General features: G+C 43.4%; 2 protein-coding genes across 2 annotated transcripts; both read left to right on the top strand.

Annotated features, from left to right (window-relative positions):
- Positions 1-1,445: 1,445 nt before the first annotated feature.
- Positions 1,446-16,183, top strand: LOC120046943 (BEN domain-containing protein 4). Its single transcript, XM_038992494.1, has 5 exons — positions 1,446-1,959; positions 5,333-5,917; positions 6,904-6,995; positions 15,462-15,702; positions 15,951-16,183. Exons 1-5 carry the CDS (start codon positions 1,446-1,448, stop codon positions 16,181-16,183), a joined length of 1,665 nt encoding a protein of 554 aa, XP_038848422.1.
- A 23,174-nt stretch (positions 16,184-39,357) lies between these two features.
- LOC120046945 (rab11 family-interacting protein 5) lies at positions 39,358-60,046 on the top strand. The gene is made up of 7 exons (XM_038992495.1): positions 39,358-39,737; positions 53,188-53,417; positions 53,466-53,735; positions 53,987-54,608; positions 58,059-58,328; positions 59,308-59,452; positions 59,786-60,046. Exons 1-7 carry the CDS (start codon positions 39,358-39,360, stop codon positions 60,044-60,046), a joined length of 2,178 nt encoding a protein of 725 aa, XP_038848423.1.
- Positions 60,047-63,738: the final 3,692 nt, after the last annotated feature.

A 63,738-nucleotide genomic window follows, 5' to 3' on the forward strand; every position in this document is an offset into this window, starting at 1 on the left:
AACAATGACACCTTTATTTTGTATAATTTCCCACTTTTGTTTTGTCATATAATAACATGGAACGTAGGCCTATGAGAAACGCTGTTGATTAGTGAATTATGAAACATTTTATGGACTACATTCCTAATTAAAATAATGTACTTTTTACTCCATACATTTTCACTGACACTCAAAAGTACTCGTTACATTTTGAATACTTAGCAGGAGAGGAAAATTGTCCAATTCACGCACTTATGAAGAGAACATCCCTGTTCATCCTTACTGCTTCTGATCTGGTTGAGTCACGAAACACGAATGCTTCGTTTGTAAATTATGTCTGAGTTTTGGAGTGCCCCTGGCTATCCGAAAATGTAAAAAAAAAAAAAAATTATAATAATTGTGCTGTCTGGTTTGCAAGGAATTTGAAATGATTTATACTTTTACTTTGATACTTAAGTATATTTGGGCAATTACATTTACTTTTGATATTTAAGTATATTTTAAACCAAATACTTTCAGACTTTTACTCAGGTAGTATTTTACTGGGTGACTTTCACGTTTTCTTGAGTCATTTTCTATTAAGGTATCTTTACTTTTACTCAAGTATGACTATTGGGTACTTTTTCCACCACTGATTGTATGTGAAAACTACTTATAAGACGCAAATTTAGTTTTTCTGAACTCACCTCACTTGCGCATAGGGAGGCTTGCGCTACCCGGTGCTGGCACATGCGCAGATCAAATAAACCGCTGGAACGCCGATTTAAGCTGTTTACATGTCTTAATAATTCGAAAGATTGCTCAGAAAACCAGGTGTTTTAATCGGCGTATGCTTACTTCGATTATGACCTTACGGCGATTAAAATAAACAGAGTAAAGGGTTTACATGACTAATGCCATACTCGGCCTTCTGCCATAATCACTTTAATATCGAATTATTGGTGTACATGTAAAGGTACACAATCATGCCATGTTTGGTCTCATGTAGGTTATTTCAAACATTCCAAAAGCCAAACACAACCCAATTAGGCTATCCTATTCATTTTAGCTGTCATTTTTAGAGACACACTTATTTGAGGCCGTTGTCATAGTGAAGGGGTAGCATATTCTCTCTTCACCCAGCTTGTCCTCAGAGGCAAAATGGCCGCTATAGTTTCATCGATATAATTTTGCTTTAAAACTGTATGCTCATGTAGACGATTAGAGACACAATGTACAGACAGCGAGGTGTGCAGATCGCGCCTGTATTTCCCTCTTGGCACAATCACTTTTTAACGCGGCCCCCCGTCTGGGGATTGGAGCTGTGTCTTGTCAGTAAATTAGCCCACCCTCTGAATATTAAAGTGCACTACTGGGGGGGAAACTGAGCCAGACAGCGAGACGGTGACGAAAAAAATAACCAGTCACCAGACAAGGACGCGACAAGAGCGAGCTCGAGTCACCACTGCGTGTTGAAACTTGCAGTGATGGAGGGGGAAATGCAACCTGCCGACGAGGGTCTCTGCGCCCCAAAGATGTGCAGTCAGCAGCGGGGTCCATACAGCAGCCTCAAGACCTTCCCAAACAAGCGGTTGGTGGGGAAGGCGCGGTTCGACAGACCCACAATGGTCGATATCCCGCTGCTGGGAGACGGAGGCGGTCATCACTACAATCATAATCTCAATCACCACCATCCGTATCAACAACAGTATCAGCAACAGCGGCAGCAGCTCCACCAAACCTCCCTCACCATCAGCAGCAGCAGCCAGTATCTCGCGACACCGCAGCTGCAGCAGCAACATCGTTTTCCATGCGATAACAGGCCCAGCAGTAGAGCCGCGACATCTACCTCAGCAACAGTGGGGAGTGTGGCGGCAGCATCACTTGGCTTCCAGGGGAGGGTCGGCAGCGGCACCGCGGTGCGCCAGGACCCCACGTATTCGCCTGGAAAAGCCGCGCTCAACCACGAATCTCCCGACTGCACTTACGGGATAAGCTCAGGTATGTTTTCAAACTTGTTGAGAAAGTGAAATTAGGAAAAGTTTAGCCTTTATTTTAGGAATTAGGTGTTGGACTAGACTAGAGGATGTCTAGGCCTGTTGCCTGTGCGCGTAAATGCAATGCAACCACTGTTAGAAATACATTCTCTGGTTAGTATTACAATCCTTTCCAGCACAGAAAAAAGGGTCCCAAAAAGCTTATTCGGCTGTCCTCATAGGATTTTTTTGAGTTCCAGGTATAACTCTTTTTGGTTCCAGGTATAACTCTTTTGGGTTCCATGTAGAATCCTCTGGGGAAAGGGTTCTACATGGAGCCCAATAGGGTTCTACCTGGAACCAAAAGTGTATTACCTGGAACAAAAAATGGTTCTTCAAAGGGTTCTCCTATGGGGACAGCTTTTTTTCTATGAGTGTAATAAAACACACGTTTTAAAATATGCTGTAAATCTTTAGCCATATCCAGACCTTACTAGGTAGGCTATTTGCATGGTTGACTCAATATGACACAAATTTGTTGACAAACAACAGTTGTTGGTTAAGTTTTTTTGTATTTTGCACAAAGACAATTATTGATTCACCACAAGTAGGGCCTAGGCCTATTTTAGGTATTATAGGCTAAAATGATACAGATAGCCTAATAAAATAGTCATAGAACAACAAATTAAACCATAATGGCAGATCAGGCCAGCAGAGAGTAGTAACTATACACTAAGTGTACAAAACATTAGGAACACCTGCTCTTACCATGTCCTAGACTAACCAGGTGAATCCACTTTACACTGCTGCTACTCGCTGTTTATTATCAATGGATACCCCTACCTACATGTACATATTACCTCGACTAACCTGTACCCCCGCACATTGACGCTGTACCAGTACCCCCTGTATATATAGCCTTGTTATTGTTATTTTATTGTGTTACTTTTTTTTTAACTTTAGTTTATTTAGTAAATATTTTCTTAACTCTTATTTTATAAAAACTACATTGTTGTTAAGGGCTTGTTGTAAGCACGGTAAGGTCTACATCTGTTGTATTGGTCGCGTGTGACAAAATTTGATTTGATCCTCCCATATCTCCATAATTTCCTGTGATAGATATTATGTACTACTGAAAATAAGCAGCCATGACTGAGTAGGCCCACTATAGGGTCTGTGTGTGCTCAAATTAGTGATAGGGTTGTGCAGTTGTTGAAGTGTGTTTGTGTTTATGTCTGTGTGAAATGTTTTCTTCAGAAATATCCATTGTAATGATGTGCACTGCTTTTGAGCAAAAACAGGCAAACTGGTTTCTCAAAGGAAGAGTAAGCATAGAAATACACTACACTTCTATTTCTATTGGAACCTTGATCTGCGTCCCAATTGGCACCGTATCCCTATTATAGTGCACTACCTTTAACTAGAGCAGGAAGCAGTTTTGTTACTAAATTAAACAGATATCATATTTCCCCCACAGATATAGATCTCCTTATCACTCCACTAGCAGGGGAGGTTGAGCGTCAGTATTCTGAGATTGTTGTTACGCTGACACAGCACTATCTAGCTTATACTGTCTACTGTATTAGCACTGTGGTGTAGCATTAAGCCAAATAGGTATAATACTTGTAATGTCGCCTCATGCCATTATCCAGGGTAGTGACAACGTACAGGCCTCATAGAGGCCCCTCGCCTCATGCCATTATTCAGGGTAGTGACAACGTACAGGCCTCATAGAGGCCCCTCGCCTCATGCCATTATCCAGGGTAGTGACAACGTACAGGCCTCATAGAGGCCCCTCGCCTCATGCTCTATGGTAGGCCTATAGGCTTCCCTGAACAATCACTACGTTATAACTAACCTGCTCCTATGGTACTGGGGCTTCCATTTTTGTCTTTAAAACCCAATTCAAAGCCCAGTTTTACACAGTTATTAGGTATCTGCATTCGATACAGTATAGGACTTTTCACTCCACTGAGCCAAACCGAGTTGACCTAAACCAAGCTGTTGTAATTATGCTGAAAAGAACAGCGCGTAAAGAAAATAATCGAGCAAGCACGTTTGGGTCAGTTTGGCGCAATAGTACAAAAAGGGTATATATTTTGTTAACCATATGACAAAAGCTAGCCAATACAACTAAGTATTCATGTGATTTAATGATTCCAGTGATAAGAGCACATTTCCCTGGAGATGACAGTCAGACTCGAGGTGGTGTTTCTTTCACATTATGCATCCCACAGACAGAAGGAGGAACCCAAGGACGCCAGCCCTGAGATCCACACACAATAAAGCAAATTGCATTTAAAAGCTTTTCCAAAGAGTTGTGATTAAAATAAATGGTGCTCATAAATTTGCCTCCGCGGAGCATGTTGTATTTAATGACATTTTATGAGGCTGTCTCCCCGTGCACAGTACCAGGGAGCAAGAGAAGAGGGACGGGTGGGAGGGACGGAGGCACGGGGGGATGATATCAGATACATCTTGGCGGGTAAACAAAGACGGCACGCATATTAATAAATGCGACACATCTGCGCCAGGCCGATAGACACGTCTCAGCGGCTGCCAGAGTGCCGTGCCTCCCGCCCAGTTGCAGCGAGGGCGCCGTGGGTAGCTGTCTGCGCTCATAATTACCTGCCTTGTCTCTTTGTGTGTGAAGGCAACACATTCGTAATCATTAGAGGGGAGATCATCTCATTCCGATGTGCTGAGACTGCTGGGAGAAGGACACAGGGAGAGCTGCTTTTATGAGCTGTTATGGATGATATTATAGCTCAGTAGCATCATAAACCCATTTGTTTGGCTTGGGTGATTATTTAAGATCAAGAGGAGGAGAGGGGGGGGACATCAAATATCATCAAATCAAATGCATTTGTCAAAAAGTGCTCAACTGCAACCAAAGCCTATAACACCCAAAGAGCAAGCACAGGCAACAATGGCAAGGGAAGGACTAGTGTAGGCCTAGATATTGACGTCTGACTCAACCAGCTTCCTTGTACAAGAGTGCCATTGAATGAAGAGAACCTGTACTCGGGTAAAATATGACTCTTGTAGAAAAAGAGGAAGAGCTAAATAGAGGGAGTGAGGGTGGTGAGGGGAGGAAGCAAGAGCAGCGAAGCAGAAACTCCAACACCTTTATATAGAATTTGAGAGTCAAGTAGAGGTGACTGAGAAAGGGATAAGACTGAAGCAATCCTACTGTAGTATTATGAACAACCAATCTAGTCCACGCTCTTCTGTGTTTTTTAAAATCCATGCTATCAATTCAATGCCAAGTAATCAAGGACTGTGGAAATGTAGAAATGTGTTGACGCCCAAAAGTTGACTCCAAAATATGCTGGTTGGCTTGCATGTCATAGGGAACGCCTTTGCGTTCTTTATCTACTCGCTCTCTGTTCCTCTAGAAAACCGTCTCATCTTGGATGCCTTCGCACAGCAGTGTAGCCGGGTCCTCACTCTTCTCAACAACAACGGCCGGTTTGTGGAGCCTCAAGCTCCTCTGCCCTCCTCCCACATCAAGCAGGAGGACAGCTGCCTCTCTGGACCTGGGGGGGAGTCAAGGCCAGTCGCGGGTCAGGGGGGTCATTACCCCACCCTGGGCACGCCACGTCTTGACGAGAGCGCCACCGTCGACCCTGATGACGAAGCCCAGCACAGCCACTGGAACCAACAACAAACATCCGCCTTCCTGCGCATCTTCACTGAGTCCCTCCAGAGCTATCTGCTCACCGGGAACCAGCAGCCGGGCCCGGGCCTCGAGGGAGAGCGATGCCCACCAGCTGAGCCCGAGTCTGGGGAGTCGCCGGGCCACAACCTGGGGGGCTGGAACTCCCCGGCCCCCTCGGATTCGTATGGCCACCCCTCGTCCACCCTGCCGGAGGAGGAAGAGGAGGAGAGCTGCTGCCCTCGCTGTGTGGAGCTGGAGCAGGAGGTGCTGTGTCTGCAGCAGGAGAACGAAGAGCTGCGCAACAAGATGGACAACATACCAGGTACAGTTCCGGGGTTTCAGGATCATAGAACCCAGTAATGGCAATTTCAACAGTTTATGCAGATTCATGTGAGATTGTGACTTGGTATGTGGATACGATAGAAGGCTGTCACCCGTAAATGCCTCAAGTGAGACGATGTGCTAATTTTGCTGCCCAAGACAACTCCGTGGATTTGGGTCTTTACCCTCTGACTCGACATAGCATATCACAATGCCAAATGAGGGGGGTAACCATGTGGTGTAGTACCTAACTTTTTATGTCAAGTTCAAGATTTACAGTGCCCTCTGGAATGTTTTGTTGTTGTTTTGGTTCTGTACTCCAGCACTTTTCTGGGCTCCCGAGTGGCGCAGCAGTCTAAGGCACTTTATCTCATTGCTAGAGGCGTCACTACAGACCCTGGTTCGATTCCAGGCTGTATCACAACCGGCCGTGATTGGGAGTCCCATAGGGCGGCGCACATTCGGCCCAGTGTCGTCCGGGTTAGGGTTTGGCCGGGGTAGGCCATCATTGTAAATAATAATTTGTTCTTAACTGACTTGCATAGTTAAATAAAGGGTCAATAAATAAAATAAGAAACTGGAGTGAAAAGTTTGAGTGAAGTGAATTTGTCCCAATACCTTTGGTCCCCTAAAATGGGGGGACTTTGTACAAAAACTGTTGTAATTTCTAAATGGTTTACCTGATATGTATCAAAATACCGTCAAATTTAAGCTGACAGTCTGCACTTTAACCTCAATAGTCAATAGTCATTGTATAGTACAATAGTCATTGTATCATTTAAAAAGTGCTGGAGTACAGAGCCAAAACGTGTCACTGTCCCAATCATTTCGGGGGTGGGCTGTATTTGACATTTTAGTCATTAAGCAGATGCTCTTATCTAGAGCGACTTAGAGTTAGACACCCCAGACTCGATTTATATATTACATTCTTGCTGTGGCTTCAGTCAAATCTTTTTGATGGCTTTTATAACCCTGATCTCCTTCCAGCTCCCTGCCAGAATGTGCTGGACTTCTTCAAGACTGTTCTCCAGCACCATGACCAGTTTATACAGCCCATGGCAGAGGAACAACTAACAGAGGCAAGAAATCAGTTTGTCTCAAAACACAGACCGTGTCTTTCTAGAAAGAAATACTCTTGGTCTGTTCCAGTTTCTGTCAGGTACTGTACTGTACCTTTTTATATGTTTTATCACTAGTCATACTGGCCGTGTCTGAAATCTGTCTTGCCTACTACTTACTGTGTATTAATTGTACTACATACTATATTTAGAACGTATTGTTCAGTAAAAAACGAATGCAGTACGTGCAAATATCAACATACTAAGCTCATCCATTCTGAGAATGCGTCATCTAATGTGCAATTGCGATGTTTCCCGCCATTCGTTCATTTTGGTAGAGCGCGTCCACTTATATTTTTTATTTTATTTATTTAACCTTTATTTTGACAGGGAGTCAATGGCCAGGGGCTCTCGGGAGTGGGCTTGGGGTCCAGCCGTGTATCTGGTAACTAGTTGGCTACCTAAAGAGGCTCAAAGTTGCCCACCGTTTACCCGCTTCATTGAATTTCTTCACTTTGAGATGAGGAACACTGGCGAAACGAGGCTTGTCATTCGGTTTAGCCACATGTCAGTGTAGTTCTGATCCTTTTCTGGCTTACAGACTGGCTGTCAGTCGCCCTATCTAGTCATCAATGTGCTACGCATTACTTACCTGGAGAAGAGAGAGCCAAGGGCTGACTACTAACCGGCGTGCTTCAGCTGGGGTGAGCGGTAATCAGTATTATTTTCACTGCTTGTTTCTGTCCGGCACTTGAAAACACCTAAGGCAACACAAGAGGGGTTATTTGGCTAGGAATCGGATGGTAGCGCCCTCGGCCAATATATGAAAGTGTAAGACTGTGTGTTTTGCCATTGTGAGTGTGTTTGTGATACTTGTTACCGTACTGTATGTGTGTGCGTATGTGTGTGAGTATGGGGGGATGTGTGTTGCGAGAGGACGGCACTTATCGTGTCATCCAGTGTTTACTTCCTTCGTTGTGCATGGTCCTCTGAGTCCCCTCTTTCCTTTGATATTTATTGGGCTAGGCCGGTCCCACAGCTACACTTAGAATTTCTTCACTTTGACATACAATTAGGCTGATCCAGGGGCCAAGTGAGTTCAACCTAGCCGTTTACCCATGCAGGACTCTGTTCCATGGAGGGATTCATATTTTCCAGTTTCAATACCGAGAAGAATTCATATTTATCCAGAGAGTCCGGGAAATATGGCAAAAATCAGAAGTTCCCATTTAAAGCGTGTAAAACCAAGATATGGTCACTATGCCAGGGTTCTCCCCAAATAAGATTGTCGCTGCGCCACCTTGTCAGCTTGGCAGTGTCACTATGTAAGGATTTCAGGGCAAATTAAACTGATATTCAGTAATGATAGAGGAACTATCTTTGATCGCCAACAACATTGTTTTGAATAGCAAAACAGGCCGTTCATAATGTTCCTCAATTAATTCAGAGCATTTCAGCAGTAGGCTAACTGGACACAGAGCATGCTTAGGACGCACGGAGTGCACCCCGCGTATAGCGTTGTCGAATCATACAACTTTGTAATGGCAGTCCAACAAAAGTAAAATGAACAAAGTTGCTAAGCTTGCTAGATAACCTCCTTCAATGAATGACATAATATTTAATATAATAAATATATCCTATATTTGGCTAAATCAAGTTGATGATTATACAGATTGATCATGAATAATGGGGGAGATGAAGAGTGGAAATAGTTTAAGTATCAAGGTACTATATATTAACGGGGACCAACTCTGTTAAAACAGTCTCGGGATCCCAGTTACCCATGTTAATCACCAATGGACACATAGCCCAGGTCAGTTACCCTTATTATCGGATCTTGTCCCGGCCAACCCTTGTATTCCACCATGCTCTGACGGCCACCTAAGTGGACTCCCGACCCCGGTTAGGGTTTTCGTTCTATGGAGTAGGGAGGAATATCAGACCCACTTGGCCTGATGTGGTTTAAACACCTTCATCACTCTGTGCCTCTTCGTCGAGCCGATCTGCACGGTTGACATTTCTCAGCAGATCTACGGAGTAGAGCAGGACTCTTTGTTTTTCCAGCTTTGCGAAGTCCGCCCTTCGAGACCGAGAGTCCCATGGCTTGCAATACTTGATCGTTAGGAGTAGGCCACTTGCCCAGGGCCCCTCTCGGGAAGCCAAACAAGGTGACCCTATCGACTCCCAGCGGCTTGTTAATGATTGATGCAGCAACAGTGATGTAGTATGCAATCTTTTCAGATCTAGCCACCTCGACGGTGTCAACGGCGTCTTCGTATCGCACTGTAACGTCAACCACCAAAGCTGCACCATTTTTCACGAATATCAAGTCTGGTTTCCTTAGTCTCCCATCCAGCGTGGAGATATGCATCTCCTTGATAACGTTCCATCCGTTGCTTTCGGCTTCCGTTACTGATAGGTCACACACCCTGTTGTGCCTATTTATGCGGGCTCCTTGGATCAACTGGCATCGACCCAGTATATGTCAGCAAGATAGACATTTGCCCTCAACTTCAGTCCATTGTTATACTGGCCGAATCCCACTGAGGTAAGCCTAGTTTTGCTGATCTTATCACTGCCAAAGGCCTGCGTCCCCACACCTTGAGTTGCCAGGCATATCCATTTTCACATTTCTTCCTGCCTCCAATCACACGGTATTAGGAAATGCAGTGTCACTAAGCCAGTTGTGTTGTTGTCGAGGGAGGGCATCTTTGTGTCGCTCTCACCGGCTTGCAGCCATATTCCCTCATCTGCCGAGAGCCACTGCCGGTGGATCCTTCTGGCCTGGATCGATGGAATCTGGGGGGCCAGCTTCACGATACCTAGGCCCCCGTATCGGTGTTTCACATAGAGCAACCCATTACATGTGCTCGTGGGTGGGGGAGCCATTCTTTCACAGCGGTTCTTATCATTCCATCTATTTTGGTCAGGTCGACCGCCTTTAGGTTGCTGTGGTCAGCTCTGTAGATTAGCCTCGGGACAGCGAAAGAGTTCAACATCTTGACCTTCTGAGAAGGTTTTAGCGCCGCCCATCCGATCTTGCATATCCAGTCACGAAGTAGCCCGATCAGTTCCGGTTTAATAATGCCTGCCCAGGGGTCACTTGCATTCCGAGATATTTTTAGGATTCCTCAGGCCCAATTAAGTGCAAGTCCTCTCCATTCAGTTTCCAGGATAAACAGTCATTAACCTTGAATGAGGACTTGCCCTTGTCATTACCACCTTTCTCAATTAAGAAACTGCGGCACTTTTTGGGTTGAACTCTCAACTCCGTCAGTTGGCAATATTGTTCCAGAATTGCCATGTTTTTTCCCATACCTTTCACCGAGCTGTTCAACAGTACCAAGTCATCGGCAAACACTAAAGTGGTAGTCTGGCGGCTTTCCGGCCCGACCCCAGAGCCCTGGCGTTCGAGTGTCTGGATTGAACAGCGACCTTGGATCGTATTGCTTAACCCAGACCAACATGTCAATCATCAAGGATTTCACTCCATCGAGAATGACCCTTGTTACGCTGTTCTCATAGATGCTCCCGATCAACTCCATGATGTGCCGGTCAAGGCCCCTTTGCCCAAGAACACCCAGAAGGTGCTCATGCAATGCCAAGTCAAAAGCCTTCACAAAGTCCACAAGTACCACGGCTAGAGGTTTACATTGTTTTTTACTCTGTTTGATGAGCCCCTGGAGTGACATACAATTTTCAGAACACCCCCCGGGGCAGATATGAAGCCCCTTTGTCACAGACTTGGGCAGGCACGCACCAATCTGGCTGTAATAATCCTAGAGAAGAGCCGTGCGGCTATGGATTCCGATGGTGATAGGCTGCCACCCTCTGATCTGTCCCCGTTCCACTGGGTCGAACGTTTTTGGTATCAATGTAGTGCGGCACTCTTTGAAGGTCAACGATAGGGCTCCTGTCACTAGCCACATCAAGAACAAGCGAGCCAACTTCTTTCCTCTGGGGTCCCAACTTAACAGTTTCTCTGGTGACTCCATCGGGACCCGCTGCTGTGCCGGTTTTCATAAACCTCCGCTGCTGAGATCAGATGCTAAGATCAGATGTTGTCAGCTCCTCCTTCCGCGCGGAATTGGCCCAGCCCGTTGAACGGCTTTGTGGCCCGCCATCGGTCGGCAAAGGCCAGAGTGAGTTCTGTCATAGGGATGGCACACGAACCGAACACCTCTCCATCTAAGATTAGGGCCGGTCTTTGACTGGTCTTTGTCAAATAACAACTGTTGCTGACGGAAGTCAGCCCTCTTTTCTTTCCATCTCTTATTCCCGCTCATAGGCCTGCTTCCCGCTGTATCGCTCTGCCTAACGGTTCCTCAAGCAACTTTGCCCAGCAACTTCTCTATTTCCAGTGCCGAAGACTCGATCAGTGCAGGATTCTGATCCACACCCCTTAAAGATAATGTGATGGCCCCGATTTCGAAATCTCCATCCACGCCCATGTTGGCCTCGACCGCAGCTCGTGTACTGAGGGTGGTGGTTCACCTGGGACAGACAGAATTCATCATTCACAACATGGGCTTCCTCAGGAACATTGTTTCAACTCGCTGCCTTTCTCAGGGCTCTTCATTTATACCTCACCTGCTCTCGAATCCTTCCCAGTCGGCCAATCACAACCATGCTATGGATGGATTTGTGACTCTTGAATAGTTTATACTCTTTCCACTCTGTCCAGCCATCGTTGGTAGTTTTCCTTCCGTTCTGTTTTCCATTGTTCGCTCTTGCTTCCTCAGACTTTTGCTGGCAATAAAAGGCTTATGCTGGGAGAGGCTGACCCCAAAACCAAAGCTTTTTGGGAAATGTTTGCATGCAAAATGTTTGCATGATGACTGATACCGGTTCCCCCACAAGAGCTACACTTCTATAGAACTTTCACCAAGCTATGAAGGGTCTTACATGCTGACCACACCGCCCGCGTTGCTTGTGAAAACGTTGCAAAATAAATGTACACGTACATTTTATTCAATCATTGCACCCACACTGCTTGCGTGCGTCAATGACAGTCTGCGTAGTCAAGCTCTAAAATAGAACTTAGGTCTATTTGTGACGCTTTGTGCTCTGCAAGTCCTGCCTCTCTCATCTACTCATTGGTTTGTAGGAGCATATGCCCACATTGGTGATTGAAAGATGAGCTGAGGTCCACACTCCAGTCCAGTTGGTGGTGGTAATGCACCTTAAAGTTGGTTGCCAACCGCCATATAAAATCAAGAGAAGATGAAGAAACCTAAAGGAGGAGAGATTACTAGAAACGAACTCGGTTTACCCTTTTATCTGTAAAGGATCTTGTGCATTTCAGGTAAAATAACAACCCAATGTTTATATCCCAGGACAAATTATCTAGCAACAGCAAGCTAGCTAGCTAAATTGCCATAAATGTTTCATGCTTTTCGACCTGTCCCCAAATTAATATAGTTGGTTCAGAGTTCGTTTTGATATTTCAACCTGCGTGTCCTGATCGCGTCTGGTGTGGGTTGACAAAATCAACAGACGTGGCTGGAGTGGGGTCGGGTAGGAGAATTGATTCAGACTGAGCTGGCTGCGGTGGCAACACGTCATCCTCATCTCCATTATCCGATGCCGGCATTCGGCCGTCTGGGGGGATCCCAGCTTGTGGACTGAGAAAGATCTAGGCAGCGGCGTTTTCTCCGACGGCTAGACCGGGGTTCGTTCAAGTTTGTAATATCGGCCAGTGCCGGCAAGGTGTTTCTGGTGTTTCCTTCGCGTATTCTGCACTTGCGAGTCTGGCTTAGCCAGACTGATGCATCTAATCTTCCGGAACTTTTGCCCCCAGAGTCCCCGGAACATAGGACTGTGGAAGATCTTGCTTGCTCAACCTGATGGCGTCCGTAAACGCCCACCGTAGGTGCCAGTTTTGATGACCCGGGTTGGTCGCCCTGGTGCTGCAAGTGTTCTGAGGCCATTTCCCGGGTGGTCTTGTCAGTAGACTCTTTTCATACAATTATTGCATGGGTCACAATGGCCAGGGTATTGCGTAATCCTTTCCATGTTCCCCAGAACCCAAAGACTTTGGTTTCCCGGACGCTGCCCGGCAGGTCATGGGAATAACACCGCCGGATCGCTAGTTGGCATCGTTTATGGTCGGAAATACAAAGGTATCTGATTGTCTTCGAACCTCCGACTTTCGTTCTTGATTAATGAAAACATTCTTGGCAAATGCTTTCACTTTTATCCGTCTTGTACCGGTCCAAGAATTTCACCTCTAACGGCACAATACGAATGCCCCCCAGCCGTCCCTCTTAATCATGGCCCCAGTTCAGAAGAAAAACCCACAAAATAGAACCAAAGTCCTATTCCATTAATCCTAGTTGAGGTATTCAAGTGACCGGGCCTACTTTGAACACAATTTTTTTCAAAGTAAACGCTTTGGACCACACAGGACATTCAGTTAAGCGCATCAAGGGGGAACCAAGAGTTAGGGGCTGGGACAGACGGTCCCGGGATCCAACTATAGGCTTTTTAACTGCAGCAACTTTAAGATACGCTATTGGAGCGTCACCGCCACAAAGGGCGCGCGATTGGCTCAAGGTTATCTAGAGTCACCAAAGGTGAACCGTCTCCGAAAGTGCCTCCACCAATGGAGGCCAATCCACATGGGGAGCGAGGAACCATTTAGAAGCCGGCCGACAGGGGCCCTCTCAGGTGAATCATGAATTCCAAGAGAGTCCTAGTCACTCCAACCATTTACCTGGGCTTCATTGAATTGAATGAGAGATAGCTCCAGAGGGCCAGGTAGGGGTCGACCCAGGGAGCGGGGCGACCCCCAGGGAGGGGAGGGGGAGCAACCCCTGCCAAGGCCGCCAGGGATGCAACTCCATCCAGCCAGCTCCCTGCCGCAGGGAGGACCCCAGCCATACTCATTTCAGAAAAGCCGAAGTGAGTACAGTATGACATCCTTTATATAGCATACTACATTTCTGAAATTTCACACACTATAAAACTTTCTATTTTTGCATACTCAAAATGTCTACTATTTAGAAGCTTAGTACGGGTATTCGGACACGGCCAATGTGTATATTATAGATGTTACATGAGAGATGCAAAATAAGACACCAGGGTGAACTTTTAGATCTAAAGAGCGCTCTATCTCTACAGGAAGAAGAACAGAAAACATTATATGAGGTTTGTGTTTTCAAGATGTGTTTTCTTACTGTATGTAACGGAATGACCTCTCACTTAGTTTGTGTCTTTCTAATGGGCCTTAAATATCACCTACTCACCTTGGTGGCTTTCTCAGCATGAGAAGCATGAGAAGCGTCGTCGTCCCCACCCCCATCTTAGTTTGTCAGACAGTTTGAGACCTCAAAAGTAGTCCAGTATTAGAAAGAGTTTCACAATCTGTTATATAGATCCATCTAAAATGTGAAATTAACTGGGGCCTATCTTTCCCATTCATGTTTTAATCAAGCATATAGCGAGACCTACACAACAGATGGCATTGGGCATGGACTCCTCTCTGACAGACTAACAAACTTTGATTTTGGAGTAAACAATCACTTAAAAGCCCAGTTAAATAGGGGAGTGGATATATAGATTTTTTGGGATGTTGTCACTGACTAACTTTAAGTAATGTTCAACTCAGTTGCACAGCAGCTTTATAGATAAAACCGAAACTAGTGGCACAAGATGTGAAACTGCCATTCAAATCAGCTTCTCTATTAAGGATGTGAAAATACCATCTTGCAACAGTGTTGCATAACAAGATAAAATAGGTTCTGTTAAATGGAGAAAAGGTTAATGGACACCACCACCACCTTTTCCTCAACATTGCAGTTAAATCTGGCAATAACTTCTTGTTCTATGGGGCAATGGGTTTACAACAATAGGAATTGGTTATTGTTGGTATCAGGTGTATAGCACAAATAATGCTTTCGATTTATTTGAGAAACTAGACTAACTAAAAATATCATAGTTCTCCATCACATATTGAGCATGAAGTTAACAACCTTGTTATAACACATGAATGACTGCACTTCTTCTGAATGCTTTGACAGCTTGAATGCACTTTTCAATACCCTGCTAGTGCCCCTCAGGGTTGGGGTCAATTCCATTTCAATTCAGTCAATCAACTGTAATCCAATTCCAATTTTACTTTTTCGTTTCATTGCTTTTCAATGAGGGAAAAAATGGAAAAGGAATTTCAGTTGACTTCAGTTTACTTTCTGAATTGGCGGAACTGAAATGGAATTGGCCCCAACCCTGGTGGCTCTATGGCAGGGTACTCAGAGCTCATAACTAAGCCGTACCATTCTCACCAGTTGTGGCTTGTGGCAATTTAAAATGGGGAGGACAGGTTCATAGTAATGGCTGAAACCGAATAAATGGAATGGTATCAAACACATCAAAAACATGGTTTTATACCATTCCGTTCACTCCATTCCAACCATTATTATGAGCCGTCCTTCCCTCACCAACCTCCTGTCATTCTCACCCTCTTCACTTCTTTGTACCCCTCCTCAGGGCAGTAAACAGCTCCTGGGGAACTACCCCCTCTTCATCACCAACAAGCAGTGGGACGAGGCAGTCAACTCGTCCAAGAAAGATGGCCGGCGGCTGCTGCGCTACCTGATCCGCTTCGTCTTCACTACGGACGAGCTCAAGTACTCGTGCGGCCTGGGCAAGAGGAAACGCTCAGTTCACTCAGGAGAGCCTGGGCCGGAGAGACGGCCCCTCAACCCCGTCAAAGTCACCTGCCTCAGAGGTACTGGCGGCATCTCTACTAAAGAGATGGGTACTACAGTAACATGTATGCTACTAAAGAGATGGGTACTACAGCAACATGTATGCTACTAAAGAGATGGGTACTACAGCAACATGTATGGTACTAAAGAGATGGGTACTTCAGCAACATGTATGCTACTAAAGAGATTGGTGAACAGATGTTGGCAACATCAAATTGTGTGAAGTTTGTTTTTCTAATCATAACAAATATTTACTTGTACTCCTCAGAGTTTATCCGAATGCACTGTGCCTCTAACCCTGACTGGTGGATGCCTTCTGAGGAGCAGATCAACAAGGTGTTCAGCGACGCGGTGGGCCATGCGCGCCAGGGTCGGGCCGTGGGCACCTTCCTGGGCAGCAGTGGCAGTAGCACTAGCAGTCTTTACATGGAGGCTTACGACGGGCCCCTGTCACAGGATGAAGTGTACCTGAAGGGCTCACACAATGGCCTGGGGGATTGAAAGGAGAAGGAATGAAGCCTTGGTCAGGATTCAATCCAAGGTGCGTTATTGAGAAGCACACTAGACAGCCGACAGTGCGCCTTTTTAAAGGCAATTTCACAGAGATTGCATTCATGGTGAACGCTGCAAATGTTGGCTCAAGCGTAAATTACCTTTAAAAGGCGCATTGTTGGCTGTCTTGGGCGCTGATCTACAACGCGACTTGGATTTAATCCTGGCCACTGTCTTCTAACATGTGGCGTCACTCCTACGCGATGTTAGTCCCTCAACCGAGGTGGTGATACTGCTGATTTGTCACCACAGATGGTTTGTTTACATAGCAGGTTAGGATAATTAGCGTGGCAGGTTAGGATAATTAGCGTGGCAGGTTAGGATAATTAGCGTGGCAGGTTAGGATAATTAGCGTGGCAGGTTAGGATAATGAGCGTGGCAGGTTAGGATAATTAGCGTGGCAGGTTAGGAAAAGGGTTAGAGTTAGTCTTCGCTACAATGCTAGTTGTCAACAACTGTTGTCCCCGACACGCCCACTAGATGGCGATGTAGGCCTACTCCATCTAGCCACAACAGTAGAAACCTGAACAGACCATCTGTGGTGACAAGTCATCAGTATCATAACACTGGTTCAGACGAAACTAACGCTATCTGACGTAAGACAATGAGGATGAGAATGGTAGAACTGTAGGCCGAACCAACTGGTACTAACCTGCTCTTCTTCCGTAATGCTACAGAGCAGGGCAGGAAAATAACATTCAAACAACATTCAAGGGGAAGTAGTCTCCCCGTTCAACATTCTAAAACAGCTGTTTTTGGGGCTTATTTTCTTGGGGGGGTGCAAGGGTGTTTCTGCTCAAATGTTCCAATGTTGTAACATGCATTTATTAAGGTACATGAAAGCAGCAGAATGTTGTACAAGTCATGTTCAACTGTTTGTAAAACTACAACGCTAGTTTTCCCTCAGTCTTCCTTCTGCCATTGCTTTGTGGAAAATGTTAGAAAAAGGTTACATACAGTAATATAGAATTTCGCAAACTAAGGGAGCTACAGAAATCAGTAGGTCTGACTGTAGCTGGGTCATTTCCAAATGACAATTAAGACAAATCTAGTGTGCAGTTTTTCAATTAGGATTATAACAGTTTCCTTTTGCTATAGAACATTGCCAAGAATATACTGGAATGTACTATACTATGATGTACTGATTGAGATGGTCATTATGATATCTGTAATGAGAAGAGAAAATGAAAATGAGACATTATCCTTGTACAGATAAATTATGTTGGCTACTTTAGACAAAACTCCCTCTTGTGTTATGTTCTGGCTGACGCGCAGACCCACGTGGTACACAACACACTGCGCCCCACTGGTCTAAAGACAGTCTTCAGAAAGTAATATTCCGGTTGTCTCAGAGAGCAGCTACATTGGTTGGTTCTCTGAAACTTTTTCCTGGGGGTTTGAAAAGCCATCAATTGTATCGGAAGGGGGCGGCACCTGGCGGATGTGTGTGGCTGTGCCTGTGGGTGTTTGGGTACGAAAGACAGATGAGAACCAACCAGAAAAAGCACAGCCCATTTCATTATTGACACATCGTGCTGACAACATCAAACAGCCTCCCTCCCCAGACTCAGAGGCCTGGATCTTTGGTATCAGCCAGGCAACTTATGTTAACCAAAGATAATTCAAGTAGACATGCAGGATTTGTGCAACTGTACGATGACTATTGATTGATGGATTGCCATTGATTGTATTTAATCGTGATACATTTCAATTCATTGATGGTAAATATTCAAGAGATTGGTGGTAGAGACAAACCACAAAAGCCCAGACTAATTTGAAACTTTGGAATGATAACCCCCCCCCCCACACACACACACACACACACACACACACACATACAGAAAGAAACACTATATTTGAAATGCCTTAAAGGTCCAGTGCAGTCAAAACTAGATTTCCTGTGTTTGATATATATTTCCACACTATGAGGTTGGAATAATACTGTGAAAATCCTAATAATGCCCTTTTCGTGTAAGAGCTGTTTGAAAAGACTGCCAGAAATGTCAGCCTGTTTTGGTGGGATGGAGTTTTGGCCTGCCTATTGACATCACCAGGCGGTAAATTAGTTAGACCAATAAGAAAGAGAGTTCCAAATCTCTCTGCCAATAACAGCTAGTTTTCTGTTTTCCCCTCCCCACTCAGACCACTCACAGACAGTCTCTTTGCTGAGAAGCTATTTCTGTTTCCTTTTTACCATTTTAATTGAAAACAATCACAGTAAGGTACTTAATTGTTACCCTGAAATGATTTGATGTTGAGATAAAAATGGCTGCATTAGACCTTTAAGATAAAGTTTAACACCCATGTGTATATCTGTAGTTCTGATGACTTAGTTGTTCAGAACATGGTGCTTGCATCACTGAGTTATGGGTTTGCCACGTGGGCCACATAATACTGTATATGTGTTAACTGTGTTTGCTAAATGACCATAATATTATAATTATACTCCAAGAACTACAGTACCCATTATGCTAGCTAGTGTCAGACTGCTTCTAGACTACTAAAATCATAAGATAAGGATGGCAGGTAGTCTATCGGTTAGAGCGTTTGGCCAGTAACTGAAAGGTTACTAGTTCGAATCCTCAATGTGAAAAATCTGTTGATGTGCCCTTGAGCAAGGCACTTACCCCAAATTGCTCCATGGTCACCATTGATAATGGCAGACCCTGACCCGTGACCCCACTCTCCACAGGTGTCTCAGGGATATGCAAAAAACACATTCCCAATTAATACACACTTGTGTGAAATAGGACAAATGTAAGCACCCACCAAGTTTATTATTTGTATTATTATTATATACCATAGATGTGTAGTAGAGAGCTCCTCTCAATGGCCGCTTCTGTGACAGCATGGGCAGCGCCTCATAGGGCGTCATGTTGGTGTCATCAACTGGGTAGGACTTGCTATGAGTTAAGGAAGGATCATAGAATTCCATCCAGGACAGCAGGGGCAGTCAGCCAATGAATTATACTCCAGAGCAAACATTCTGTAACTGTAGGTGGCAGTAAATCACCAACCTTGACTTTATACCTGTTCTTTACACACTCCAGCACAGTAGGTGTTGGTATGCGCCTTTTCAGTTTATTTTCAAACTACCTACACTCAAACTTGAAACTTGAAGTACAAGAAGAAGAAATTGTCTACTTAAAAATGTCGATATCCCTCAATGCGCTGCCCAAGCTGTCACAGAAGCGACCATTGAGAAGAGCTCTCTAGTACACATCTAATGAAGAGATTTGAGCCTTTCACCTTCTGAAACACCTGACATTATACTAACTGTTGCAGAATTCATCATTATGTTACTTCCTGGTCTTTCAGTCATTTCTGGAGTTGATTATAATAGAGAATGTCAATAAGTGAAGAAGATGTTCATCAATACCAAACATTTTCTCTCACAGTCCTTAACTATACTAAATATCTATCAATGTGGCTTCAACCAAAGCAGTGATTCATTGTGAATCATTGTACCAATAGGGAGAGAGAAGTCTGCTGTGTTTTTCATTATACTTATTTAATTTGGGACATTCTTGTCCTTCAATAGTGCACTGCACTCGTTTTATAAATTTGAATGTATAACATTTTACTGTTGACTACAAGTTGGTAAAGTTACATTGAAAAACAAAGACATGCAGTGTGTGTGTGGTGAATAACTATAATAACATAATTGTTAATAATAATAGCCCTTTTGAAAAGTGTGTAAAGGTAGTCTTTAAATACGTATTCTCTCTTAAATGCCTCAGCTAAGTAGAAAAGTGCCACAGAGACCTTGTCAGTGAGGTTCTGTTGTCGTGACGCGTACTGTTTTGAATGTAAATATTTCCCTGTGATTACTGCACATTCTGACAAATAATCCTTTATTCTCCAAGTGACTGTGTCAACACTGTGAAACTCCCAAGTAGATTTTTACAACAATATGATGCTTGTGTTTTTATTTATGATGAAATAAACATTCCATCCTATTTGACTTGATCAAACATGATTTATGTATACAATCACCTCACATACTTAGCAGATATTATATAGTGATAAATTCTGTTATTCTAAATTATGTCATTTTTGGGGGGTTTGCTCAATGAGATAAATTAACTGGTTTTACTGACCTACAATTACAGATCAATGCAGTGTGGCAGATGTAATTACTACTGCCCATTGAACCACACACACCCTCTTACACAACCCGGCAGGCCTACTTGCGCCAGTACTTCTGTGGCTATTTTCAAGAGGGTGATGTATTCGCCAGGTCAGCTAAATACTGTAAACCACCAGTTTGAGGGACAGCTGTCTACATATCCTTTACACCTCAGCTTCCACCCTCTGGTTCTTGATCATCAGGATATTCTCAAGGAGCAGCTTGTGAGCCAATTCCTTCAAAAAGTTCCACTGGATGCATGGACCAACTTTCTCTCCACATACCTCACTGTTTTCACAAGCTGGTCTCATGCTTTCCAAGTGCTTCTGTCTGCTGGGAAACTCCTTAAACTTGCTCTCCAAACACACACAACACACACTCAGGTTTGAGCCTGCTGACACAGATAACACACTTTATTCATCTCTTAATCTGGTCAACTCTTTGTCCAGAGATTATGTGGCCAAATTTTGCTTCAACCCGTACATGAAAGGGAGCCATGCAAACTCATCTGTAGTTCCTTTGGCATAACCCAGACAAAGCCATTTGCCATTGTCTTTCGACAGATGGCGTCCTTCTAACGCGACCTCGTTGCCATGAACCAGTGCAGACAGATTTGCCCATTGAAGTGAGAATATCACCATTCTGAAGGTCGCCATGCTGAATTACATAAATTGAATGGCAGTTTTTTTTTATCGCTTTGGTGCAATTTTCCCAAGTATGTGTTACAGTTTTACAACGCTTAGTACAAAACTCAAAACAGATAATCAAAAGGCAGTTGTTTCAAAACTCAAGCACCTTTTTTATTAACTAAGTACAGTACAACACACAAAATCATACAGTCACTTTTTTTACCAAACTTAGTCAGTGGTTCATCTAGAAATATATGTTTCACATTGCAAAACATGTTCATTTAAAGTAATTGCCTTTTACAATGCAACGCTCACATTACTTTTGATATGATTGTCTTCTCATTTGTTAAAATACATTGTACTATTACTTAATACGACTTAATTGATAATCACTTAACTGTTTGGTAAACCTAAAGATTTTAGACTGGTTTTTATGCTACAGATTTTGAGAACTACATAATGAAAATGAAAAATGAAAAGTATGATATATATACTGTAATGTACTATGATGATGATGAATATTCTGATTTTACTTCACAGTAAGTTTTTAAAAATCTGATATTGATAAACTCAGATATGTACTCTGCAGTACAATTGCAAACAGCAGTAACTACAAATTTGGTTGAAATTAAGTTAAGACTGAAATCAGTCATTGTAGTATCTGTTTTATCTTGTGATTAAAGCCTTGTTCACACTGGCAGTTTGAAGTGACTCAAATCCTATTGGTTTGCCTTTCTGATTAGAATATGTTATTTTTCATGCAGTCTGAATAGCCAAAAGGCTAATGGAATCTGATATTTCAAGCCACATTTTAAACCACCTTCGTAGTCCTGGCTAAATCCTGGCTATGCGACTTGTCTGAAGGTGAAATCTGATTTATTTGTCCTCAAGTGGTTTTTAGACTGCTATTTGGCATATCTTGTTGCTTGCTAGCTACTCTGTTTGACAAGAACATGTGGTAGATAACTAGCTGGTTTACAAACAAATTAGTGAATGTGCTAGGTAGCTAAACAGCTACCTAGCTAGCTAGTTGACTGCTATGGCTAGCCAAAAAGGACTCGTTTTGAAAGTTGGGTCATCTTTAGGCTTTTAAAAGTGTTCTTACACTATGATTTTGAACATTCAAAGCAACTGATAAACGTCCATGGCAGGCATTGTTGTCACCTTAGCTTGATACATAACTTCTGAGTGATAGGAAGCAGAAGGACCACCACCAATCAGGCTACACCACTGCACACACACCAGTCGTTACTATGACAACTAGCGTAGCCATGTCAGAAAATGACTGCTGTCTGAACACACACAAATACACCACTTTACACACAAATCCCATTTGGTAACTTGCTGTTTGAACAGTCAGTATTCCAAAAAGTGATTTAAAACAACAAAACTGATTTGAGCATTAAGGCCTGCGGTGTAAAGTGGTGTAAAGTACTTAAGTAAAAATACTTTAAAGTACTACTTAAGTAATTTTTTGAGGTATCTGTACTATACTTTACTATTTATATTTTTGACTACTTTTACTTTTACTTCACTACATACACTACACTACAGTACAAAAGTACTCGTTACATTTTGAATGCTTAGCAGAACAGGAAAATGGTCCAATTCATGCACTTATCAACAGAACATCCCTGGTCATCCCTACTGCCTCTGATCAGGCAGACTTAATAAACACACATGCTTAGTTTGTAAATTATGGGTTTCCATGGCTGAGCAGTAGCACACAAGCCTAAGAATACCATGCGCAATGCCAAGCGTTGGCTGGAGTGATGTAAAACTTATCGCTATTGGACTCTGGAGCATTGGAAACGTGTTCTCTGGAGTGATGAATCACGCTTCACCATCTGGCAGTCCGACAGATGAATCTGGATTTGGCGGATGCCAGGAAAACACTATCTGCCCCAATGCATAGCGCCAACTGTAAAGTTTGGTGGAGGAGGAATAATGGTCTGAGGCTGTTGTTCATGGTTTCGGCTAGGCCCCTTAGTTCCAGTGAAGGGAATCGTAACTCTACAGCATACAGTGACATTCTAGATGATTCTGTGGTCCCATCTTTGTGGCAACAGTTTGGGGAAGGCCCTTTCCTGTTTCAGCAGGAAACAAAAAGCGATGTCCATACATCGGAAATGGTTTGTTGAGATTGGTGTAGAAGAACTTGACTGGCCTGCACAGAGCCCTGACCTCAACCCCATCGAACACATTTGGGATGAATTGGAACGTCGACTGCGAGCCAGGTCTAATTGCCCAACATCATTGCCCAACTTTCCTAATGCTCTTGTGGCTGAAAGGGAGCAAGTCCCCACAGCAATGTTCCAACATCTAGTGGAAAGCCTTCACAGAAGATTGGAGGCTGTTATACCTGCAGCCATCATGGCAATCGTGTAGGCTTCAGCCTGTGCTTGTATGGCATTTCTGAGTGGGAATTGTTGCTCATTTCGATCAGCTCAGTTCACTATCCATGACATATTTTAGAATTCATGATTGCTGAGCCGGTAACTGTAGGCTATTCAACAAGTAGAATTATTTGCGCAAATTGATGAAAGGGATGGACCCTGGCCACTCGGACAGATCATCATTGTCTGCTGTATTTCAATTGCCAGGGATAGCTCTCATCTCCCATCTCAGTCAAGCACATGCACGGCTACAGGCTACTTGCCCAGCTGATGTTTGCCACTTAAGTATCACTGTAGCCTACTTTTGTTTCTCATCACTACATCGCATAACCCTGGCGGCATTTTGATTCCCCCATCATGCTACCACGTCTAGCCATCATCCCATGTTAATATAAATTAATTAACTACAGCTATCAGATCCAGATGGAGCATTGTAAATGCACATTTAGGCATAGACTGAGGCATTTTTAGACCCACTAGGCCTGTCTGGTAAACAATATGTTGTCTTGTGTCAAATGTTATTTTGCAGGAAGTGCACAGATATATCCAAATCTATCCTCTACAGGGACAAGGGTACATGTTCTGTTTATATTGGTACGCAAGTGTAATCCCTGTTTAGCCTGTTTATCTGAAGATATTCATCATTATTATGGCTCCCGAGTGACACAGCGGTCTAAGACACTGCATCTCAGTGCTAGAGGCGTCACTACAGACCCTGGTTCGATTCCAGGCTGTATCACAACCGACTGCGATTGGGAGTCCCATAGGACGGCATACAATTGGCCCAGCGTTGTCCGGGTTAAGGTTTGGCCGGTGTAGGCCGTCATTGTAAATAAGAATTTGTTCTTAACTGGCTTGCCTAGTTAAATATCAAATAAAACAATTGCTCATTGTCACTTCATTCTTGAGTTCTCCATGCAATGCATAGTCATTATAATATAGCCTTTGTAGCGGATATTGTTACTGCACAAATCAATACAATCAGATTGTATCGTCATATAGGATAGACATGGTGTAGGCCTCACAGTTCAATGACATGCTTACTGGTGGCATTCTTGTTCACTCATCATAGGGTGATGCCAATTTTATTAGATCATGTTGATCTAGCGTACATTTGCAGTGAAGGCTTGTTTGGTTTCAGGTGTGTAGCTCATGGAACTACTCTTTCCCCATGTTGTGCTGTTTCCTAGTGATGTTATGTTGGATACCAGGGCTCTGTGGCATGTGTCGAAATCACTAAGCAGGTAAATGCCTTGTTCTGATCAGTGTTGCCAACTCCTCAGTAAGGAAAGTAGCTATTGGCTGTCCTAAAAGTCGCCAGAAGTTGCTAAATGACGCCATCGCCTAATTTGCATAATTGGCCATGTGCATGTAATTGTGATGGACGCTGTAGGAGAGAGGAATAACGTCGTGGGAGAGACAAAAAGTTAGTAAAACACACCCTAAATATGTTTAGAACTACAAATTTTCTTTCTTCTGTCGATTCTTGTTTTTTTTTTGGTCACAATTCCAACCCTCCTCCTTTATCCGGGCTTGGGACCGGCAGAAGTGACCCAAAAGAGACACTCTGGTGGAGTTACTTCGTTTTTTATTTAAGTTTTTATTGAATTTTTTTGTATACAATGGACCAAAAAGAGACAGTAGAAAAAACTGTCAATGGCAATGTGAGAAAATTATGGTAACTAGTCTGGCCCTAATTCAGGTTAATAGTTTTTTTTAATGTAAGCCAGGGCGGGATCAGCCAGCGGTGGCTTCCCGCATGCGCGATTCATTTGCAGTCTGGATGCATCTCCTGCTCTGACTGCAGCTGGGAGGGACTGCTGCGCGTGGACTGGACCGCCTGTGAGTGCTTTGGGACTGGGGTGAGGCCGAGGGGTCTGAATATTTGCTAAATATAGCGACAAAGTCGCTAAGTTGGCAACACTGGTTCATTTATGCGTGCCTTGTGTGGATCAGAAGTACTTCATCAATGACGTCCGGAGCATCGTTTGATCACATGCTTTTTCAAAGCGTATGTTGCAAAATGTGAGATCCCACTGATTTCTTCGATTCCAAACTGCTTTCAAACAACAACCTTTACTGGACACACCTGTGTTATGATGATGCTGTTAATCAGCTTCTTGATATGCCACACCAGATGGATGGATTATCTTGGCAAAGGAGAAATGCAAACAAATTTGCGCACAAAACTTGAAAGAAATAAGCTTTTTGTGTATGGAATATTTCTGGGGTATTTTATTTCAGCTCATGAAACATGGGACCAACACTTTACATGTTGCATAGGGAACTATGGAACGTTCAGGGATGTGAGGGTATGAGGTTGAATCCCGTTGAAAGCACACTATTTAGAAAGTTGTGAACCACACTTTCTGTACTGTTCAAATAATTTGTTTTATTTAGTATAGTATAAGCTTCTGTCTTAAGCATCCTAAATAATGCCATAGCTTTTGAAAAAGAGTAAACTTGAAGGGAAAAAAGGGAAGCAATGTAAGATGCAAACCTGGTATTCCAACTAATTATAGGCTACTAAAGCCAACGACATACCGCTGCGCTACAGAGTTTTCATGAAAACCGCGGAGAAAAAAACATATTTGATGATCACACGCTGCTATTTATTGTTGACCAGCAAATGCCACAAATGTGCATTGTGAACAGATAATGAAGCTCTGAGTAATGTAGTTTTTTGGCACAATTTGGTGAAAGCGCCGACGCCTTCAGAAAGCTTCGGTATCCCATCACTACTGTTTCCTCTTCCCTCGCTATTACTCTCTTCTCTCTATTAATTATATTACAATGTATGGAATGTTATATAATATCCGCACGTCTTTCATGGTCGTACCCCACCGACCGTGAGCACTCCTGTCCACTGGTCTACACAGGCTGATTGCTGTTCAGAGTTACTTGGTTGCATTGGAGTGGACTACTAAGGTGAACTCGAGAGAGTTTGTCGAACGGCCTCGACGACAATCCATCGCAGCAATCGTGGATTGGTATTGTATAATAATCAGAGACCATGTTTAAGTTTATAAGCTATTAATTTATATTTGATATTAAGTTGGCTCACGTAATCGTAGCCTTGCACAAGTGATACTTTGCAACATTAGTCAATTGCAATTGATTCGTCAGTGATTCAAATGAAATATTTCATCCATGATTTATGAACTACTAATGCCTTCAACTCTCAACACTCTTGGCATTTCTATTTAATTTATTTGTATTTAATCTTGTTATAAACAAAATGTCTTCCGTTTCCTTGAAATGTCGTGTCAGAACTGATTGCAGGGACTATCTCGAATAATACCAGCAGCAAACTGTGGCAGGGTGGCCATTGACAGTAATACAGTTGAAGTCGGAAGTTTACATACACTTGGAGGTGTAGGTTGGAGTCATTAAAACTCATTTTTCAACCACTCCACAAAGTTCTTGTTAACAAACTATAGTTTTGGCAAGTCGGTTAGGACATCTACTTTGTGCATGACACAAGTAATTTTTCCAACAACTGTTTACAGACAGATTATTTCACTGTATCACAATTCCAGTGGGTCAGAAGTTTACATCCACTAAGTTGACTGCCTTTAAACAGCTTGGAAAATTCCAGAAAATGATGTCATGGCTTTAGAAACTTCTGATAGGCTAATTGACATAATTTGAGTCAATTGGATGTGTACCTGTGGATGTATTTCAAGGCCTACCTTCAAACTAAGTGCCTCTTTGCTTGACATCATGGGAAAATCAAAAGAAATCAGCCAAGACCTCATTAAAAGTAAATTGACCTCCACATGTCTGGTTCATCCTTGGGAGCAATTTCCAAATGCCTGAAGGTACCACGCTCATCTATACAAACAATAGTATGCAAGTATAAACACCATGGGACCACGCAGCCGTCATTCCGCTCAGGAAGGCGATGCATTCTGTCTCCTAGATATGAACGTACTCTGGTGCGAAAAGTGCAAATCAATCCCAGAACAACAGCAAAGGACCTTGTGAAGATGCTGGAGAAAACACGTACAAAGTATCTATATCCACAGTAAAACGAGTCCTATATCGACAACCTGAAAGGCCGCTCAGCAAGGAAGAAGCCACTGCTCCAAAACCGCCATAAAAAAGCCAGGCTACGGTTTGCAACTGCACATGGGGTCAAAGATCGTACTTTTTGGAGAAATGTCCACTGGTCTGATGAAACAAAAATAGAACTGTTTGGCCATAATGACCATTGTTATGTTTGGAGAAAAAGGGGGAAGCTTGCAAGCCGAAGAACACCATCCCAACCTTGAAGCACGGTGGTGGCAGTATCATGTTGTGGGGGTGCTTTGCTGCAGGAGGGACTGGTGCACTTCACAAAATAGATGGCATCATGAGGTAGGGAAATTATGTGGATATATTGAAGCAACATCTCAAGACATCAGTCAGGAAGTTAAAGATTGGTCGCAAATGGGTCTTCCAAATGCACAATGACCCCAAGTATACTTCCAAAGTTGTGGCAAAATGGCTTAAGGACAACAAAGTCAAGGTATTGGAGTGGCCATCACAAGCACTGACCTCAATCCTATAGAAAATGTGTGGGCAGAACTGAAAAAGCGTGTGCGAGCAAGGAGGCCTACAAACCTGACTCAGTTACACCAGCTCTGTCAGGAGCAATGGGTAAAAATTCACCCAACTTATTGTGGGAAGCTTGTGGAAGGCTACCCGAAACGTTTGACCCAAGTTAAACAATTTAAAGGCAATGCTACCAATATACTAATTGATTGTATGTAAACTTCTGACCCACTGGGAATGTGATGAAATAAATAGAATCTGAAATAAATCATTCTCTCTACTATTATTCTGACATTTCACATTCTTAAAATAAAGTGGTGATCCTAACTGACCTAAGACAGGGAATTTTAACTAGGATTAAATGTCAGGAATTGTGAAACTGAGTTTAAATGTATCTGGCTAAGGTGTATGTGAACTTCCGACTTCAACTGTATGTCAATCAAGAACTGTGGCTTTCAGCGTCAGCATGTCGCACACTAGGCGAATCACATTAGTCAGGCACTATGTCTAGTTGTCGTCTCATGCCATCTTTTCCCATTTATATCCAATTAGAACGACTTTTCAACGCAACCATTTTAATCTCTACCCTAAACTTCTTGCTACCTGTTTTGCAGCATATGCTTGCAGTCTCAGACAAGGCAGTTCCCTCCGCTTGACGTCTCCGTAAGGTCTTTCTTTTTCATGGTCCCTTCAATGGCATTCACAACTCCTTCTATTATACATTCTCTTCACGTGATTTAGGGATTCTGATCTGGTCTCCTCACCTTAATCACTAGCTTCACTCAAGCATTTTAAATTGGGTTCCTGCGGTACTATCATAAGAGCTCGCACCTACACTTATCCTTTCTCTTGCTTTATGCTTATATTTTTCCACGCTGGACCGTGCTCTGCTCCTCATATTACATTTGATTTATATCCCTCCCATTCAACCCTCTGTTTCATTCCTCTCATTTCTTAAGTAATATAAAGGTCCTATCTTTCCTCTATGATACACTGGTCTTTCGTTCAGAACTGGAGCATTAACCACTGCAGCTACATTAGGTATAATTCCACCATCACTCTCCTTAGCCAGCAACTAGGTTGGCTATGTGCTGCTACACCTCACTTGTTAAGCCAAATCTATTTGACTTCTTCTCAGCAATGGCTCCTTACCATAACTATCAATAGCTAATTTAGTTGGCGAGCTTTCAATGACACGCATGTATGTGGCAGTCATTCATATTACACCTGGCTTTTGGGTCACACACCTTTAGGCATGCATCACCATCCCTCGTTTACTGCATGCACGACTGGGTTCAAAGGAGCAAACGTATCATATTTCACAAATCGCATTAGAATGTGTGGTCGGGTTCTACGTACCAGCGTGCGTAACATTTCTTCTAAATAAATTAGCGTAACAATAAGAATCACTCAGCAGATCAGCATTGGGCTTAACTCGGTTAGGTGCCCATATCTTCCTGCATTTCGGTGTGCACGGTTAGCGTTTCATGTCAATCATACATATAGCATTACAGCATGCACTGTTGGGTTCAACGCTCGATTAGTGTTACATGTTAATCATGCATATCTCATGCGGCATGCATGGCTGGGTAGACGTGTACGCAGACGTGTCATTTCAATAAAACATTCCATATGATACTTTCCATTACAGCATAACTGCACTTCTTCTATTCTTCACATGCGTCTCTTTTACATTTATCTTGGATTCCATCTTTAGATCCAACCACTGCTCTGCCATGTCCCTTCTCCCTGGTGAGTAACTTATTTATTTAGGGGAGGTCGATGCCAGCTGTCCAGCATAGGGCAACCAGTCATCAGCATTTGTTTAATTTGATTACAGTACACCTATGTTGTAATTATATCGGAACAGTAAAAAAAAAAAAAATCCATAATTTCTATCCCATTTGTGATCAAAGGTGTGATCATTGAAGACATCTTTCACAATCATTGACCCCAAAAATAAATGTATTGTTCTGATATAATTACAACATAAGTCTACTGTAATCAAATTAAACAAATTAAACAAAATTAACATAATGTTTAGCAGGCATTAGTTTGCATCAAGCCTGTCTTGAGCATTTGGGCATAGGTTCTCATCAGCATCGCAGTAAATGTCGTCATTGTTCAGGCACCTGGGGAAAAATGTGCATAACTCCACCCACGATAACACTGTCAGGCTCAGGGCAATATTTATACCCTTGCGGGAGCGTGCAACAGACCTGTCTGGCCAGTGCAAGGCTAGCTGTTTTAATTCAATCTGACCATATCAGTTCACACCCTAGAAGACAATGTTCAAATGTACAGTCGTGGCCAAAAGTTTTGAGAATGACACAAATATTAATTTTCACAAAGTCTGCTGCCTCAGTTTGTATGATGGCAATTTGCATATACTCCAGAATGTTATGAAGAGTGATCAGATGAATTGCAATTAATTGCAAAGTCCCTCTTTGCCATGCAAATGAACTGAATTGAATCCCCCAAAAACAATTTCACTGCATTTCAGCCCTGCCACAAAAGGACCAGCTGACATCATGTCAGTGATTCTCTCATTAACACAGATGTGAGTGTTGACGAGGACAAGGCTGGAGATCACTCTGTCATGCTGATTGAGTTCGAATAACAGACTGGAAGCTTCAAAAGGAGGGTGGTGCTTGGAATCATTGTTCTTCCTCTGTCAACCATGGTTACCTTCAAGGAAACACGTGCCGTCATCATTGCCTTGCACAAAAAGGGCTTCACAGGCAAGGATATTGCTGCCAGTAAGATTGCACCTAAATCAACCATTTATCGGATCATCAAGAACTTCAAGGAGAGCGGTTCAATTGTTGTGAAGAAGGCTTCAGGGCGCCCAAGAAAGTCCAGCAAGCGCCAGGACCGTCTCCTAAAGTTGATTCAGCTGCGGGATTGGGGCACCACCAGTACAGAGCTTGCTCAGGAATGGCAGCAGGCAGGTGTGAGTGCATCTGCACGCACAGTGAGGCGAAGACTTTTAGAGGATGGCCTGGTGTCAAGAAGGGCAGCAAAGAAGCCACTTCTCTCCAGGAAAAACATCAGGAACAGACTGATATTCTGCAAAAGGTACAGGGATTGGACGGCTGAGGACTGGGGTAAAGTCATTTTCTCTGATGAATCCCCTTTCCGATTGTTTGGGGCCTCTGGAAAAAAGGTGAGCGCTACCATCAGTCCATTGTCATGCCAACAGTAAAGCATCCTGAGACCATTCATGTGTGGGGTTGCTTCTCAGCCAAGGGAGTGGGCTCACTCACAATTTTGCCTAAGCACAGAGCCATGATGTCACAATGTCCGTAATAATGAATGTCGGACCAAGGCGCAGCGTACTTAGAGTTCCACATCATTTTAATGAATAAAGTGAAACTTAAGCAAAGACAAAACAAATAAAGAATAAACTAACCGTGACGACAATGCAGTGCTAACAGGCAACTAAACATAAACAATATCCCATAACCCACAGGTGGAAAAAAATCTACTTAAGTATGAACCCCATTTAGAGACAACGATAGCCAGCTGCCTCCAATTGGGAATCATACCAAAACCCCAACATAGAAAAAACAACCTAGAACCCCACATAGAAAATATAAACTAGACTAACCCCCCTAGTCACGCCCTGACCTACTCTACCATAGAAAATAAAGTCTTTCTATGGTCAGGACGTGACAGTACCCCCCCCCCCCCCCCAAAGGTGCGGACTCCGACTGCAAAACCTCAAACAAAAAGGGAGGGTTAGGGGGGGGTGTCTAGTGTCGGTGGCGGCTCTGGTGCGGGGCGAAGTACCCGCTCATCCCGCGGATCTGCCAGCAACGGGGGCGGCTCTGGTGCAGGACGAAGACCCCGCTCATCCCGCAGATCCAGCCATCGACTCAGGCTGAACACTGTGCCTGGACTGGACCTCGGCGCAGGGGAAGGTTCCCGCCATGGAGCGGGACTGGACGCTGTGCCTGGACTGGGCACCAACGCAGAAGAAGACTCTGGCCTTGGAGCTGAACTGGATGCCGTGCTCAGACTGTGCATCGGCGCAGGGGAAGGCTCCGGCCATGGAGCTGGAGGTTCCGGACAGTTGACCGTCGCATGAGGTTCCGGACCGTCGCAGGAGGTTCCGGACCGTCGCAGGAGGTTCCGGACCGTCGCAGGAGGTTCCGGACCGTCGCAGGAGGTTCCGGACCGTCGCAGGAGGTTCCGGACCGTCGCAGGAGGTTCCGGACCGTCGCAGGAGGTTCCGGACCGTGGGACCGTCGCAGGAGGTTCCGGACCGTGGGACCGTCGCAGGAGGTTCCGGACTGGGGATCGTCGCAGGAAGCCTGGTGCGTGGGGCCGACACTGGTGGTACCGGGCTGGTGACACGCACCTCAAGGCGAGCGCGAGGAGCAGGCATAGGACGTACTGGACTGGAGAGGCGCACTGGAGGCCTGATGCGTGGGGCCGGTACAGGTGGCACCGGACTAGAGACACGCACTTCAGGGCGAGTGCGGGGAGGAGGCACAGGACGTACTGGACTGGGGACACGCACTTCAGGGAAAGTGCGAGGAGCAGGCACAGGACGTACCTGACTGGGAAGACGCACTTGAGGGAGAGTGCGAGGAGCAGGCACAGGACGTGTCGGGCTGTGGAGACGTACTGGAGACCTGGTGCGTATAGCCGGCATCAATGGTACCGGTTCGATGACACTCTCCTCAAAGCGAGTGCGGAGAGCTGGCACAGGTGGCATCGGACGGCTAACACGCTCCTCAGGGCGACTGTCTTGCCTCTCCAGCCAAACCAACAGCTCTCTCTCATCACTCTCCTCAACTTTCGCCAACCACTCCTCGCTCAATCTGTCCCAATATTCCTCCTCGGTCTCTGACTCACCCCTCAGCGTCGCCGACCACCCCGTGTGCCCCCCCCCCCAAAAAGATTTTGGCCTGTCTTTTGGGCTTGCGTCGTGGCCGTGATCCCTGGCGTCGTTGCTGTCCTTCCCTCACCATTTGCGTCTGCTTCCACGGAAGGCTTTCATCTCCAGCCATAATTTCCTCCCAAGTCCAGAATGTCTTCTCCTCCTGGGCACGCTGCTTGGTCCTGTTTTGATGGGATATTCTGTCACGATGTCCGTAATAATGAATGTCGGACCAAGGCACAGCGTACTTATAGTTCCACATAATTTTAATGAATAAAGTGAAACTTAAGCAAATGTAACAGTTTAACTTTAGACCGTCCCCTCGCCCCGACACGGGTGCGAACCAGGGACCTTCTGCACACATCAACAACAGTCACCCACGAAGCGTCGTTACCCATCGCTCCACAAAAGTGATAACTAAGTGGCTCGGGGAACAAAACATCAATATTTTGGGTCCATGGCCAGGAAACTCCCCAGACCTTAATCCCATTGAGAACTTGTGGTCAATTCTCAAGAGCCGGGTGGACAAACAAAACCCCACAAATTCTGACAAACTCCAAGCATTGATTATGCAAGAATGGGCTGCCATCAGTCAGGATGTGGCCCAGAAGTTAATTGACAGCATGCCAGGGTGGATTGCAGAGGTCTTGCAAATATTGACTCTTTGCATCAACTTCAGGTTATTGTCAATAAAAGCATTTTATCTTTATTTAACTAGGCAAGTCAGTTAAGAAAAAATTCTTATTTTCAATAACTGCCTGTTCAGGGGCAGAACGACAGATTTGTACGTTGTCAGCACAGGGATTTGAACTTGCAACCTTTCGGTTACTAGTCCAACGCTCTAACCACTAGGCTACCCTGCTGCCCCTTTGACACTTATGAAATGCTTGTAATTATACTTCAGTATTCTATAGTAACATCTGACAATATATCTAAAGATACTGAAGCAGCAAACTTTGCGGAAATTAATATTTGTGTCATTCTCAACTTTTGGCCATGACTGTACTGTAATTTACAGTACTGTAGCATACTACATTCAAAGGGCAATTTTGATACATGTATCTTGCATGTTTTGCCTTTGGATTAACTCGTCATTAAAACAGCTGAACTGAGAAGATATTATGTTGTGTTTTGGTGATTAAATCCATGTTCTCATGGTATTTCACAGTAAACTTAAATTTTGGATCAATGGTTGTGTGGTGAAATATGTCTCCAGACAAAATGGATGTACAATAAAAGGTTTTAAATAGAAGACTTGCTGCATTAAAAGTGTTACCAGTTTAGAGTTTTGTAAACATAGCCTACTTAGTACCAAAACAAAACAGAAAGGAGAAACCGACTCCGGGATGCTGGCCTTCTAGGCAGAGTTGCAAAGAAAAATGCATATCTCAGACTGGCCAATAAAAATAAAATATTAAGACGGGCAAAAGAACACAGACATTGGACAGAGGAACTCTGCCTAGAAGGCCAGCATCCCAGAGTTGCCTCTTCACTGTTGACGTTGAGACTGGTGTTTTGCGGGTACTATTTAATGAAGCTGCCAGTTGAGGACTTGTGAGGTGTCTGTTTCTCAAACTAGACACTCTAATGTACTTATCCTCTTGCTCATTTGTGCACCGCGGCCTCCCACTCTTTCTGTGCTGGTTAGAGCCAGTTTGTGCTGTTCGGGGGAAGGAAGTAATACACAGCGTTGTACCAGATCTTCAGTTTCTTGGCAATTTCTTGCATGGAATAGCCTTCATTTCTCAGAACAAGAAAAGACTGACGAATTTCAATAGGAAGTTCTTTGTTTCTGGGCCTTTTTGAGCCTGTAATCGAACCGACAAATGCTGATGCTCCAGATACTCATCTAGTCTTAAGAAGGCCAATTTCATTGCTTCTTTAATCAAAACAACAGTTTTCAGCTGTGCTAACATAATTGCAAAAGGGTTTTCTAATGATCAATTAGCCTTTAAATTTTTTTTAACTTGGATTAGCTAACAGAACGTGTCATTGGAACACAGGAGTGATGGCTGCTGATAATGGGCCTCTGTACATCTATGTAGATATTCCATAAAAAATCAGTGGTTTCCAGCTACAATAGTCATTTACAACATTAACAATGTCTACACTGTATTTCTTATCAATTTGATGTTATTTTAAATGGGCAAAATATGTGCTTTTCTTTAAAAAACAAGAACATTTCTAAGTGACCCAAACTTTTGAATGGAAGTGTAAATATTTTGGAAAGAGTATAAAATATAAATAATTGGAAAAAATATAAATGGGATATTATTACCTTTTGCAATTGGAATATGTAAAAGGTGTACTACATTTTTATTTCTTACTTGTTTGAGCTTTCTTGATTCATAGCTGCCAATAACCACAGGGTGGCAACAAAGACCACCTCTAGATCTTGATTAAATTGATCACAGCCCTAAAATCTGTACAGTACTTGAATTATTACCCCATTATCTAATGAAATGTCATTGCAGTCTTTATCAAACCAAACAAAATGTTATACATCACGTTTTACAGTATTGATGAATATGCTGTTATGTACACAAAATAGTCAAAACAATGTGAAATAGTAATAAAAAATAAAATAATGAGGACGAGAGGTTAAAAAAAACACCAAAGAGATTTGGGTAAAAATCTTCCTTTATAAATGTTTAATATTAAATACTTATGTACAATACTTTATATTACATACTTATATTGTATTATAATATGTTTTTCCTCCCCCAATTCAAGTTATTAAACTTAAATTGGTATTAAAACTGCCTGGACAAGAAGAAGAATTTTGTTACACTGTCTGTATAGAGTATGTATACCATGCAGCCTGATGTAGAGATGAGGGAGGGAGGGAGGGGGCGAAAGCCTTCTCTCAAACAAGGCTACTTGTTCAGGTGAAAGGGTGTGGCTGACGTTCATTGTTCTTACTTCCCTATTGACTGGCGTCAACTTCAGAAAGTCTCAGAGTGAATTTTTAGAGCATAGCATCTCAAATAATTTCAAATACTATCAAAGGGTCTCTTTGCGATACATAAAGACCATACATGAAAAAAGTTGTTTATTTGATGTAATTTATTTGCAATTCAAAAACACAATGCAACCACAAATATAGACAAAATGCATAACATTAAGTTGGATCACACCCATAGAAGATTTTGTATATTGCAGCTTCGCCACACAAAATTCTACACCTGTCCACTTCTGTAAACACTATATACAGTAGCTAAGAAAGTAATACTAGGTGAATGTTGTGTAGTAAGCTGTTAGTAGCCCATGTGCTTCACCCTAATAATTTGGTTCCTTTCCCTCATAACTTAGCCTATTGTTCTGACTTGGTGGTGCACATGTAGCCTACAGCCTGTTTTAGAGAAATGTTATCATTGTCTGATTATATGCCCCCTTTATTTATCCAACGATTCTGACTTGGCGTACAGGGAGAATACTGTAAGAATGGCCCATGTTCAGAATTCTGTCACTGTACATTTCAAAAGTGCTCAACAATTAGTTATATTGACCACGTCCGTCCTAGCTCGCTCAATATCTTAATCTAAATTACGAATTTCCTCTTATCCACTAGTCGTTCCCTTATGCCATAGTTTGTACAGTCGTGGCCAAAAGTTTTGAGAATGACACAAATATACATTTTCACAAAGTCTGCTGCCTCAGTTTGTATGATGGCAATTTGCATATACTCCAGAATGTTATGAACAGTGATCAGATGAATAGCAATTAATTCCAATTGTCCCTCTTTGCCATGCTGTCACGCCCTGGCCATAGAGAGGCTTTTATTCTCTATTTTGGTTAGGTCAGGGTATGACTAGGGTGGGCATTCTAGTTTCTTTATTTCTATGTTTTGTATTTCTATGTTTTGGCCTGGTATGGTTCTCAATCAGGGACAGCTGTCTATCGTTGTCTCTGATTGGGAATCATACTTAGGCAGCCTTTTTTCCTTTGGTGTTTGTGGGTAGTTATCTTTGTTAGTGGCACTATTGTCCAAGTTAAGCTTCACGGTCGTTTCCTTGTTTTGTTGGCGACATTCATTTCAAATAAAAATAAATGTACGCTTACCACGCTGCACCTTGGTCTCCTTCCGACGACGGCCGTGACACATGCAAAAAATAAATAAAAAATTCCACTTCCACTGCATTTCAGCCCTGCCACAAAAGGACCAGCTGACATCATGCCAGTGATTCTCTCGTTAACACAGGTGTGCGTGTTGATGAGGACAAGGCTGGAGACTGTCATGCTGATTGAGTTTGAATAACAGACTGGAAGCTTCAAAGGAGGGTGGTGCTTGGAATTATTGTTCTTGTTCACGAAAATGTTGTTATTATTGTTCACGAAAATGTATATTTGTGTCATTCTCAACTTTTGGCCATGACTGTACATCTCAATTGTCACTAGAAACCACATTTGTTTAAGCAAGTCAGCCATATCAGCTATGTTTTCTAAAAAGGCAGTAAATGAGGCTGAATTAACTGTTTCGCTCTTAGACAAGGCTTCGCTGATAGCTAAGTGTAGCGGTGATAAGGATTCACTCCATGGTGCTGAAAAGAAAGCTCTGCTGTTGGGACAGCTTTATGTAGGCCCTAACAGTTTGTTGGCACCACTTTTCACCGTTATAGTGCAATTAATGTATTGTTTAGTGTTGTGTTGTGGCTTTGCTGGCATGCCTCTAACATTTTTGGGGGGAGTTTGCCCCACCAAGATTTACATGCTAAAATCCCCACTCCACATATCCTTCACGTGTGGCCTGTGCATGCACACACAGAAAAGTATCGCTGGAGCCCAATCAAATGGAATATAACGTTGCGGATGAAGTTTGGAATGGCACAATTTCATGTGTACAACCATCTAAAGACCTGCATCACCATACTGAGAGCATTACTGTTTCTAAAAGGATGTATTTGGGTGTTTTTGGAGTGTTTGTTAATGTTTTATCTGTGCATCTGCAACTGCAGAATGAGCATGAGGAAGTCTATCGCCGGTGGAGTACATTTCTCAAAATGTAAGTGAAGTGAAATTGCTAAAAAAAAGTTTCTGTAAAAAGTTAACCTGTCCTCTACTTGTTCAACATTTAGCTGGGTGAATAAAATCATTTTTGCATACATGTAAGTTATAGTAAATCCCCCCCCCCAAAAAAACATATACTGTACATTGAAACAACAATCAATTAATGTTGAATTTATTAATGAGGAATATGTACATGTTCTACTGTCTATACATGTCTTTTGCCTACTGTATGTGTTTTGCCTGTACATGTTTGCCAATACTTGTATGTCTTTTGCCAATGGAAATGCATAAATAACATTGAAGGTTCTATTGAACTTCTGTATTTTACCAAGCAGGAACAAGTAAATCACAGGGAGGAAGTTCTGAACCATTCCTGATGTGAGGATTGTGATAACTGCCATTTGGCCATGAGTTGCATTGCTTATCTAACTAATAATCAATTCCTCAAACATTGCTTCCAGAGTGACAGATTCACTCAACTCAACCTGGCATAACGGATTGTTGGCGACCACTGTAGCCTACAATACAAAGAGCTGTCCATGTTACAATTAAGTACATGGCAGAGGTATTGCTTCAGTTTAACCAAATGGAATATAACGTTGTGGATAAAGTTCGGAATTACACAGTTTCATGTTTACAACATCTGTTAAACTCTAATCCTCCACAGACAGCCACCCTCCCACCCCTCATCTGAACACATGACACGAGAAGGCATGTTAGGCTACTGTTAATTGGATTCAAATACAAATACAAAAGTAAATAAAATATTTACATGATCGCATAACTACTTGTCATCTTGATTCATTGTCGCAAGCAGTCAAAACTCAATTGTTAAGCACTTGTTTTCAATTTAGAACAGTTTCATTATGATAGGCTAATATTTAGCCTAGCCTACATTGCACAGAGGGGCCTGTCGCGTTCAACCAGACTATAACTTGATTGGGTGGGATGTATTTTTTGGATTAGTCCCAGGCTACTATTATCCAATTGTTGCAATATTGACAAAGAAAAACGCATTGTGTTATTGCATGCACGATTGTAACATAGTAGTATCATAATAATGTCACAGTAAGGCTTATGTTAGTAAGGCTTATGATAGGCCTATTTTTTTCCACCATTTTTTCGGGGGGGGGGGGGGGTTCTATTTAATTTTGTGCAACCTATACCGTATGCGGACCTATTTTGTTAAGAAGGGCGGACCGACAGCACATTGAGTTTTCGGACAGTAGACTAGTGATGAGGACTGACCAGCCAGCAGCGAGTAGCAAGTATTCTAATTAGCAGATCGCACGCAGTTTTGAAGATGGCATACGAGCGCCGCAAGCGCGGGATAGCCAGTATATCCACAAACTGAAGTCTGAGACATGCCGGAGTATTTTGGAGAAATTCTGCAGAGGTCCTGTGTCTGTTTGTGCTAGCAAACCGGTGGACACAGATGCAAGGGCGAGGCTACAAGAATAAAGAAGCGTCAAGGGACGGCTATTTTGGACTTTCTATGCAGTCACGCTCCCCCAATCCATGCAACGTAATTTAAAATTATGTCCTTTATAGATTTAAATGATGACCAGAGATGGGTGCCTACACATGTGAATGTAACTGTCCTTCGTGCAAGGGGTTTACGGACTAAGGGCAAGCACGGGGGTAGCCGTTATGTTTACACAATCATTCAGGTGGGGAAGGAGAAATACACCACCGGTTTGGTCGAGAAGGCGACTGTGCCAGAGTGGAATGAGGAATGCTGTTTTGAACTTCTACCCGGAATACTGGAGGATGGGGGTCGCAGTGCTTTTCCCTCAGGGAGCGGTGACTTGGTCCTCACCATTATGCACCGGGTGCTTATCGGACTTGACGTGTTTCTTGGTCAAGCAATCCTCCCTTTGGATAAAATATTTCAAGATGGAATGTGCCCTAGAGATGAGTAGGTTCCTCTCACTTACTAAGTTAATTTGCTAATGATGATGAACTTATTTCCACTGATTACATTGAAATGTAGGCTAAATTATAATAATATCACATCACTTTATAGGCCATTATGGCCATAGTAATTTGCCATGATTGACAGTAACATTAATAAGCCCAATCTGCCCCAGTATCTGTGCATTAGAGATGTCAACGATGACACATCATACTCATCATCTCTAATGCACAGATACTGGGGCAGGCCCAACTATGGAGAAGGGTGCAATTGCGGCCAGCAATTTGGGGTGCTCCTGCATGTCGGCATTCCTGCATCTGCTGGAACCCGTCTTTATACTTCTATTGGTCAAATTTTAAATTACAACAGGTAGGTGGTGTGGTTTCTCCAGTACGGAAGGTGGCGTTAAATGCACAATAACATTGGATGCCAGCCGCCGATAAACCCCACAGGCACTGTTTTCCCGCAGTTATGTTAATGACGGCAAGGGCAGTTGTTCGGCAGGCGGGAGCGAAGGACGCTGTGTGCCATTTTAGCCAGCTAGTCCTAAGGAGGATTCCGGTACACAGCAGGCTGGGGCGGCACAGTGTGCTGGCTAGCTAACTATCAAGATATCAACACTGTGTGCTAGCTAACTGTCAAGCTAGCTAGTACATGTTGTCGCCCCAGCTCCCGCCTGCTGTGCTAGCGGGAGGCAGGGATTATCGCCCCTGCCTGTCGGCATGGTTTTTTCTGTGACACAACAGTTGGGAGGCAGGGGCAACACCGTGTGCTAGCTAACTAGCAAGCTAGCACACAATGTCACTAACTAGCAAGCTAGCTAGTTGGCTAGCACACAGTAGGCGGCGACGACCGGTAAACAGTGTCCTTCGCCCCTGCCTGTTGGGCACGGTTTTCTCCAGGACACAGCAGGCCGGAGGTGTGGGCGACATTGTGTACCAGCTCACTAGCAAGCTAGCACACAGTATCACTAACTAGCAACCTAGCTAGTTAGCTAGCACGCGGGAGGCAAGGGTGACCGGTAGACAGTGTCCTTCAACCCTGCATGTCGGGGGAGCGAAACAGGCCTCAAAAGCTCACAGAACGGGACCGGAAAGTGTTGTAGCGCGTAAAAATCATCAGTAGCTCAGTTGCAACACTCAATACCGAGTTCCAAACTGCCTCTGGAAGCAAAGTCAGTACAAGAACTGTTCTAGTCGGGAGCTTCATGAAATGGGTTTCCATGGTTGAGCAGCCCCACACAAGCCTAAAATCACCATGCGCAATGCCAAGTGTCGGCTGGAGTGGTGTAAAGCTCGTCGCCATTGGACTCTGGAGCAGTAGAAACGCGTTCTCTGGAGTGATGAATCACGCTTCACCATTTGGCAGTCCGACGGACTAATCTGGGTTTGGCGGATGCCAGGAAAACACTACCTGCAACAATGCGTAGGGCCAACTGTAAAGTTTGGTGGAGGACGAATAATGATCTGTAGCTGTTTTTCATGGTTCAGGCTAGGCCCCTTAGTTCCAGTGAAGGAAAATCTTAACGATACGGCATACAATTACATTCTATACAATTCTGTCCTTCCAACTTTGTGGCAACAGTTTGGGGAAGCCCTTTCCTGTTTCAGCATGACAAATCCCCCGTGCACAAAGCGAGGTCCATACAGAAATGGTTTGTTGAGATCGGTGTGGAAGAACTTAACTGGCCTGCGCAGAGCCCTGACCTCAAACCCATTGAACACCTTTCAGATGAATTGGAACGCCAACTGCGAGCCAGGCCTAATCGCCCAACATCAGCGCCCAACCTCACAAATGCTCTTGTGGCTGAATGGAAGCAAATTCCCGCAGCGATGTTCCAACATCTAGTGGAAAGTCTTTCCAGAAGCTGGAGGCTGTTGTAGCATCAAAGTGGGGACCAACTCCATATTAAATGCCCATGATTTTGGAATGAGATGTTCGACTTGCAAGTGTCCACATACTTTTGGCCATGTAGTGTATGTAGATATCTTTGTTAGCAAAAATACAACATTTACTACAGTCCAAAATTATAAGCTTTATATAGCCTATCAAAGTAATCAGACCAGATATTTTAATATATTTAACTTTGACTATATTTCACTGCTTCACTTAAGTAAAACGTTTAAAAATTCTTCCACTACCACAAAAATAATTTCAAAGAGCTGAAGCAAGTCACACTTTTTCTTCATTGAAAATTATCATATAGTTATAGTTATTATTATTTGGAATCTTCTTATACCTTAAGTTTAACTCTTCATCTTGCTTGTGACAGCAGCCACACTGTAAATGTTGTAAGAATTATTTCTTACTTCTTACTATTATTTGGAAGGTTACTCCTCTAACACCGATAGAAACACAATTCAAACTTTAAAAGTTATAGACTGATCTGGATTAAGTTGCTTGCATACAACTTTTTGATACCATTTATATTTTTTAAACTATTACATTTTTTTTGTCCTCCATCCACTTTCATGGGATTTTCTCAACATTCTAAGAGGCCCATTGTGACATGATTTCCAATATTATTTTCTATTCACTTTAAGCAATGTAACTTTTGACACAAATCAGCTACTTTGACAACTTTCCCAAAAACAAGTTGTATGGGTATGACATCTTGGTCTACATCTCTGCAGAACAGAATTATCTTCTACCAATCAAAATGTATAGCTGTTTTAGTAACCGCATTAACTACACTGAACAAAAATATTAATGCAACATGTAAAGTGTTGGTCTCATGTTTCATGAGCTGAAATAAAAGATCCCAGAAATGTTCCATACGCACAAAAAGCATATTTCTCTCAAGTTTTGTGCACAAATTTGTTTACATCCCTGTTAGTGAGCATTTCTCCTTTTCCAAGATAATCCATCCTCCTGACAGGTGTGGCATATCAAAAACCTGATTTAACAGCTTGATCATTACACAGGTAATGATCATTGCACTGGGCACAATTAAAGGCCACTCTAAAATGTGCAGTTTTCTCACACAACAAACACAAACACACTTGATGTCTCAAGTTTTGAGGGAGCGTGTAATTGGCATGCTGACTGCAGGAATGTCCACCTAAACTGTTGCTAGAGAATTTAATGTTAATTTCTATACCATAAACCACCTCCAACTTCATTTTAGAGAATTTAGCAGTCCAACCAGGGCTCGCAACTAACTTTTGTCCTACCGTCCCGGTACCATCATGGAAGAGCAATTTCAACTGTCCCAAACTGAACTTGAACTGTCTCAAAATTAATATATATATATTTTTAATGTTTTGATATGCCAACATGGGTCTAGATCATTTGCAATGCTTTTAAAGTAATTTATGTATTTTTCTGAGACCGATACAGAAACTCTATATTACATCAACTTAATATCTTAAGAAAAAAAAGTTTAGCATCTTAATGAAAACAGACAAACATCCATTACATCATTAATAATTATAATGTAGTAATTGAACATGTTAACCACATGTATACAATATAGTTAAGAGAGAACAATGTTATTGTAAACTGGTTACTGAAGAAATGTAAGTTAGAGACATTCCACCACCAGCTGCCCCATTAAACAACATAACACAACAATATACAATAAAGAACGTGTGTGTTCCCTGGCCTTCACGTTCTCTGCTTCACCCTTCCTCTTCAGTTACTGAAGAATGGTCATCCTAACCTTTTTGAGTGCCACCACTTGCTAACAGCCAGGGTCTAAAATGTACTTTTTGGTACACTGGCCACTATGGCAGGTAGATTAAAAAAATCAACAGTGCTTCTAAAAACTAATCTGTCTTCACATGCGCACGCACAGGCTCGGCAGTGTTGCAGCGGGAGACAGAAATACTTTGCACGTTTTACAGTGTGCATTTGGTTCAGGTCAGGGAGATACAACCATATTCTCTAGAATATCATAGTATCTAGCCATAGCCGTCAGACAATGCAAATGCCACAGCAACTCCTGGCACACGCAACCTCAGCTCCCAAATGCCACAGCAACTTCCGGCACACGCAACCTCAGCTCCCAAATGTCACAGCAACTCCTGGCACACACAACCTCAGCTCCTAAATGCCACAGCAACTCCTGGCACACGCAACCTCAGCTCCCAAATGCCACAGCAACTTCCGGCACACGCAACCTCAGCTCCCAAATGCCACAGCAACTTCCGGCACACGCAACCTCAGCTCCCAAATGTCACAGCAACTTCCGGCACACGCAACCTCAGCTCCCAAATGTCACAGCAACTCCTGGCACACGCAACCTCAGCTCCCAAATGCCACAGCAACTCCTGGCACACGCAACCTCAGCTCCCAAATGTCACAGCAACTCCTGGCACACGCAACCTCAGCTCCCAAATGTCACAGCAACTCCTGGCACACGCAACCTCAGCTCCCAAATGTCACAGCAACTTCCGGCACACGCAACCTCAGCTCCCAAATGTCACAGCAACTCCTGGCACACGCAACCTCAGCTCCCAAATGCCACAGCAACTCCTGGCACACGCAACCTCAGCTCCCAAATGTCACAGCAACTCCTGGCACACGCAACCTCAGCTCCTAAATGCCACAGCAACTCCTGGCACACGCAACCTCAGCTCCTAAATGCCACAGCAACTCCTTGCAACCTCAGCTCCTAAATGCCACAGCAACTCCTGGCACACGCAACCTCAGCTCCTAAATGCCACAACAACTCCCTGCAACCTCAGCTCCCAAATGTCACAGCAACTCCCGGCACACGTAACCTCAGCTCCTAAATGCCATATAAACTCCCTGCAACCTCAGCTCCCAAATGCCACAGCAACTCCCGGCACAGGAAACCTCCGCTCTGAACAGGCAACCTCTGCTCCGGGCCTGCAGTCCGCAGACCGGTTGGGAGAGAGTCAAATGTGCATTCTGAAAGAGCTATTTGCCCATAATTGGAATGATATTTTAATCTTATACATTTCCATAACCTAAATAATAACACATGCGATGCCTAGCCAACCATATCATTGTTTGAAACCTGGACATTTTACATAGCCTATTTTACCATGCTTTTGACAGCCTACAGCCAAAATCCTACCATAGAAAAAAAGCAAAGATTTCCTAATATTCCATTGAAAACAGCAGTTTTCTTCTACTGTCCAAAGGCAGTATGGCACAATCCTATTGTTACATCTTCAGATATTCCCTCTTTCTAAGTTTCTACCATTAGGCTGTATATCATTCTGTCGCATTATAAAACATGCTTTTATCAGGTGCGCGTTTGAGAATGCCGTTTTCCTGTAATAGCATTTTGGAACATTCACGCATATGGCCGAGACGAGTGAACACATCGCTGCGCTTGTAATGTAAATTATTCATAGTTTTATTAACTTTTAAGCTAAATGTTGTGATCTGTTTTATCAGCCTTGTCTTTGTGTTTAAACATTTTAGTATGGAATCACTCTTGTATGCATTTTATATTTTTCTGGCCTATTGTCCTGCAACTGTCCCAAAGTCTGTTTTGAACCTTCCAAGGCATATTTTTTATCGTCCCCAGGATGACGGGACACCATTAATTTCGAGCCCGGTGTTCAACAAGCCTCACAACCACAGACCATGTGTATGGCTTAGTGTGGGCAAGCTGTTTGCTGATGTCAAGGTTGTGAACAGAGTGCCCCATGATGGCGGTGGGGTTATGGCAGGGACGGACTGGGAGTAAAAAACAGCCCTGGACTTTTATCCAGACCGGCCCACCAGAACCGGCCCCGTATACTCCACACGGCCGCCCTGCTAATGCATGCATGTACACACACGACCAGCCCCTAATACAACCACCTAGCTGCATCACAACCATTGATCACTATTGCAGTACTACTTTAAAAAGGCTACAGAACACACACACACAAACGCTGCACATTGTTACAAAACTTCTACAGAACACACGCTGAATTTGTCATGATTGAACTACCTCACATCCTGAAGCCTAGAGTGAAAAAGATCAATCAATCAAAATTATTTGCAGGATTCTTCATTTCGACCTCATCTTCATTTCCACCAGGGCCATCCTCCACTGTCCTTGTATTCCTCCAATCCTGAACTTTTCAGTATTTTCCACTGTACAGCGAGGCTTCTCAGCTCACATTACAAATTGTCAACAGTTGCTCGCGTATCAAATCGAAGCAAACATTTGCTGAGCTCTTGAAGGGCTGTCTCTGGAAGACCATTGGATGTTATTTGGGAGAAGTTTCTAGGGTCCAGAAGGGCTAGGTCAGCATATAGAGTGCCACGAGACATAAATCGCCTGAGGATACTATCTGTGACTGTATCCATAATTTGATTGTGGACTTGAACTTTATAGGCACTCTCTGCCTCTGTCAAAGCTTCATCTTGAGCCATCTCTCCAGACATGATTTTCTTCTTTCTTGCCCTTTTCTGTGGCAGAGTGGCTTCCACCTCCTCCAGCTCTGTGTCCTCATCCTGTTCTTTGATCTTCTTATTTGCAAACTGAACAAATGTGTCTGTAGCTGCCTTAATGGTGTCAAAGTCTCTTGACATGCCTTTCAGGGTTTCCTGTGTAGCCACAACCATTCGATGGGCAGACAGGATGTCCATCCCACTTGTTTGCAGGTATTTGGACAGTGGTGACGTGTTCTCAAATATCCAAAGAAATATTTGAGCTGTCAGTATCGTCTCATACCTGAGAAGAGCCTCAGTAATTCCTCTTGCCTTCATCCGAACAGTTGTCTTCATGTTGGCCTGTCCTTGTATGGCTGATAGTGTGAGGAGTACTTCAACATAGAGACCCTGGTCTGATTTTCCAAAGGATCTAAAGACCTTCTTCAAAGCACTATCTTTAGCCCACCAGCGTGTTTCTTCGTTTGGAGATCGGCGTCTGTGTCGTGTGTCCTTGCTCTTCTCCCACACATCCATCCATTGGTAGGATTCACGGAGTAACACAGCAATGTCGTTAAGGAGAGCAAACAGTGACCTGATTGCAAAGACAATTTCAGTTGTATCAAAACCAGATTAAGGTATATAGCACCATACATGCACTTGATTGGGGGACTTTGAGGATAACAGAGTAGAGAAGCCCTTATATTTGCCCTGCATATTGGATGCTCCATCCGTAGCATTGCCAATGCACTTGCTCATGTCTAATTTGAGTTTATCCACGACATATGTCAACAACTGGATAAAGTACTGTCCAGTGGATGCCTCACACTTCACAACAGCCACAAGCCTCTCTTGTATGACGTCTGTCACATATCTCACAATGACAGAGCACTGGTCTTGATAAGTTATGTCCTGAGTGGTGTCGATCTGGACAGAGAACATTCCCGCTTGCACAATTTCACTTGACATGGTCTCTTGGATAATGCTCTGAATTGTGTGATTGACGGGATTGACAGTATTTTTTGAGAGGAGTGTGATTAGAGAACCTCTGCCTCTTGCCCCAGACTGATGTAGGTTCTTACTGTTCTCAATGCATTCGGTGAGGTGTTCTTTCAAGCAGACGTCATACTTTCCCGGCAGTATTATCATCTCCAAGAAATTACCGTGATCGATACTGGGGTCCTCTAATGTATATGCAGCCTCAGACTGCAACCCACTGTAACTGAGCCCCCTCTTGCCCCCTCACACGTTCCAGCACCTGCCTTCTCCTGCGTACCTGCGGTCTGTGGGCAGACACCTGACGGCCACTGAGCAGACTTTGAATGTCTGCTTTGGAGGACCTTAAAAAGTATTCCTCAGCACTACTTCTGTGCATGTTGCTCTTCTCATGCTCTTCTACCCTTCTGTGCATGTTGCTCTTCCAATCCGTCATTCCACTCATAAAAATTCTGCAGTAGGCTTCGCAAATGCCAGACAAATTGAACAGTATAACGCATGGCTTTCTTCATTGTATGACAGTCATTTGCTATTGGTGCCGTCTTTAAAACAGAAAACCCTCTGTACCACAGAGTTTTTTTTATTTCTGCATAGGGTGGAAACAAAAAAACGTTTTTAGGTCATCTGACTTGGGTCTCTTGAAATAATCAAAAGTTGGTCCTGGACTCTCTCTTCCATTGAAACTGGACTGGGCCTGTCATCAACATCAATGCTCACTTCCACTGAAACTGGACTGGACCTGTCATCAACCCCAAAGATCCTCTCTTCCACTGAAACTGGACTGGGCCTGTCATCAACCCCAAAGATCCTCTCTTCCACTGAAACTGGATTGGGCCTGTCATCAACCCCAAAGATCCTCTCTTCCACTGAAACTGGACTGGACCTGTCATCAACCCCAAAGATCCTCTCTTCCACTGAAACTGGATTGGGCCTGTCATCAACCCCAAAGATCCTCTCTTCCACTGAAACTGGACTGGACCTGTCATCAACCCCAAAGATCCTCTCTTCCACTGAAACTGGACTGGGCCTGTCATCAACCCCAAAGATCCTCTCTTCCACTGAAACTGGATTGGGCCTGTCATCAACCCCAAAGATCCTCTCTTCCACTGAAACTGGACTGGACCTGTCATCAACCCCAAAGATCCTCTCTTCCACTGAAACTGGACTGGGCCTGTCATCAACATCAATGCTCACTTCCACTGAAACTGGACTGGACCTATCATCAACCTGGATATGAATAAAATAATATATAAATTAACTAATAAAAGGCCCAATTTTGAAGAACTACAAAAACACAGCTGCAGCCCCACTATTTCATATCAAGTGAATGAATGACAACACAACACGTTTTGTTGTGTGGCTTTACTCGCCGTTCACACCGGACTGTTGGCATGATGATGAGTTTCAATGCATTGTCTAGTAAGAGGTGAAGTGGTAGAAACCGTGGCGATGAGGATCATAGCTAGAACATCACTGTAGCCATATTCTCCCGCACAAAATGTGAAATTGAGAGGGAAAGGACTTGATTGGTTTTACAATATGTATACTATTTGCAACCAATGGCTGTATAGACATGAAATATAATTAGCTAATTAACGTTTGTATATGTCTAATGCAATTTAGCATTTAGAACGACAAGGCAAAAGCAATCAGAATCTAATGAAAATGCTTATTTTAGCTAAGTAAAATTATACAACAGTAAATCACTGATACTCATTGCCATTTCCCACAACATCCCCACAGGAAGGCGAAATCTAGGCATTCAGAGCTTTGCTCGACGCCAAATTTGAGTTTTTATGCTAGTCGGTTTGAACACCCAGTTACTGTACGTCTTTACCTCAATTCTTTCTTTCTGGTACATTTATACATCAGTAGCTGACCAATAGTATTTGCATTTCACTCATAAATTCTGATATAACATGTTGTATTTGTAACACATATCTACTGCTTTGGCTGCACTGTCTTTGGCTTCGCTGTCCTCTCCGTTTACTCTTTTACCCGCGAACCGGGTTGTAGCATCTTCCTCTTGACGGTCTAGCACTTCGATGTTAGCGTTGGTGGCACTGGTACTAAACTCAGCAAAAAAAGAAACTTCCTCTCACTGTCAACTGCGTTTATTTTCAGCAAACTTAACATGTGTAAATATTTGTATGAACATAACATGATTCAACAACTGAGACATAAACTGAACAAGTTCCACAGACATGTGACTAACAGATATGGAATAATGTGTCCCTGAACAAAGGGGGGTCAAAATCAAAAGTAACAGTATCTGGTGTGGCCACCAGCTGCATTAAGTACTGCAGTGCATCTCCTCCTCATGGACTTCTGGGGGAAATGGCCCTAGCCCTCACCCTCCGATCCAACAGGTCCCAAATGGGATTGAGATCCGGGCTCTTCTCTGGCCATGGCAGAACACTGACATTCCTGTCTTGCAGGAAATCACGCACAGAACAAGCAGTATGGCTGGTGGCATTGTCATGCTGGAGGGTCATGTCAGGATGAGCCTGCAGGAAGGGTACCACATGAGCGAGGAGGATGTCTTCCCTGTAACGCACAGCATTGAAATTCCCTGCAATGACAACAAGCTCAGTCCGATGATGCTGTGACACACCGCCCCAGACCATGACGGACCCTCCACCTCCAAATCGATCCCGCTCCAGAGTACAGGCCTCAGTGTAACGCTCATTCCTTTCCTTCGACGATAAACACATCCGACCATCACCCCTGGTGAGACAAAACCGCGACTCGTCAGTGAACAACCACTTTTTGCCAGTCCTGTCTGGTCCAGCGACGGTGGGTTTGTGCCAATAGGCGACGTTGTTGCCGGTGATATCTGGTGAGGACCTGCCTTACAACAGGCCTACAAGCCCTCAGTCCAGTCTCTCTCGGCCTATTGCGGAAGGTCTGAGCACTGATGGAGGGATTGCATTCCTGGTGTAATTCGGGCAGTTGTTGTTGCCATCCTGTACCTGTCCCGCAGTTGTGATGTTCGGATATACCGATCCTGTGCAGGTATTGTTACACGTGGTCTGCACTGCGAGGTCAATCAGCTGTCCGTCCTGTCTCCCTGCAGCGCTGTCTTAGGCATCTCATAGTACGGACATTGCAATTTATTGCCCTGGCCACATCTGCAGTCCCCATGCCTCCTTGCAGCATGCCTAAGGCACGTTCACAAAGATGAGCAGGGACCCTGGGCATCTTTCTTTTGGTGTTTTTCAGAGTCAGTAGAAAGGCCTCTTTAGTGTTCTAAGTTTTCATAACTGTGACCTTAATTGCCTACTGTCTGTAAGCTGTTAGTGTCTTAACGACCGTTCCACAGGTGCCTGTTCATTAATTGTTTATGGTTCATTGAACAAGCATGGGAAACAGTGTTTAAACCCTTTACAATGAAGATCTGTGAAGTTATTTGTTTTTTTACGAATTATCTTTGAAAGAAAGGGTCCTGAAAAAGGGCTGTTTCTTTTTTATTTACTTACTAAATGTTACTAGTTACCTGTCCAAAATTGTAATCGGTAATGTAACTTTTGGATTACCCAAACTCAGTAATGTAATCTGATTACATTCAGTTACTTTTAGATTAGTTTCCCTTTAAGAGGCATTTAGATGAAGACAAAAAAATCTGTGTCAAAGTGTACATAGCTGGCCATATATGGATGTTACATTTTACTTTGAGTTGGTGATGTAGGCTTCTTCTAACCCATTGCTTAACCTGAAAGGCCGCTCAGCAAGGAAGAAGCCACTGATCCAAAACCGCCATAAAAAGCCAGACTACGGTTTGCAACTGCACATGGAGACAAAGATTGTACTTTTTGGAGAAATGTCCTCTGGTCTGATGAAACAAAAATAAAACTGTTTGGCCATAATGACCATCGTTATGTTTGGAGGAAAAAGGGGGAGGCTTGCAAGCCGAAGAACACCATCCCAACCGTGAAGCACGGGGGTGGCAGCATCATGTTGTGGGGGTGCATTGCTGCAGGAGGGACTGGTGCACTTCACAAAATAGATGGAATCTTGAAGAGTAGAATTATGTGGATATATTATAGTAACATCTCATGATATCAGTCAGGAAGTTAAAGCTTGGTCACAAATGGGTCTTCCAAATGGACAATGACCCCAAGCATACTTCCAAAGTTGTGGCAAAATGGCTTAAGGACAACAAAGTCAAGGTATTGGAGTCAGTGGCCATCACAAAGCCTTGACCTCAATCTTATAGAAAATTTGTGGGCAGAACTGAAAAAGCGTGTGCGAGCAAGGAGGCCTACAAACCTGACTCAGTTATACCAGCTCTGTCAGGAGGAATGGGCCAAATTCACCCAACTTATTGTGGGAAGCTTGTGGAAGGCTACCCAAAATGTTTGACCAAAGTTAAACAATTTAAAGGCAATGCTACCAAATACTAATTGAGTGTATGTAAACTTCTGACCCACTGGGAATGTGATGAAATAAATAAAAGCTGAAATAAATAATTCTCTACTATTATTCTGACCTAAAACAGGGAATCTTTACTAGGATTAAATGTCAGGAATTGTGAAAAACTGAGTTTAAATGTATCTGGCTAAGGTGTATGTAAACTTCCGACTTCAACTGTAAATATCAATAATAAGTAGTATCGTATCGCCGTAGACTACACCATTGCTGTCATCCTTACCGCCAAGCATTTATTTAAGTTGGATAATCTTTGGATGCCGACAGCAGTCGCACCATTGGAAGACATAGCTTGGACTGTAGACTACAAAAACTTATTCCTGCTCTTTTCCCGCAATCTATCAAACCCATTTGGTGTGTCAGTTTAGTGGTCAGACTCGCTCAAGTGGAACAAACTTAAACTTGCGCCTTTTTCAATGCTGATTTGAATGTCATTTAGAAAACAGTGTCAAACTTTTTTTTTTGCAAACATCCTTTCGGAATTTCATCTAGTTTGTCAAAAGTATCTGTAATCTGATTACAATATTTTAGCTGGTAACGTAATTTACCATTACAGTTACCGTTTTTTGTAATCCCTTACATGTAATCCGTTACTCCCCAACCCTGCATGTCACCCATTGAGCATGTTGGGATGCTCTGGAGCGACATGAACGACAGTGTGTTCCAGTTCCCGCCAATATCCAGCAACTTCGCCCAGCCATTGAAGAGGAGTGGGACAGCATTCCACAGGCCACAATCAACAGCCTGATAAACTCTATGTGAAGGAGATGTGTCACGCTTCATGAGGCAAATGGTGGTCACACCAGATACTGACAGGTTTTGTAAACTACACCCCTACCTTTTTTAAGGTATCTGTGACCAAAAGATGCATCTGTATTCCCAGTCATGTGACATCCATATATTAGGGCCTAATGCATTTATTTAAATTGACAGATTTCCTTAGATAAACTGTAACTCAGTAAAATCTTTGAAATTGTTGCATGTTGCGTTTATATTTTTGTTCAGTATACATTTTATCTAAACTTTTAAAAACAGACATTTTTACCACTTTCCCAATAACTTGGAGTATGAAATCTTATTCTACTTCTCTGCTTTTCAAATCTAAAATCAGAATACGTCTTACACTACCACAAAAAATACCTTATAAAAAATCTAAAGCAAGTAGCACAATTTTATTGGGATTTACTTGGATATATCCATAATAATGAGGTTGATACATGATTTCGCCTGGCTCAGAAAAATTTGAGTTGCGTCTGGACACCCGTTCGCCCTCTATGATAGGCTCCAGGGGAGTTCACATTTAAAAAGTGAAATAAATAAATCTTCAGATGTCTGACAGGCAGACAGCTATGCCTATATTAACCCCCACTGTACCAAACTAAATGTTAGACTGGAAGCAAGGGTAAATAATGTGAAAGTTGAGATAAATGCAAGAGATGATTCGGACAGCAACGTGAACATGATAGTCTTATGGAGGCACAGTGATAATTTGAGATGGAACTGTTAGCAGGCATGGTATGCCTGTGACGGCCAATACAGCACAGCTTGTAATGCTGCTCATCCAATCAGCATTCAGGATCCAAACAACACGTTTTATAATATAAAATATGCGTTTAAGTTGCATGACAATGCATGTGTGGAGCGCTGGGGATGGTTGCCGTCTTACAGTCTCCTCTCACTGTGGGTCCAGATGGCTCAAACTCAACTCCAAGGCCGGCCGGAAGGAGAAGGAGCGCGGCGAGATGCAGGTGACGGTCCAGTTCACCCGCAACAACCTGACAGCCAGCATGTTCGACCTAACCATGAAGGACAAGCCACGGTTTGCCTTCGGCAAACTTAAGGACCGCGTGACGGGGAGGAAGATCGGCGACATGGAGTCCTCATCAGCCATCGTGCCGGGACGCTTCGCCGCCCTGTCGGGTTCCCTAGGAAAGCCATTCCGAGAAGGGGACCGAGGGGAAGGGGGAGAGGACCCCGTGGAGGTAGCCGAGGAGAAGCGGAGCAAGGTGAAGGATTTCTTCAAGGGGAAGGGAAAGCTGCAGAGTTCGTCCGACACAAGGTCGTGCTCGTCGCTGGCCTCGGAGAGCAGCGTGTTGTCCTTGACCAGTGAGAGGCCCTGCCCCCCTCCTCTGGGCCTAGGCATCCTGGTGGATCCTTCCAGTCCCCCCAGCTCTCCCATCTACAGCAACAAGGTCAAAGTTGACACCCACCACAGAGACACAGACCTAGCTAAAAAAGGTAAGCATGCAGATTTCCTCTGTCAAAGTGTTTAATTTATTAGAAATTGCCCTATATGTCTGTAATATGCAGTGACCTGTATTTAGATTATATTCTGACAGAATCTTTACCAGACACAAAAAAGCATGTACTGTATCTAAAGGATCTAGCAAGCTTATGCATTTTAAGGAATTGTTTTGGAAGAGGGGTTATTATTAAGGCCGATCCATTTCAGGCCAATACTTTGACCCCCTTTCTTTCCCCCCAAATAGTGCTCAACACCACACAGTCTTCCCCAAAGATACTGACTCACAATCGAGTCCTCAGCGACGAGGCAAGTAGGATCACCACTACTGCCGTTCCCCAGCCCTTTCCTGCAGTGGAATCCCTCAAGGGTCAGGGTATGACTTTCTCCCAATCCTCTCTGTGCATCAACGGAAGCCACATCTACGGATCCGAACCGGTGGGTCCCAAGGACTCAGGCACCCTCCCATCCAAGCTGGTCCTCCTTGAGAAGTGCTCCCCCCTCTCTCGTTCGCTGCAGAACCTCACAAAGCGGAGCGAGGACAATGGTTCAGCCGGTGAGGGACGGCGCTGGTCCTTCGACAAGGTGAATAAGGAAGAGAAGTACGTGGAGAAGGAGGCCGAACCGCATGTCTCCCAGGTTCAAAGTGCACGGGTGGGGGGTCGTCCTGTGCTGGCAGCTGCCTCAATGCTGTCTTCCACCACCACGGTGGACTCAGCAGACAAAAGGAAAAAGCTCAGAAAGTCGTTATTCTCCGGAGGGAGGAGTGATTCTCTACCTGCCAAGTTGGCGCCAAGCCAGGGTTGTCCTCTCACCGAGGGGAGACTGCGAGGCTGGTTTGGCTCCAGTGACTCCCAGAACAAGCCAAGGTGAGTGGAGGGTCATTTCAGATGTCTCCACACTCCAGGGCTTCATACAGTTTTGCCTTCCATCAAAAGCACACAGACATCTACATCTTGGAAGGTTTTGATTTCCTTGTGTTCAGTGTTTATGCTGCCCCCTGTTCCTTTCAAATTGAAATGTGGCCAGTTCATCTACTATTTCAAATCAATCAAATGTATTTTATAAAGCCCTTTTTACATCAGCAGTTGTCACAAAGTGCTGCAATCTCATATCACCTCATGTAAGGCACAACATGTTAAGGTTCATACTGTACTATTAACACAGGATAATAGTCGACATCTTGACCATTTGTATAAGAATATATGTAACGTTACTGTCCTTTGAATCAGAGGAAATCAAAGACAGAGTCCATGTGACTGGAGTTGAAAAGGAAATAATGGCATATACAGTTTTTTTCATTCTTAACCTTGCTTGGGGTCAAATTGAATCAGATACTGTATGCAGAGAAAGATCTACCTGCACTTTAAGCTTTAGGTTTGGTATGTTGTGGAACATCTGGGCCAGTATTCATAAAGCATATCAGAATAGGAGTGCTGATCTAGGATCAGATCCCCCCCTGTCCATGTAACCTTATTCATTATGATCTAAAAGTCCAAACTGATCCTAGATTAGTACTTTACTCTGTGATGCTTTATGAATACTGGCCCAGTACACTAATCACCTGTTTTTGCTATTAAATTATCTGCAGTATTACTGTTTCTATTACTGTTCCAAATGTAGTACATCTTGCATTTTTGCTCTTCACCTTGCTTCAGTAATTTGCTAAATGTTGTTTTGCTTTTTGTAGTACACTCTTGTTGCTGTTTTCCATAACACATTATTGTTTTCATTTTTTGGCAATTGTAGCATATTCACAAATGAAACATTTTGAAGCTAGTCCTCAAATAGACAGTAGTTGGCAGAAGATGCTTCTTCTCTTTAGACATCTGGGTTTCCTTTTTCTATGTGTGTTAGAAAATGGCACCCATATTTTGAATGGGTCAGCTTGCACAGAATTAACAAAGAGGACTGCTTGTGCCTTCCCTCCACAGGCTGGAAGTTTCTTCTAAGGTAGAAAGCGACTCAGACACCCCTCCCCTCCCCCCTTGCTCCCCCATTCCCACCCAGTGCTCTTCTTCTTCCACTGGCCGTGCCTCACCCGACAGTGGCCATCCCACTAACCCCTTCACCCCCTCTCTGACACCCAACCCTATCTCTCCCTCCAACCCCTTCCTCCCGTGTTTGCAGTGTAACCCCTTTTTTGAGGACCTCATAACCGAAAAGGCCCGGAGGTCCCCCCCTCGCGCTGCCTGCTCCCCCTGTCATTCCACAGCTTTGCCTTGTATCCCCAGTACCGCCCACGATGTCGCAGTGCAAAAGAAAATGGCCGCCATACGGCGAGAGCGGCCCAGGCCTGTAGCCAGGCAGACATCCCTCCCTGCCTTACTCCCGAGAGCGGTGACTGCCAGCCCCCCGAATCCGTTCACCTCTCGCTCCATATCAGAGAGCGGGGGAAGAGAATGCGATGAGTCCTTTGACGCCTTTGCGTCTAGCAGGCTGAATTCGCCAAAGGGCTCTCCTACCAATCACCCTTCAAATGCAACCTTGTGGCAAACTCAAGTAAGAAGCACTCCTCCACATAAGGGTAACACTATTTCACCCATTGAGGAGATGCGGATGAGTGAAGAAGAAGCAGAGCCTCCACCGTTGCCTCCACGGAGGCCCATAACAAGACCTTTGGTAAACAAGAGATCTTCTGACAGCTGGTTGCACAGGGGTCAGGAGCTGGCTGTGCAGAAAGAGGCCTGTCTCCTGTCACAAACGGGCGCAGCTTCCCTGCAGCACACAAGAGAAGGCGGGCAGAAGAGATGCACACCAAGTCCCCACCTGTACCCAAGCTTAGGCAAAGACCTTCTCGTCAGCAGTGACATGTCGGACTTTCATACCGAACACTCACAACATTATGCCAATATTTCTCCAGAGTCTCCATCTCCATTCAAGTCTGAAGATGACTTCAAGAAGTTTGACTATGAACCATTGCGAGATGAAGATGATAGCTGTAAATTTATGTTTACTGAGCAGGACTTATGGCCAGGTGCAACAGAAAACCATCTAGACCTGAATGTAAAGGATTCGATAATATTGTTAGCCTCAGAGGATACGACGGACACCAGTCCCACTGTTAGAGAAGACGCCATTGTAAAGAATACTTCACATTCGGAAAGCAAAGCCTTATCTCTACCAGTAATGCTTCTTGATAGTGAAATGACTGTTGCCGACCTACTGTATATGTCTTCCCCAAAACACTCTAAATCCGGTCTTAAGACGCTTGACATTGCGTTAATTACACCAGACCCAACAATGGAATTATTCTCAATTCACCCAGATAAGCCTACCAAGTCCAGAAACATCCATTATGAATCGCCTCCACTAACCTTGGAAGATCTAAATAAAAATCTAAGTAACTCTGATTTTAGTTTTATTGACTCTGCTTCTGATGCTTCCCCATCTCCATCTGAAATGATTACAGTGCATACCCTCAAAAGTTTAGGTGGCATTTTTCCTCAACCTCCACAAGTTACTCACATAGTATCTTCTGCTCATGATATACGGCTATCTGCAGAGGATATGTTAACTTTTCAGAAGCCTAGTACTAAAGACGTCAACTCTGCCCTAAAAGCGAATTTACCAGAAGCCTCGCTTTGTCAAGACAATTGGCAAGATGGAGGTTGTGAATTGAACACATCAGGCAGAGATCCTGCAAGCAATAAGAACAATAGCATTTTGACGCCTGACAGTCTTAACATTGAGTCTGAAGACATCACTAGAGACACTGAAGATATAAAACACACACAATCTCCACTGAATAGAAAAGGCAACATTTCTAAATCAAAGATAGACAGTTCAATAGTAGACCCTTCATGTCACATTAGAACTTCTCCAGTTTCTCCACAGATTGGAATGCAACAGGAAGTTGTACGAACCAAGCCTGTCAATGAGTCTTCACCAAGGGGTGCTAGTTCACACAGAAGTCTCAAGGGAATGATACGAGAGCTCTACGGCAACGGTGGTGCAAATAGCCCTGGCAAAGGATTGCGTGAGAGCCCTCTTCACCAATCACTGTCTCCTGGGCATGTACTCTCAGAGAGCATTGAAGTACCCTTCTCATATCAACCCACCAAATCAATTTTTTCCTCACCTTTGTCACCAGATAGAGAGACAACGTTCAAGGTAGCTAAATTATTTGTTTCCTTGCAAAAAACAAACACAAATAGTTCCACTCAGTCAATTACAAAAGAAAACTGCTTAACGGAACGTTCCCCATCCAAACATGCCGGGACCATCAGCTTCAAAGACCTCCACGCCAAAGTAGCCCCGAACATCAGAAGCCCCATGAGTGCCAGGTTAAGGCCTGGTGTCTCTCTGCATGCTTCCAGTCCCTCCTCTGTGGCCCCCTCCCTGGTGACTGAAACTAATGCCCAGGCTAAGCTACTCCCCACCCCCGGCCCCTCCATACATCACCCCCCAACCTTGAGACCCAGTACCGGAGACAATGCCACCTTGGCTATGGCCCCCTGCACCTCTTCCTCCTTCTCCTCCTCCTCCTTTACCTCCTCCACCACTGTCCAGCCCCTGGTCGATGCACGGCAGACACTTTTACCTGAGGAGACCCAGCCAGCTAGCAGCCTGCCCCGACAGGAGAGCAGGTGAGACTTCTCCTCACACTTAAGCTCTGCAGAGTGTAGCCACTTGACCTCTCTTGAGAAAATATCAGGTTTGGGTTGCCAGGTTGTAGTCAACAATGGGATGCAAGAATTAGAAATAGTTAGACATAGCACACCTGCTAGCTGTTTACAAGCCATAGCTTGAAAACCTGAACCTACATATTGTTAGTCTGTATTCTCATTCTTCCAAACAAAAAATCATATTTTCAGTTCCTTTTATTTAATCTATTCAAGTAGCTTCCTTAAGAGGAAGTTCTCTAAATGAATCAGTATATATCCCCTACCAGTACCACCTGCCCATGCAAACCCATTGGTCGCTACAGTTTTGTAAATTGCTTAATCTTTTACGTTGCTCATCTCACTTCTTTGTAATTAACTTATGTGTCATACATTTGTGTTGCTGACTGTCCCATCACATCTAGGAGTCCACATCCACAATCACAGTCACCACAATGAAAATCTCAGCCTTATCTTGATGATTTAAACAACTGCTTCAGCTCTCTGCTGAATTTTTGACTATCTGTAAATGAAAGCAAAATGGAAGTACCTTCCTTCACTCTCATTAGGTATAGGGTGACGTTTCCTCAAGATGCTGATCTTGGGTCAGTTTGCGTTTTCCCACTAAGGAAGCTGATCCAAGATCTGTACCTAAGGAAACTTCACCCTGGAGCCTGTAATTACTGCTGAGGCATACCGGCTTTGTGCTATACTAAAATCAGACAACATAAGCTCTTTTTATGCTCTCTTGCTGAAACCTGTTGCTGAACACATTTTGTTGTTTTGTAGAGATATATACAGAAAATTCTAAATCCAGGCTGGTGCATTGTTATGAATTTTACCATATACTATGTAATGCCAGTGCCTCACATTGTACTGTACTATATATTGATTTTCATGTGAAAAGTGTTATGTACACATAATCCAATGCAGTGAACCTTTGATGGTGATGTTTTCTTTGCAGACCCCACCCAGTGAAGCCCTTGACCACCACAGCCAGTCAGGGGGAGAAGAAAGAGGGCCGGTCAGTTCTAGAGAAGCTCAAGTCTTCCATCCACCCAGGCCTCGCCGCCAAGCAGACACTGGCTGAGGCTGAGACTGAGATTGAGGTATAAAAGAGTCCATGAATTCACATAATGAATGACTTTCCAACCAGAACGTTGGAAATAACTGGGCAGTTCAAAATTCAGTGGAAAAGTTTTTGGTCATGTATGGCTGACTCTGTAAAACAATACATTTCACTGCACCTATCCGGTGTATGTGACAAGAAAATGTCTTCTGACAGAAATAGATTTTTATCAATTGAGTACCTCCTCTTGTTAATCTGTGTTTTCCCATTTTATGTAACAGATCCAGTATTGTCAGATCAGTGATTACTTCAAGATAGGAATGAAGGATGTATTCTCAAAGTATTCTGACAGGGCCTGTGTTTGTCTTCTCAGGAATCGTTAACGGACAGGTCTGCCCAGTACGAGCAGCTGACCAAAATGGAGCTGATCTCCCTTCTACTGCAGCAGCAGATGGATATGGAGAACCAGCAGGCGGCCTCAGAACAGCAGGCGGTGCTGCTTAAGAAACACGAGGCGGAGATGAAGAAGATCAAGGCACAGGTGCGCGACCTGGAGGACTACATCGACAGGCTGCTGGTGCAGATCATGGAGCAGACACCCACACTCCTTCAAGTGCGCTCCCGACACAAGTGACCGCTAGTGCTAGTATAATATAGGGCCATGGTCACCATCAAACCCTAGTCCCAGAGAGCTACAAGGAGGAGCAGACTCTTGTTCCAGCTCAGTCCATGATTAGGTCTTGGTGGTTAGTTGTTTAGCTGAACCAGGAGTTATAGTGCAGGGCTGAAACAAAAGCCTACACATCCAAGTAGTTCTTCCGGACCAGGGTTGGTGATCACTTCTCCAGGGGCAGGTGTAATTCAACACATCCCTAAGCAAAAAGTAAATCTCACAACCATCCAGGTTTCACTGCTGATACCCTACCTCGTTGATTAAAGACACAATATTGCCCACTGTGCATGCTTGCTATAGCTCAAATGTCAGGCTGCAAGTACTAATCAGAAACTGTAGTCATAGCAAATGTTACTGGTCACTTTACACTTGCTACTTAGTATAAGGAAAGTGGCACAGCTTTTGTCAAATGTACTGCATTAGAATTATTATACATGTGCATTGATGAAGAATACACAAAATGTAATATTCAGTGGTATAAATTGTTCTTACTTGATATGACATTGCCTCAAATTCAGAAAAACATGTAAGTGTCTGAATTAGTTTGATATGGACCCAAATTATCTTCATCATGGTAAATACTGTAATTATTTGCCATAAGACACTGACTCAAAAACAGACCGACTCGAGAATTCCACTGAATTTCAATTTGTTTACATGGAGAAAGGTGAACTTGAGCTAGTGTCATATTTAGTAAATAATTATATATCTTTTTTACTATTCATGGATGAAGTGTGTGCAAAGAATAAAGTGATAAATGTTCATGTGGTAAGATAGGTATTACAATGAATTCAAAAAGGCATTTATTTTTGCTATTTAAGTTATATTTTCACGTTTTGGTTTTCATTTGCAAAACGAATGTATATAATTATGTATATTGGTTTGTTTGTATAATTTTTGTATGACATTGCCTGTATTATTTAGTATAGTACTTTAACTCCCACACAACTAGAAATCCACTTTTTCGAGCTGAAAGACAATGGCCAGGGCTTACGCATGACGTTGCACAACGATGTAGGTCAATAAGCAATCGTTTTAATCAAAGGATGATATATTTGGGCTTGAAGTGACAAAACCGACCTGCCCCCTTCGTGCAAATTCGTGCCAATGAATTATTATTTTTACAATTCTTCAAGCTCTGTCAAGTTGGTTGTTTATCATTGCTAGACAGACATTTTCAACTCTTGCCATAGATTTCAAGCTAATTTAAGTCAAAACTGTAATAAGGCCACACAGGAACATTCAATGTTGTCTTGGTAAGCAAATGCAGTGTACATTTGTCCTTGTGTTTTAGGTTATTGTCCTGCTGCAAGGCAAATTTGTCTCCCAGTCTCTGTTGGAAAGCAGACGGAACCAGGTTTACTTCTAGGATTTTGCCTGTGCTTAGCTCTATTCCATTTATTTTTATCCTAAAAACTCCCTAGTATTTGCCGATGAGAAGCATACCCATAACATGATGCAGCCACCACCATGCTTGACAATATGAAGAGTGGTACTCAGTGATGTGTTGGATTTGCCCCAAAAATAATGCTTTGTATTCAGGACAAAGTTAATTTCTTTGCCACATGTTTTTGCAGTTTTACTTTAGTGCCTTATTGCAAACAGGATGCATGTTTTTGAATATTTCTATAATGTACAGCTTCCTTCTTTTCACTCTGTCAATTAGGTTAGCATTGTGGAGTAACTACAATGTTGTTGATCCATCCTCAGTTTTCTCCTATCACAGTCATTAAAACCTCTTAACTGTTTAAAAGTCACCATTGGCCTCATTGTGAAATCCCTGAGCGGTTTCCTTACTTATCGCTGCCTCAATTTATGGAATATGCCAAAACTTTAGAGATAACAATAGATGCAGGTCTGCCAACCTTTGAAGAAAGCTTGGAGTGAGATTTGCTATGTGAATTTCATTGCCCCCTGGCACAACCCCTAGATGGGGGACTGGGTGTCCTCCCCCAGGAAAATGTTACTGTTTAAAAAACTAATTTCCACATATTTTGACACGGCTTAGGCCTATGACCAGGGTGGAAAATGTTCTAATAAAAACCACATGTCAGGTGTATTTAGGATGCTTAGAACATTAAATGAACACTCATAATTCGATGACTTTGTTGCTTACTAAATTGAAAGTATGCTAATATTTTTTTAAATATATTTTTAGGTGGTTTTACACTTTAAATTCTAGAAACAGTGGGAAGGTTAGAAGCAGGGATTGATCCCTGTTCTCAGGTGGAAAGTTGTATGAGACACGTGCTGGGGGGTGTTACCACTACAAGGTTCTGCACAGGAAAGGTTAATGTTGATGGCATTCTGCTTGTCCATAGACTGCTTTCAAGGTAAGGACACAAACATTTTCTATTTGTCATTTGGGTGAAGAAATCCTGCTCAATTTCCAGGAAGGTTGGCCACCACTTCTATGTTTCCCACATGCTTGGTGTTTGAAAATATTTTTGTTATAACAATTCATTTCTCAATCACCCAACCTTCAAGAAACATTTAATGAATATCAATATTCAGGTGGTTTATGCCTACTAGTTGAAAATTCTTGCCATTATTTTACTCTACATAGACAAAATATGATGTGTTTGAGTTGTGAGTCCCCCTACCATTTCTGCCTAGCATGTGCATAATACAAAAATGTAAAAAATTACATTTGATTCCAGGAGCATTTAATATTCAATGCTTATTGGTATGACATATTCAAAACGGTCCATTAATGGCTGCAATAATACATAACCTCATATAATTCATTTTCAAAAGACACAAGTAGTGATAACAGATTTAAAATATGTGATTACACTGACAAAAAATGTGAAAAAGTGGAATACTAAAATAAGTGTGGGGAATAACAGTAGTGTTCTTGCTAACAAGCACGCTAATGACCCTATATTTTATCCCATTGTTAAGACTTGTTCCACTGATCAGACTAAATCATGTAAATAGATAATAAAATCTCCCGAAGACAAGATGACATATCTGCGCCTACACCCTAACCAAATTATTTATTGTCCCCCCTCTAGAATCAAACATACATTTTCGGTTCACAGTCTGTTTGCCAAATTATTTTCATAGTTACAAATCCGGTCACCCTACCAAACTTCCATGCTAAAACATACTACGCTATAAGGAGCCCTCCGCATTGTTCCAAAATTTGGGAGGCCACGGGGACCGCCTGCCTATGGAGGGCTTCGCGATTGCGTCACACCCTCCATACGGAGCCTCAGACCACACTTTCAGATCAAGCATGAATTATCTTTTATCCTAAATGCCAATCACCAAACGAGGGGACTAATGCAAGTGTGAATTCAATCGATTTCAGTACATGCTGTCAAAAGGCTGCATTCAGCAATAGGGACGGGAGTAAGAGTAACCTACTTTTGTTGACAACATTGTACATTAAACAGCGCTTTCGCGCTGCTCTTTTTACTCTAATCTTGAGGGGCGTTTCTTTAAAACATGCATCCAATCCCCTTGATCCCTTACATAACTAGACCATTCATATTCTAAATGTGCTGCGGTTCACAGTGCTGTGGCAAGACAGGACAACGATAGAGGTTCCGATCGGGATGATGTTAAATTGAGGGCGCAGATGCTCCGACTTCAAAACGATTTGGAGCACAGTTGAAAAGGTTAACGCGCTGACTATACAATGTACT

The sequence above is a fragment of the Salvelinus namaycush genome, chromosome 5 (genome assembly GCF_016432855.1).
Source record: "Salvelinus namaycush isolate Seneca chromosome 5, SaNama_1.0, whole genome shotgun sequence".
In the NCBI taxonomy this organism is placed as follows: Eukaryota; Metazoa; Chordata; class Actinopteri; order Salmoniformes; family Salmonidae; genus Salvelinus; species Salvelinus namaycush.

Excerpts from the sequence above, each read along its gene's own strand:
- LOC120046945 (XM_038992495.1), top strand. The coding sequence starts at position 39,358 with ATGTCCTTTATAGATTTAAATGATGACCAGAGATGGGTGCCTACACAT. Across the intron at positions 39,738-53,187 it reads GGAATGTGCCCTAGAGATGA|ATGGCTCAAACTCAACTCCA; the intron begins GTAGGTTCCTCT and ends CTGTGGGTCCAG. Across the intron at positions 59,453-59,785 it reads AGGCTGAGACTGAGATTGAG|GAATCGTTAACGGACAGGTC; the intron begins GTATAAAAGAGT and ends TTGTCTTCTCAG.
- LOC120046943 (XM_038992494.1), top strand. The coding sequence starts at position 1,446 with ATGGAGGGGGAAATGCAACCTGCCGACGAGGGTCTCTGCGCCCCAAAG. Across the intron at positions 1,960-5,332 it reads CACTTACGGGATAAGCTCAG|AAAACCGTCTCATCTTGGAT; the intron begins GTATGTTTTCAA and ends CTGTTCCTCTAG. Across the intron at positions 5,918-6,903 it reads CAAGATGGACAACATACCAG|CTCCCTGCCAGAATGTGCTG; the intron begins GTACAGTTCCGG and ends ATCTCCTTCCAG.